Source organism: Sabethes cyaneus, chromosome 3, assembly GCF_943734655.1.
Source record: "Sabethes cyaneus chromosome 3, idSabCyanKW18_F2, whole genome shotgun sequence".
NCBI lineage: Eukaryota > Metazoa > Arthropoda > Insecta > Diptera > Culicidae > Sabethes > Sabethes cyaneus.
In genome coordinates, this window is record NC_071355.1 from 227141705 (window position 1) to 227212529 (window position 70825).

Below are 70825 nucleotides of genomic sequence, written 5' to 3' on the forward strand. Positions count from 1 at the left end.
CATGTAGAGAGAGGTACAGAAAAACTAGAGCTGCGGAAAAAAGAATCCATCGTCTAAAAAAAGCGAGTAGGAGGAGCACGTGCTCGCCGACGCAGAGGAGCGATACGCCAGCAACGGCACACGGAGTTTCTTTAAAACGGTGAGATGCAGGAATTTTGCCATGCCTGTGATGTGCAATGATAGTGCTGGCAACCTGCTTACCGACAAAACGGCGGTAGCAGCGAGCACTTTCAGACACTGTTGAATGGAGAGGTAAATGCGGTGATCAGCAGGGACAGGATAGGAATTGTAAGCGATGGTCCAGCTAAGCTGTGGAGCCACCAACACAGGAGGAGGTTAAAAAGGCAATCAGTGAGCTGAAAAACGGTAAGGCTGCTGGGAAGGACGGTATCCCGGTTGAACTTCTAAAAGCGGGGAGCGAGCGGCTGTACGAAGCAATCCACCGGATCATTGTCAGGATCTGGGAGGAAGAACAAATGCCGGAGGAGTGGTTGGATGGCCTCATTTGCCCAATTTTCAAAAAGGGACATCGACTGGAATGTAAAAACTATTGAGGAATTACATTACTCAATTCTACCTACAAGGTGCTTTCCCGTATCCTGTTCTGCAGACTGAGACCGTTAGCGGAGTCCTTCGTCGGCGAGTACCAAGCTGGTTTTCGTGAGGATCGCTCCACGACGGATTAGATGTTTACCCTGCGTCAGACTTGCAGACAAACCATCAGTTTGTGGACTTTAAAGCGGCGTACGATTCAGTTAAACGATATGAGCTGTGGCAGATAATGCTAGAACATGGTTTTCCGACGAAACTAGGTACGCTGATTCGTGTGACGCTGGACGGATCCAAATCATGCGTTAGGATAGGGGGTGAGGCCTCAGCTGCTTTTGTGACGTTAGATGGACTGAAGCAAGGGGATGCACTCTCTAACCTGCTATTCAACATTGCCTTGGAAGGTGCATTACAAAGGGTAAATGTGGAAAGGAATGGAACAATCATCACGAAATCTCACATGCTCCTTGGTTTTGCGGATGACGTCGATATCATTGGAATTAACCGCAGAGCAGTGGAAGAGGCCTTCAGGCTCTTTAAAAGGGAAGCGGCGAGATTGGGACGTACCATTAACACCGCCAAAATGAAGTACATGGTTGCTGGTAGGGAACTTGAGAGCCCAAGTGGTGTTGGTGCCGAGGTGGAGTTAGACGGGGAACGATATGAAGTAGTGAATGAATTTAAATACATTGGTACACTGGTGACATGTGACAACGCTGTAAGCCGCGAAATGAAACGACGAGTTGCAGCCGCGAATCGGGCTTTCTACGGATTACGTAGCCAGCAGAAGTCCCGTAGTTTGCAAATTCGCACAAAACTGGCGCTCTACACAACACTAATCCTCCCGGTGGCCCTTTACGGATACGAATCATGGATGCTAAAGGAAGTTGATCGATGAGTGCTTAGGGTTTTCGAGCGTAAAATTCTGCGATCTATACTTGGTGGCAAAATGGAAAATGGAGTGTGGCACAGACGCATGAATCATGAGCTGTAACAAGTATACAAATATGCTGATATAGTAAAGGTAGTGCAATGTGGCAGGGTGCGGTGGGCTGGGCACGTGGCCAGAATGCCCGATGAAAGAGTAGCCAAAACTATTTTCAGCAGAGAACCAGGAAGAGGCCGTAGACTCCGAGGCAAACCCCGCACCCGGTGGATGTATGCTGTCGAAGACGAAACACGTTCAGCTGGTGTTCGTGGAGATTGGAGGACGGCAGCCCAGGACCGATGGTACTGGATGACCATAATTCGTTCGGTGCAGGATCGGTAACGGACCGTTGCTTGATTTGTGTACAACCCAGTTTAATTTGTAGCAACACGAAGTTTGCCGGATCAGCTAGTAATCTTTAATATTGCTGAACTTAACATTATTGTTTTATCTCTTATAGTTATAGTACTATAAGGCTGTAACACCGTTGGTAGCAAGATATTTACCTTTAATATTAATATTTATATTACCTTTAATATTTAATTTAATATATTTAAATTCAATAGAGCTTGCTAATTTGCGGTTGTGTTGGTGATTTGTTTTCCCCCAGTTTGAAAAACGTCATGGAAAAACCAACAGCAGCAGCAACAAATCGCGTGTACGTATACGCGGCATAGTGTGCGTACGGTAGCTGTCAGCAATCTCAATTTCACTATTTCACAATTTCAAATGAATGAAAATATTTATTTAGGGCTTTAAACCAAAAATGGGACAGTACACCTTGAGTCGACGTCAATACACGACGCCGGTATACGACAGTCGACAGTCGACAGAGGATAAATAAGCTGGTAACACTTTACGGGTGGTGAACTAGGTGAACTAAACTGATGCTGATGAACACACTTCAATTTCATTCATTCACGCAATGTCAAACAGGAAAACACAAGTGCCGGTTCAAGCTCCAAGCAGGTCAAGTGGCGGCTGGCGGGTTGTTTAATATTTTACTTGCTTGTAAAATGTGATTATCGTTAGTGAATTGTGTCTAATTTGTGTAAATAATATATTTCATCACAATGGGAGTTACCGGTCTTTGGAAATTAGTGGAGCAGTCCGGTAAACCCGTTCCGTTGGAGACGCTGGAAAATAAAGTTCTTGCTGTTGGTAAGATTTCTATTCCGACGGTTGCCTGGGTTGACCATGTTGGCTCATGTTGAAATAACTTTTTCGATTTGTAGATATATCCATTTGGCTTCATCAGGTGATTAAAGGTTTCCAGGATTCAAAGGGTAGCTCTTTGCCAAATGCACACGTACTAGGTCTGTTTCATAGGCTTTGTAAACTTATGTATTATCGCGTGAAACCAGTATTTGTCTTCGATGGGGGCGTTCCGATATTGAAAAAACAAACTATAGTAAGTTAGACTATTTTTAAATATCGAATAGATAGGTAATGAAGGTGAAAACTCTTTTCTAGATCAAACGAAACCAGAGCAAAAGTAAATTTCACAATGAAGCCGATCGAATTCAGCAGCTTCTGCTTGAGACACTGGCCAAGGAAAAAGTTGTTCAACAAGCACTAGGTTCTGCTACTAGTTTGCTGGTTTCACCTACGAAGAAGGTTGGTAATAGCAGTAAAGAGCAGGGTGAGCCCGATGAAATGTTCAAGCTACCCCCGCTTAAGGACGACTCGCCGTTCAAAAGCTCTGATGAAGCGCAAACAAATTTAGATGACAGCACCAGTTCGTGGGACGAGAAAACCTCGAAGAACTACTATCATTTGAATTTGAACGCAATTGACGTAACCAGCGTTCATTTTAAGAATCTCCCAGCTGATGTTCGTCACGATATTTTGACCGATATCAAGGAAACCCGAAAGGAATCATCCTGGGGACGGTTGCACGAGCTTCCCGTGGAAAGTAATGATTTCTCGTCGTTCCAAATGAAACGATTGCTGAAGCGTCGTACGGTTCAAGTTGAGCTCGAAGAAGCCGAAAAGGAAATGGGTGGTAAATGTCTTTCCTTGGCCGAGCTTGAAGCATTGCTGTCCGAGGAAGGTGTTGATACATGCTCGGATAGGGCAGCACAAAAGATCGCTTCTGATGAAAACACAAGGTTTCTGCTGGTCAGAGATGTTCAGAAAGCAATTGAAAAAGCTAAAGCCAGAGAAGAAGAGGACAAAAATGCTCCGAAACCAGCAAAATTGGCAAAGGTGGAGGATAAAAAGTCCGATGTACTTGAGATTTTGGATGACAAAGACATGGATGAAGAGCTACAGTTAGCTATTAAGATGTCTTTGATGCAGGATGAAGATCCTAATGTGATGATTGATTTAGAACCGGAAGAAGTTCGAATGTCTAAGCAACAGAAACAAGTTCTTGGAGGTGCCGCTTTGAGCTTGGCTCGAGGCTATATGTTGGAATACGGCGGAATGTCGAACGACGACATTCGTGAATTGTTGCAGCAAACACAGGACGTGGACTGTGGAGATGTCGAACATTCTTTTACGCAAATGTATGAACACAAAGATACTTCTGTTGCACAGAACGATAAATTGCAGCAGGATGACAATGTGCAAGAAATACTTCAGTCATCTGAGACTGAATCGGATTCAGATTTCATCGACGTTCCAACAGATGATTTAGATGATTCTGCACCTGGAGTAATACTACCACTAAACCCCAGTAACCACTTGAAACCTCTTTACAATACGGTTGTAGACTTCACCTTGGATGATCTTAAGCTTAACAAAGACAAAAATCAGGTAGTAGAAGTGATCATCGATAAAAACAAATTGGGTCAAAAGGATGAAGATGACATCTTTGCTGATGTATTTGAATCTACATCAAAGGGTCGGACCATCGATAAACTAACCACCATCACATTGGATGAAAAGCTGACGAGTTCAACAGCTCAGAAGGTAAATTCAATGTTGCTATGTTGTAGATAGTGAATAGTTTTGCAAAACCTGTTTATATTTTCAGTCACAAAGTAAAACCATACCCGAAACCGTAGTTTGTGTAAAACCTGCCATAAAAATAAAGAATGTAAATGACATAAACAAAGGGCTGAAGGAAGAGCTAGAGCGGCTTAAGAGTTGTCCAGCTGTGATAGATTTGGATAAAATTGATGTAACGGACGTTCTGGAAGCACAAGCTCCGTCGGTAGATGCACAAAAAACAGAAATTACGATACCAAATATAAAAATAGATGAAGAAAAAACGGAATTCAACAAGCAACTGCAGGAAGAACGAAATCTGCCAAAACCAAATAAAGCTGATGTGACCTTTTCGTCATTAGAGGTCCACTCCATTGTGTCTGATGGTGAAGACAGCGATGCCACTGTTGGTTACTCTCCAATGAAAGAGGTACAGAAACTTGTGCAAGCAAGTGAGACAGGTAATGCTCAATTATTGCAGAAGGCAATAACTTCCAACGCCGATCAATCTGATCCTGTTTACGGAACACCGAAAAAGGGTACGTTAGAACAGTTCGTGAAATCCCGGACTCCTGGTAGTGACTCGAAAAAATCGGAACCTGAAGAAGATCTGCCTAAGGTACCCAAACCATTCTTTGTAAATAAAACTCCCACGTCTTCATCTAAAAAACGGTCAAATGAATCGGAACGCAATTCCAGTCCTTCAAAATCCGCTCGTGTCTCAAAGGAATTATTTCCGGAACAGGAACCGATTCCTTCGACAAGTAAAGCTCCCATACCGCAAGCAACCGCAGTTTCAGCAGAATGTTTGATCACCGAAATGGCAGACAGTTTAAAGGACAACAAAACTCCCCTGGAGTTAAAACGCATGGCTTTAAACCTCGCTCAGGAGGAACGTGAGTTGGAAAAGGAAAAGAACCGTCAGAATCGACTGGGAAATTCGATAACGGAACAAATGCAGAACGATTGCATGGAACTGTTGAAACTCTTCGGGGTACCTTTTATTGTGGCACCGATGGAAGCGGAAGCACAGTGTGCATTTTTGAACCAAATCGAGATTACGGATGGAACCATTACGGACGACAGTGATATCTGGTTGTTTGGCGGGAAGACCGTCTATAAGAATTTCTTTAATCAACAAAAGCTCGTGCTGGAGTTTACTATCGAAAACATCGAAAGGTTGTTCCAGATGGACCGCAAGAAATTGATTCAGTTGGCTTTACTGGTGGGCAGTGATTATACAACAGGTAAGTCTTTCGTTTAAATGCCGACTCCGTATAGTTTGTCATATATACGCAATTTATTTTAAGGAATTCACGGTATCGGAGCTGTGACGGCACTGGAAATTCTTGCATCGTTTCCATCCACTCCAGAAAAGGAAGGCGAAACGAGTGAAATAATGTCCTTGCTTTCGGGTTTGCGTAAGTTCCGTGAATGGTGGAATCACGGACGTAACAGTTCCACCGGAACGCGAATTACGCTCAAGTCGAAGCTGAAAAACATAGAGTTTTCGGAAGGCTTTCCTAGTTCTGGCGTAGTTGAAGCATACCTCTACCCGACGGTCGATGGAAGTAAGGAGGGTTTGTCTTGGGGTTACCCTGATGTGGAACGATTGCTCGATTTTGCTAAGCAGAAGTTCGGATGGGCAAGTTCAAAGACAAATGATATTCTCAATCCCGTGTTGAAGCGACTAGATGAGCGAAAATCGCAAGCATCAATAAAGAATTATTTTAAGGTTCAGAGTGCGGTTGCCTACAATCAGGTGAAGGTTAGCAAACGTGTTCAACAAGCAGTTGATGTAATGGCTGGTAAAGCACCAGCAGAACCGACGAAAAGTCCTAAGAAACGCCCTTCCAGAAAAAAGAAAGCTAATGATGTAATAGTAGTTGAAGATTTGACTTCAGAGAGCAAAGAAGTCCAAAACGAGGAAGCAAATCTAATTGAACCGATGAAACCAAGAGGTCGAAAGCCGACTGCTGGTAGAGGAAAGAAAACGGCATCGAAGGCACAGTCTAGCATCGACACAGATAAACCTTCCACATCCCTATCCAACATATCCGGAATAATTGCTAACATCAACGATCAATCGGCGGAACAACTTGGCGAGAGCATTGTGAAGAACAAAAAATTAGCAGCGAAAAACAAGATACCGGATTTCAATCCAGCTATTACGCAACGTTTGAAAGACCAAGAAGAGATGGCTAACCGGAAGCAACGTGCCATCGAACTATTTCGTAAGACTCACGCCGATTCAAAAAGCAAGAAATCACGAAGGTAAGTTGGTAGTAGTGATAGCTGTATACAAGAAACGCACTAATAGTGTACCTCCCAGTTGGTTCTCGTTGTTTAATTTAAATAAAGTAATTTGTCTTATAAGAAAGCTTTATCAGTACCATTTAATCTTAATTTGGCTCCGTTGTGATATGTGACATCCTTGATTTGAATGTACAGCATCTACACTGTGCCCTATTAAAATTGGATAATTGTAGACATCCGCTTTAGAACTCGCGTAGTCCGGGTTGTCATTGGCTAAGCCAGCGGAAGAAATGGCAATTGTCTTCTTATCTGTGCTTTTAGCTGCGCTGACAGTGTTTCATTTGCATTTCATTACAGTAAATATTTCCTTTCCTTTGCTGTGTTTACCTTTGTAGGTAGAACCAAGCTAGTTGATTGGAACAAATTAATGAAGCGGCAGAATGCTCTACTATTTGATTTTTTGGGAAGTGAGCGATTTCATCCACTTTAAAATTTAAATCTCGGTTTTAGCTGAATCACAAAAGCAGATGTTCTTTTCTATTGACCGCGGATAACATGAGCGACAAACTTCAATCCCAAATTTTTATTAATCTGTTACCAGAAACGGGTTTTGTTAACAGTCAGGGTGATTTTGGCTAGGCTTTAGACTATTCGGCATTGTACGTACTTCCAACCACGTAGCCAGAGGTGGGGGCCAGGAGCCCTATCTTGACTCCTAATACATTATATGCATATCAAAAACTGCTTCCGAAATTGGGCTCTCCGACGAAAAGTTAATGACTGCTAATTTCCCGTTAACTATATTATTTTTGAAATCGAAAAGTGTTTTTACAGGGTACTTTGAAAATGCGTCGTGTGAGAATCATATCGTCCCATTGAGGGCCACTCCACGTTTGCTACATGGGTGGGATCTCTAAAGAGACATTTTACGCCAATTTCGAAATTTACGCGGTTTTTTTACGCGAATTTAGGAATTTACGCGGTTTTTTACGCGGATTTCGGAATTTACGCGATTTTCGGAATTTACGCGAATGCGCTCAATTAGTCTCTTTTTTCGCGTAGTGTTAAATTCCACGATTTTTTTTTTTACTCGAAATTTTGGTTTTTTTACGCGAATTTTGGAATTTACGTGGTTTTTTCCGCGAATTCCAGAATTTACGCGTTTTTTCTTACGCGAATTTCGGAATTTACACGGTTTTTTACGCGGGATGTATCCTTCGAGTAAAAACGACTTGAGTGTATACGATATGTTGGGTTTCATTTTAAAAATGCTATATTTCTGGATGAGTACATCATTATATATTGCACCATATTGTATCAGCACCTCAGTACTAGGGAAGATTTGAAAGCAGGAATGTTTACTCCACCGGAATGCGACAAAGTAACAAAAATATGCTCATTAGTGAACATCAAACACATCAGGTGAATTTTCTTAATACTGTGCATTTCAGCTGATTTGTTTCAGAACAGAATTTGGTTCGGTTCCGAATATATAAATGCTGCTAACTAGTGCAATGAAGCAAATGAAACGCTTATAACTTATTTTGATATGTCCTAACCTAACGTATTACATCACATAACGGCACTTATCGCTCACTTGCTCAGTACAGTTTACTTTCAGCATTTCACATAGGTCTAGGTTTGCCAGAAACAAAGACCTTTCGGGACGGGGGGACTCTGTAACTCTTCTAAAATAGAAATAATCGAGATTTCAAATGAAAATGTGTCTAATCGTCGTTCTTGCACGAGGAGCCAGTATGGGGAAATTTGACTTTGAAACTTTTCATTGATTTTCCCAATTGCTAGTAAAACAATGCTTTTATTAATTTACATAACATGCAACCGTTAAACATTTTAAATCAATTGGTAAGCAAACGATTCAAATTCGTTCAGATTTGGTTGAGCTTTTAGCGTTCATCATTTTATATTTTTTAATAACGCCTAAGTCTAAATTTTGGATTGACATCCTGCATTAAGACGTAGTTCTTCGTTAAAAAGCAGTTATAGGTTATACATATGATAAACAAGAAATGTACTACACGTATTCAGTTATTTTAATTATCTTTCGAAATCAATGCGTAGAAAACCAAATTTGTTCAAATATGCACATAAGATTTTGGTCATCCTGGAAAACTTCGAAAATTGGCCCAAAAGACAGTATTTTTAGGGATCATAGTGACTTAGTGAGTCAAATGTTATCGTTTGCTGGTAGAAGCAAATGGCGCCGAAGTTCTGTCTAGAACACATGCAGTGCTTTGATTTGTTAGGCACATAGGATTACGCCTGCTTCACAAAACGTTTGATATGAAATCATGCGCTAAAACTGCTAAACTATGCAAATTGAGGAACTTAGCTTTTCCTGTTTCGAGAATCGGACGGACGGAATAATACGGACTATCAAAGTCTAGTAAGAGATTTTCCCGCTTCAGAAAGGTAGAACAAAGCAATAAATCCCCATTCGGACGTTTTAATCTTTAGTAGATACTCGGTTGCGACTGAGTGCGGTTCAGTGTGTCAGATATTTACCTACTCTTGGGAACATAGTTCACTGAGTAATGCTACTGTGTGATACTACCAATGTGTGTAGAGTTCGTTGAAAAGAACATGCAACTTTAATTTACTGGATGTTAGATCCGTGTTGCCTTCTCCTACACGCACAAGACATTAGCCTTATCAAGCAAGTAAGTGTAAGTAAGAGCAACCACAAAATGTAAAGGAAGTAAACATTGCTACTGTAGTGGATCGGTGAACTTAAAGCAAATTGGTTCTGTAATCCAATACTCATCCAAGTTTGCCAAAATATTCGTTTTTGTGTATGCCAGAAGGGCATTGGATTAAATGGTCACCGCGATTGTCTCAATGGTCGTCTTTTGTGGCAGGCCCCGATTGCTGTACACAGTTTACTGCTCATACCCATTGATGGGGTTGTGCTAGATAATTGTAATCCTGTGCCCCAATTCGGTACTACATGGTTAATAAAACCCATGACCGTTTTGGAATTTAGGATATTCTTTAAATGATAAACAGTGGGGCCGTGTCCGTTTGGGGGTTCCATGATTGTGCGTAGTTCACTACGACATATACTTCCCCAGCTTCTACCTTTTCAACTTGTTTAACCTCCTAGTGGTAATCTCCATTGGCGGCGGCCATTGTTCCCTCTTCTGCTATGGAGTTGACCCAGGCTCTCTTCTTTCTTCTCAGAGCTTCATAACATCCCCCCTCAGTTCGGTGTATCGTTCACGGATTACTTTTCAGGAAAGTAAAAAAATAATTTCAGTCAATTTGTTAAGATAGATGTTAGGAGCAATGCAAAATGAACAACGTCAATTCTAAAATTGAATATTTTTCTTGGAATATCTCAATATACTAGCATTGTTTTTTTTCGCTGAAAAATGGCAACACTGCCAATTATTGTAGAACTTCCGATTCGATAGACCATAAAACAAAGCTGATGATTTCTCGCATAAAGGCACATATCTCACGCCTTTTTGGAATAGGACTTTCCTTATAACTCTTTACCTGTCTCATTATTATTTGCGATCTACGTCGCTAGTTTAAGCTGCTAGGTATATCTTCTAAGACCGATCTCACGAATTCGGAACGGTTTTCCCCTGATTGATGGCTATCGCGTGATTAACTTCAATTATATTAACGATTTTTGCCATATCTGAAAACGTACTTCCAGCTCTGCTCGCGGTATTCTGCTGGCTCGTGTTGCTCAGCATGCAGCGCACCGCACCGCACGGCTGAACGCAGTCTAGCTAGCTTAGTCGTCCACTGTGCGCGTGTGAGCGGGCGGGCGAACAAGAGAGAAAGCTAATTTTGCAAATCTTCCTCTAGCATGAGATACTAATCGAGTGCTACTATTCATCCATCAGACTGATTCGGATGCTCGATGCGCGCGTTCCGTTCTTCGGTATCGGCGATATAATACGCGGTGTTTTATCGGTGAAGCAAGGTTCGATTGCTGAGATTCCTCGTATCAGGGATGTGCAACTCTAGCAGTCGTACTTAGTCCTTTTCACGGAAATTGCAGATTACCGAGTCGCAGAGTGTTAGTGTGTTAAACGGTGAGCATCGAGTTTCAACCAAAACGTAGTTCCCATTTCACGAATATTGATAAGACAGACACAGGTTGTGATTAGATTGGAAAGCGTTGAATTTCATTGTAAAGGAACGCACAAAGGAGTGACACGCAGTTGCGAATCGGTGTATTGGACATAAGGCCTTAAGAGAAGTCCCGTGTGTGATTATACTACGGTGTTGATGTCCGCCCAAATGGAGCGGAAGACCGGGCACTTCTCAAACACTGCGTAGTGGTAACAAAAGCTAACGCGATCGTAAAACGGCCGAAAGCAAACACACATGGTGGTAAAAATAGTCAACAAGTGTCAATCCTATATCGTAATATTTCAGTGAGAGAAAACGGAAAAAAGTAACGTCACTCACGCGGGAAATAAACGCCCAGCTATAATAGTAGAAGAAGAGCAAAACAGGCAAAAGAGTGGCAAAACTTGCGGTGCAGATAGATAAATTACCGACCAATTATAGCAGGAAAGAATAAATAAGTCGGGTATTGTTGGCGATCGAGACCCCAGAGAAAACGTGTAATGAAATAACAGAGTTGTGATACAAATCATATGATAGTGATGTTAGCACTAATTAATAGCTCTCTAGGTGATCGTAAATTCCAGCCATTGTCAGGTCCATGTTTCAGTAGCAAATGGTGAATAATACGTCAGAACAATCGACAAAAGTGAGCAGTGATTCTCGGTTTGATTAATTGAAAATTTGTTCCGGACGTGTGCGATTGTCACGGTGAGCAGCGAAAATTCGACAGCATTTCGTCATTCATAGAACCTTTTGCTGTAGTAGTTCCGATTTGTATAAAGCCTGAATTAGTCAGTGGATGCGCTACGACGCTTAACACACAGTGGAACAGTGACCTTGGATCATTGGCCGAAATTTACCGACAGCAACGCATGAGGTGCACAGAATGGTCAGCAGATAAGATCGATTTCTTATCACTCGAAGGTGATTCAAAGTTTGTGTGACTTATATGTATTGCTTTACTCTATTTAGTATTTTATATCACCAATATCCAGCCGGTGTCATGCTTCTTGGAACTTCATTTCACATAGCTTTTTTAGACATTTAAATTGATATCGAGAAACATATCAGACTGAACGTTCGTGACACTGACTTATTTTTATCGGTAGGTAATGGACAACGTAATGGGCAGTGATTTTTAAAACTGGTTTCTTTGCCTTAATGAATGAAATGCATAGATCCTAGCTTTATGAAGATTCAGTGCCAATTATTCTTATGGTTACAATTTCGGTATAATACGACCATAAGCTTGTTAACTTACCCAAGTACCCAAGTGTAAAATTATGTCAACTAATTAGCGGTGTCGGTTATATATAATTCAATTGAAGATGACCCGTCTGGCTTGTATTCGTCATTCGCACATATACGGCTAGAGAGAAAAAAGCTCTTAGCTCTAAGCAGATAGTCACGCTATTCGCTTATCAGTCTAATTGAAATTTCAAGTTTGTGTATCAAGAACGTTTTGATGGTAACGAATGGAAGATGATGATAGTGCGCCGCACATGACCTAATATATTGGCTTAAGAAACGTGAGAGAGATAAGCTTAAGGCGCGTTATCGGCCTATGGCAGGCGGCAAAATAAAGAAAAAACTGCAATAGTTTTGCTACATATTTGCGTTGAAAAACGACCTAACACTTTGGTTTATAAACAAAAACAATTATCGCCCGGCGCATATACTAACATACCTATTTGTGTATTTTGAATATCTGTCGAGAAAAACAAACATCGAGGCATCGTGAATAAAATTTAGATTTTTGCGTACGCCGCTTGACACGGATTGATCGAGACAACTCGGTATTGTGCTGTTCAACAAATTTGTTCAACATCATGTTAATAATGAGTGGTTAGGTTTTTAACCTCTATCATTTTATCATCGAGATAAAAAATCGCCTTGAGCACTAAGCGTGGCTAGTACAGTTTATAGCAACTTGTGGATTTATTATCCAAGATTGCACGCTGTAGTTTTTATGGGTTAAATCCAGTAACAGTTTCTCTAAGTTTCTGAAGGTCCTCCCAAAACGGCAATGACAGATAGTATGCAAGATACAGTGTGTTTCATTCCTTTTCAATAAAAAAAACAAAAGTTCCTGCATATTCCTAACCCAGTTGCTAAAGTTTTGGTATTCAAATTCAAATTCTTTGAAAAATCAATAAATAATTTTATCATCCAATAGTAAAACCATGCTAAGAAGTACGAAATTCTGTACGTTAATATTCAATAAATTCATGAACGATCTGCGCACCGCATATTCTTCCTAAAAATCATAGCATTAATAATTGAATAGATCTTTGTGCACATATTTTCTTAAATGTGTTAATCAAGATCAAAATTTGCAGGCATTTAGAAGTTTTGACTGAAATGTGGGGAGCGCAGAATTAGGCACTATGTGCAGAATTAGGTGCGTATACGGTATATTAATTCTAAGGGAAATTTAATGGAATGGAAATATATTTCATAGTTCTTGAGCAAGACATCCAAGAATTTTTTTTTCATGAACATAGCAAGTAAATTTTCTTAGCAATGCAATATTACCTACCTTCAAAAAGAAATTTCCACGGCGGCACAAAATTTCTTTATTAGTTAGGTTTTCCATTCACTGAGGAAATTTTTGTGAATCTTTTCTTCTAAAACATATTTTAAAAAAAATTGCTTGCTTCTCCATAAAAAAATGTTTGCTCTACGATGCTTGGTTCTCGAGATAAGGAAAATGGAACCTGAAAATTGAATAGTAAGTTTAGTGAAGAACCGTCCAAGCGTTTTGGAGTTATAGCGGTATATACAAACTTACAAACATAATAATCGACCTATAATACACAATGTTATAGTGATATGTGTAACTTTGGCCGCAGAATTGCCGGAAATTCTAAGGGTAAGATAAAAATCGAAAATTGGAGAAGCGCATAAGTTTTGAACGCTCATGACTCAATCATTTTAAGACAGATTTGCACAATCTTTGCATCAATTACAGTATTTTATTTATGTTGCCACAATGATGCTAGTTGGGTTTATTTAATTTAATATCAGCAGCCAATTTTCGGCATTTTTCTGCAGTGGCGAGAGACAATTGGTTACAATCCGTTTACCTGGGGTGATCCTTAATATACCAGCTAGCACCAAATCGTATATTAGTGCATGAAAATTATCGTAAATATCTCTTAACGATTTCTGAACCGTAAAAAAAAGTTTAATGAAGTACGCATAAGTTGATTTTCAATCGTTCATAATGATAACAAATGACGAACATAGAATTGTACGGAGCCAGTCGCGCTTAATCGGATATTATCGTATATAGATGCATCCCTTAGAATTATTCCCTATTACTTATCTCGTCTCCAGGATAGCCAGTTTTGCGCATTGAATACAATTTTTTTTGGATGTGTATTAGACGTAACGACGCAAGGCTCAGTTATAACTTCAACATAGGGGAAAGTAGTCAACAGTGAGACAGCAGTAACAGTTAGACAACGGGAATGACATCGCTATAAGGCCTTCAAGATCCGTTATATTCTCCTGGAAAGGGAGGTTTGTGAATCTCCATCATGTGATGTAGTTTGAAAAAAAAAATCAAGGCATTTTCCAAATATTAAATAATAAACATTGATTTAAATATTGATATTAAACAATATGACAATCGAATTGTTTGCTAACTCCGCTATTTTACTATTTTTTTATGAAACATTTCTATTGGAAACAGTGAGACAGGCAGACATGGGTAACATTGAGACAGAGATCTCGCATATGCAAATTTGTACAAATATAAAATTTGTGCAAAGCAATTTTTTTAAGTTTCTTTATGTTGAATTGTAAATCAATCCATAGGGATTGCCTGTAAATGAATTCTTGTGTGTAAATCAAAAGCCTGATGACCAGGATTTGTCCTTTATATGAATATATATGTATACTTGTTGTCTCACTCTTTCCACCTATTGGGTGGACCTGACTGCGTATTGGGAAATAATGAGACAATTTTGTGGTTGTAACTAGTTTAGCTTATAACCAAAACGACTGAAATTTTTTTCAGACAACTAGAAGGATATACCTTTCAAATGGATTGAAGACCTCGTTGGTAGCTATCATCAAAAACTTTTTAATATCTTTCGTCTTGAAACGTCTTTCCCCTAGTTGGGAAGTTTCTTTAGGTTGTCTTTGCTATTGGCAATTTTGTTAACTTATGTTTACAAATATCACAGAATGAGACTGAATTTGATATATTTGCATCGTTTGTCCTATTATCGTGCTACGATTTCTCGCACGATAACGGGTTCTGATTCACTCAGTGACATAGGGTAAGGTAACCTATAGTGGACCTCGGGTATAATTTCAGCGTTTATTAGCTTGTACTTCTTATTTCTGAGGATGTATGGCATGAAACAGCAGGTATTAAACATAACACAGTTTAGCTGCTTTTGATTACTAACGCCTTAAATCATCACATTCAACTAGTGAGGGTTCATATAGTTAACAATGCAGAAAATGTCTCTCCATGCAAAATACTCTAGAATTGCTATAATGGGCCCGGCTGTTATCCTATTGTCAACCATACGGGTCCATACACGGAAAACGGACATTAGAATGCAGAAAATTCATATTTCGTAAACAGTGCAGGCGATTTCGTTACCAAGTTATAGGTATCCTGGGGATCAACTCATGGATTTTCATATGGCATTCTTGGAACTCTTGGATTCTATAAGCAAGGCATCCTGTGCGAACCTCTGCAGAATTCTATCAGACGATTCCAATGCGAAGAATCCCAGAGAATCTGGGCGAATCTTTTTGGTTCGCCCGGGTAGAATGCCCTAAAAATTTTATTGTTCCTCTCGTTTCGAAATCCGCTCGCCGGATCACGTTAATATTCAAAAAGGAAAGTCTATTTTTATACGACAGACTTCGCAACCAGCTGTTAGAATGCACAGTGCGGGGTCAGTGATAGGATCCTTGACTCTTTAGTATTAATTCACCTTTAATATTAATTTTAAGTAATACACAGGACAGAGTCCATTCCCAGCCTGTCGCAACGCAATTGTCCGATTTGAAAGGAATTGAGAGTATTCCTGCAACACGCACGTAGTATATCATTTGCTTCAGGATAGCTTTGTTCAGCCGCGTCAGTTTATGTGGAAAAGCTGTTAGCGCTCGAATGTATCATATGCTGCCCTGAAATCCAGGAAAGTGTTATCGTTTATAGGCACTCCTAGATTAACTTTCGTCTCCTTCTGTTAAGTCACCATTGAGATGCCCACCTGTTGCTCACTTCGCGGTCGTTTATGACTAGGCTTCCCTCTTCGTCTCTAAGTATATCCAAACCTTTTTTTTCCTCAGGATCGTAGTCAACTCGTTCCACGATCGCTGCTCTTGGCCAAATTCTCCCTCTTGGCAATGCTTATATAGGTTTTCTAAGCCCTTTATCCCCTCCTCTCCCTCCATCTAGTTTATATTCGATCACTTTTTAGGCTTTTACGAGTTACATTGATATTTTTGCTCCAATCTAAGACGCACCGGGCATAGTGGCAGGATGCCAAATGCGGCCATAAGAGTATTGGGTCTTTGTGAGATATCAAGAGTGAAATCCGCTTTTGGAGGCATTCGTCCTTGTAGATTTGTCCGTTGACGGTCCCTGATGAGATGAACGGCTGACTCATTATCTATGTCATAAGCGCAAATAATCGCTTGTCAGACAAGCAATTTTTTAACGAATTTCGACAGTTTCTTCACCTGTACACGTGTCTCGGAAACGGTGAACCTAGATATGATAACATAGTATATCTGTCCCGGCATTCGGTAGGTATCGACCTTAGTGTACATCACAATGCGGAATGGTTTTGTGAGCCACTTCCTGTGCAGCTTACTAGGGCGAATTTTGGACACCGTGTTCTGTTTGTCTTTCCGTACCTTGTAGTTCAGAATCTGTAATTGTTTTTTTTGTACAAAACAAACTGAAGCTTTCCCCTTTTTGTCACATTCCGAATTGAATGTTCAGTTGATGCTTAAATTGATTAGTTACCGTCCTGGCCTTCATCAAATCTAACAGTGCAGTATTTTCTAACGCTACCATCCTTCCGCTTGGCGGTTTGATGCTCCTTGAACGTTTTAATCACTTGGGATAAATGTGCGATTTCGAGCTCTTTGTTGATCCATTGATAAGGAGCATTTGATTTTAGGAAGTGAGTGCCCAACATTTTTGCGCACTTTTTCTAGTTCCGAAGCCATAAACATGACTGTAACTATTCAATCGATATCAATGAAATTGTGCCTTTTAATATAAACAATGCTTTCAACTACTTTCAGTCAAAATATCCCAATTTTTACTCACAAGCCAAAAAGGTACAAACAAATGAGTGTGTCTATTTGCTCGAATTCACTCTTTACAAGTTTTTTCATTTCAAATTATATGTAGATAACGATCCGTTCAATCTGCAAAAATGGAAGTTGGCCTATTTTCGACATAATAACCTAAAATATGGTGAGGAATAAGTATCTTAAGATATAGTAACTTACTATTAGTAAGGAGCAAATACCATATTTTTACAAAAAGAATGAAGAAAGAAAAAATGCGCACACGCAAAACATGTTTTAATATAGTTAACCAGTGATACCAGTAGATTTTGTGATAACATCAAGCGTTTGTGCCAAGGGTGTTTGCATGAAATCATTATTTGATGCCCTCTTATTTTAGTCCCCTCTCGTTATGAGGTAATTAACTGGAGTGCTGTAGTAAAAGTACTCACGACTAACAAATTTCATGAATTTGAATGATTAACGCTTGCATACTACATGTAGTGCCATAATCTACTAAACATCAGTGATCAGTTTAGAATGTACTCTCACTGTCAAGTTGAGTTGTTCCGATGCATGTTGTATTTAAAACTCAGAACGCACGCGATCTCTGCTGCCTTTAATAACGGTCTAGTGCGGTATCATATAAAAAGTAACACCCACGTCGTATGAACGGCTAGTAGCATGATCTTTATTCTAATGAACTCATTTCGTTAGTATTGTGCTGTTTTGTGTCATTTCATATCATATACCTATTGATAAATTAAAAATCCGAGGCTCATTGTTATTTTCAATAGAACAGAAAATGATTTAGGAGATCAGACCTGAACGTATTTTAAGCAATCAATCAACCAATAGTTTTGACCAAAACACTGCATGGTACATTTTAGTGACGATATAAAATAACCTAACACATCAGTAACAGACAATTAAGCACTGAATACCACTAATATGACAAAACGGATCATCATTGTAAGGCATTGAGGAAATATTTCTTTTTCAGTTCAGAATTAATGCATATCCGGTGTACAATTTTTGTTATCTGCCAACGTATACACTTGAATGATAGAAAACTCGCGAAAACGCATATAAAATTCCTCAACATCTCAAAGACAAAGTGTGTTCAAACAGATTAGAGTCGAAATCTTTTAGCAAATAAATCTTAAAAGCATCACTTTCTAGCATTTGTTTTCACCTGGATCATAGTGTCACTGGCCCCACACAAGTGGGTCTTCGTCATCATCTTCATCAGTAGTACCGCATTTTTTATCGCTTGATTTCATTTTCTTCCGCTATTATTAGTGCCGGCTAGGCCGACTGACCGTGGCAATGGGTACCGCCGCCGATTTCGCTTCGTTTAATAATAAAACAAAAGTGACAGTGTTCTTCAACGCCGCGGGCGCAGGGGACGCACGGTATACAGTGAGATGCTCTGTTTTGTCTTGCGAAAAAGTCACGTTAGTAATAAACTTATTTACGGCTTTCGTCGATATAAAAAGGTACTTATTGAGAAAGTCTTGAGAAATTGAAAATCCACAAATTATGTGAGATGAACTGTGATGATTCATCTCAGTCTCTGGGTTAATTTACCGCACATTACAATGTGCCAGAATGGATTATGTTTGGATCTTCTAGTCTGAACGTTGACTGTATCTGTAATACTACGCTATTGGTGAACTGAAGGATGCTCGATAAGAGATACCTAATGTTGGTGGCAATTGAAATTCCGAAGTCTAGACTATAAAATATTTGCGGGCTTCCCGGGGCATGAGTGAGCATTGTGATAAAAATATAACAAGATCTCGGTCATGTTTTTTTCAACTCCATTAGTAAAGAGTTCTTAAGCGTTACGGTAATATAATTTTCAATTCATTATTTTATTTTTATCATAGTAATAAGAAATGCTTAAACATTCTGCCAAAGTTCTTAACTTAATTTTTTTATTTTACTCTCCTAATTGCAGACCAAAATAGTCAAACAGCAGCTATCCGAAAATGGTTATTCCACGTCTAAAAAGCACGTGACACGATACCAGTTTCGATACAAACAGCTGTGATAATCTGTGTCCTGACGTTGGCAAGAACCGCACCCGGAAGCTCACATGTGTGCCGGCAATTATGGAGCACCCCCAAGACCAGCAAAATCAGCTGGAAACACAATCGGTTAATCCGGTTCCAAACCGGCGGGTTATAAATGACCTACACTTTAACGCAATTAACACCAATTATCATAAAAATCATGCAAAAGCGAACAATAGCAATGTGGTGGTACAGAGCGATGACTCGAAAATCCTGTTGCTGCCTTCAAACCATCGAAAATTTATAATCGTTCCAGCGCAGCCGTCCAGCGCTATCGGAAGTGGAAACACGGCTGCGGCAGCTGGAAGCTTTACTCATCACGCTTCAAGCCATAGTAATAGTAATAATAATACCAGTACTAGTAATATCGACGGAAGTACACAAACTAGTCCAAACATCGCCAGTTCGTCTAGTTCCAGTCAGGCAGTAGCAAAGTTCGAAATCGGAGAAGGCTCCTCGAGTGGACCCAGTTCAGTTTTGTCTCCAGCATATCCACTGGCAACGAGCTCGAAACCAAAACAGTTCAACAGTTTAAGATCGGTACGTTCTGGTAGGTAAATGTTGAAAAACGTTTCATTAAATACCATTCCCGGATGCTAAACGATATTAAATCCGTTTTTGCAGCCCACGATCGTCAAGCAATCGCCGATGCGCACGCGGCCCCACCAATCGCGCGGACGGGCTCCTACATTTTTAGTGAATCTGGCGGAACTGCACGGTTGTTTTCCGATGCAACTTCGATCCGATCACTGGCATCGATCGGGGTCGGTTCCACCGATGGCCGACGGATGGTGATCCGACGAGTACCGAATTCGCCAACCGAACTGCTGACTATCATCAACCCGCCAACGTGAGTATTTTTCTTCCTGTCTATTTAGATTAGATTTTACTGATTATCTAACGCAAATTGTTTAATTGCCGCAGTTGATGGTGGCAGTATACTAGCTGCTGGTTTTTTTTATGCGTAATCAAGAGTTATAAAATAATAAAACTTGTAATATTTAATAGTTGTCTAGTGGCACGCAGTCGCCTGGACAGGCATTGTTTATCGTAGCAAAATATGACTGTTTTTATGGGGCATTCCAAGATTATTTTTGAAATGTAGCTCCCAAATTATTACTGCTTCAACTGTTCTGATGTAGTCATAATTCTTTTCTGAATTCTTTTCTTGCTGTTCATTTAACTATAATTACTCTTTGGTTTGTAATTTATTAATTTATTACGTGCTGTAGGTTTTTGAGTTAAATGAAGTTATAAAAATACAATCAAAACAGGAAGTCGATTTATGACAAATTTTATTTCATTTATAGAACTTTGTTTCCACAACAAAGTTCAGTCTCAAAAAATATTTCAAAATAACTTTGAATCTTATAATTTGTTGTTTGGCAATAGGCGATTAATTTATTGTGTTTGGGTTGCATTTGATGCATTGCACGGCGTTGGTTGCATTGATTTGATTGATGAAAAATGCTAGATTAGTAGAGGAACTGAATGGGTAGAGTGGAAACGTTACAAAAGATTTCAGCATCATGTCACCTTCAACTGCTGGTTGTGTAACCAACCGGCAGTGCAGTCGTGTGGCTGCATCCGAAAGGCAGAAGGCGCAAATTTGCATGCACAACTGGAAATATCGTCTCGTATCTAGTGCAAAATGTACAATTTGATAGCGAAACATCGCAATTGTACCATTTTTTATGATGATAATCCATAATCATATACCGTGGAAGTAAATATATGGGACAGTCATAGTACAGAGTTAAATTGCTATTTCTCCAGCGGTATCGTCGTTCTAGTCTGACGGAATAGACGAGCGGCACAAGTCAGCCGGCCACTGGCTGGCCAGTCTGTTGGTCGTCAAAACGGGGTACCGCTCTCTGATGACAATTTCCTCAATTGACTACCGCGCGAGCTTCATTTGAATACTAAGTGCTGGGATCCGCAGTGCTATAGGTAATCGTCAACTGGTCCATGCCCAAAGCTGCATTCATTCTGAACAGCATGGAAAAAGTCCAGAGACAGCGGCCCACAGCCGCTACGACGACTAATTTGCAAGGTATTGAAGTAGGCACATGCTTTTTCATGAATTGCGAAATCGGTTCCAATGAATTTTGTGGGCCATGGCCACGATGATAATTTTCTTTTCGCTTCTAGACTAATGGATCAAATAGACTCAATTGGATTTACTTAATCCAGCTAGATATTTCGTTTCCTTCAAAAAAGTCTCGCCACAAAGACGAAATGATTGTGTTAACCAACAGCTGGTTGAAAGCTGTAAAGCTAAGGAATGAATGCAATTCAGTATAAATTCGATTTAATTTTTTACCTTGTAACGAAAAAAGCTTTTACAGAATCAATCAGATGATTCCTTGAAATTTGCAGGTCTAATTTTTTTTTTCAAGGTTCGTTCTAATTCGAACTTGGGAAACACCTCATGTTTTATTGTCTTGACCTGTAATTTGAGGTCAGGCATTAAATAATTTTTTATAACGGTACTCTTTCCAGTAGACGGAAAGAACGATAGAAGATAGTAATGAAGTCGAAGGTGTTCCAACAGAGTGTGACAAGACATGAAGGTCCACTTTAGCGTAATTTATTATATATGAATTTCCCAATAATACTTTTCGAGTTAGCTTACGACTTGACGCATAAAAGTTTAATTGAGAAAGCAATTCTACTGACTCGAAGTATTGAGAAGTAATGCATAGCATATTCGGGGCGTTCTTTAACTGTTTGTATATGAATTAGCATGCAACGTGCTTCGTAAGTAAAAAAAAATATATCGTCCAGGCCTGGGGTAGGGGAATTGGAGATTTCAAAGGGTTGAGAGGAACGACCAAATGACAAAAGAAGCTTTGTTTCTTAGTTCTACCAGCCGGGAGGCGGTGTGTCTTTTGCCATTTATCTCCACTGTACTCGGTCCAGGATTGGAACAGTGGGTCCTGGAACAATTTTCACTGCAAAGTCGTCCGGCATTCTTGCGACGTGGCTGGCCCTCCGTGGTCTCCTAACTTTAACCATGTGTACGATGGTAATCTCTTCAAGTACTGCCTGCAACTCGTGGTTCATACGCCTACGCTATACTTCGCTATCCGTTTGCATTCTGCCAACACGTTTCGTGCAAATACGGCAAGTGCACGTATGTCTTCCGTAAGCAAAGTTACACTCTCAAGTCCGTAGAGGACTACCGGTCTCCCAGATATACGAACGCAAACGTTGCATTACCTTGAGCCTCTTCCTGCCATATATTTGGTTTTCGACGCATTGATTTGTAATCCAATCCTCCTAGTCTCCGTTTTTAGTCTGGCGTAGATTGTGTCCGCTATTCCAACGTGTCTAGTAATGATGTCTGCGAAGACTAGGAGTTGGCTACTATTGCTGTAGATCGTTCCTCTCGTTTCGATGCCCGCTCGTTGGATCACACCTTTAATAGCGATATTGAATAAAATGCAAGACGGTTCATCTCCTTGGCTCAACCCTGTGTGCGATTCGAAAGGACTTGAGAGTGTCCCCGAAACGCGCACGTAGCACTTCACTCGTTCCTGGGTAGCTTTGATCAGCCACGTCAGTTAGTTCGGAAAGCCGTCCTCGTGCATTATCTGCCATAGCTGTTCGCGTTCAACGGTATCGTATGCTGCTCTGAAATCTACGAAAATATAACGCGTGTGCATGTTGTACTCCCGACATTTCTAGAGGATTTGTAGGAGAGTAAAAATTTAATCCGTAGTAGCACGGGCCCCAATAGAGTCCGCCTGGTACTGCTATTAGGGATATAACGTATCCCGTTATAGAGACGTAACAAAATCTGGGAAAGCACCTTGTAGGCGGCGTTAACCAGCGTAATGCCGTGCTAATTACAGCAATCTAGTCGATCGCCCTTTTTGTAAATGGGACAGACTACACCATTCATCCACTCTTTTGGTAGTTTCTCCTCCTTCCAAATCTTCCAAATTATCCAGCGAAGTGCCGTTGCTAGCGGTTCTTGGAGAGTTTTGTCGGGAGTCGGTCCTTTCTGGCGGCTCTATTAATCTTCAGCTGACCGATTTCTCACCGGATCTCTTCGAGATCGGGAGTCAGCTCGCTGTTGTCGTTTGTAAGCACTCCTAGGTTAACTTTCGTTGCGTTTCCTTCTTTTATATCGCCGTTGAGATGCCCATCAATGATTCCGATGCTTCCACCTGTCGACCACATCGCGCTCGGGGTGATTAGATCCCCTCCCTCGTCCCTACACATCCCAAGCAACAATGTGAGTTTTATTGTACTCATAAGGCGGTTTTCATGACCAATTTTGGTCTTAAATGCCATCAACTCATCAACCCATTTAAAGTGATGAAACTAATAAATGAATTATTATTATTTTTACATTCCTTGATTGATCTACCCCGAAGTCCGAAGTCACGAATGACATAGAAGTGTTAAAGGGACTATAATCTAACAAAAAAGACCACAAAATTACTATTTCGGAGCGTATTCTGCACATCAAGTGACGTAACGCGGTAAATTTGAATTCGCTGCCATTCGCGTTTCCTTTCGAGAGTTTCGAAATGGACTTTCGAGGCATGTGACTGAGTTCACATAAAACCGAACGGTAGCGCAATGAAATTTGGTTTGCCACGTCACTCGCCTTGTAGAGTATATCCCATCCTTTCATGTGTTAATTCGATAATGGCTGATGGAATGCCAATCAAAACAACTTGATTCTAAAGATTACAGGAATCCACCGGATTGAGCGTTTTGTGCACCCGCCGTTGTCTTATACTCGGTAAAGATACTCTTTCACCCGGCTTTGTTTGAGTTTGAAGTCTGGTTTCTCGTTTCTAGTAATTTAATTTTTTAATAATAGAATACAGACATTGGCGACTCGATACACCACACTGATGACAGCATAGCTATTGTTATTCTTTTAAACAATCAAGCCGTATTGATCACTTGATGTTTTACCAGTAAAGAATTGCGGCATACGATGTAAATAATGTTGCGGTTGCGGAAGCTTTTAACACGTTAAGTTCTGCCTAAATATAGAATAGTTGAAAACATTATGGAGCACAACATCGGCGATTATAGTGATATTGGCGCAACTGATTTGCTGACCAAGTAGCAACAGTATTATTGTTGAAATGTGCCTTAGACATGTGCGATGTTGCTAAACGATTAGGGTAATTTACCTATTTCGGACAGTGCGTTACGTGTACTTTACTTTGAAAACTTCCATTTGATTTTGGCGTAAATATGTCTAAAATAGAATACGTGTAACGCACTGTCCAGAATAGATGAATCACCCTATGGCCCAGTATGGCATATCTGGAAACTGCTGGGATTAAATTGACAGTTAGGTGAAGCTAATATTTGACAAACCAAATTATAAACTCAGTAAAAGAAGTGCAATTTTTGGCGTACTGTAGATTATTACTCAGACAAAAATAAACAAAAGTCACCAGTTCAAACTTTTAAAGTTATTAACACTGGGCGCCTAAAGCTGTTGTCGCGTCTGCTAGGATAAACAGCTTTAAGCTGCTGCCGCCGAGAGTAAAGCCCTCGGTAATAAATACAACCCTTCTTTACGAGCAAAATTCGTAGCGTTTTCGGGGTAAAGATTCTATTCTGAGTCTAGTAGTACATAACCGAAATTCGAACATACAATTCCTGGTCTGTTAAGCCAGCAGTGCACCTCGAAGCCAACCGGGAGGCTGTTACCAAATCCATGCTATATAAACTCCACAATCCGCTCTGCACTCGCTTACCCGCTTTTAAAGATAAGGTGAGCTTTATTTATATCCTAGCATCTTGTTGATCGAGCCCTGCCGGGTTGTATGATGTGATGGCGAATTTCATACTGCATTCACAATAATTTATTTTCTTTTGAGATTAGCGTCTCTGACGTGCATGAATATTGTGTTATTATATACCTTCGGTTAACTGCTCGTGATATCTACGATTGTCACAAATCATGGAATATAGCTCGCCCAAATCCCTCGGAAAACCATGAACTGGTTCAGTACGTTGACTAACATGGACCACTGAAGTAGCCTAGTCTGGATCGTGCCGTGAACATTGGGTTTAACTCGAGCAGATTGTTCACGTGTCGTGACTTAAAATTTTTAATTTTCTTGAAGAAGTGTTGTGCGGTTAAGGGTGACAATGGTTGATGATCGATGTGAGAGCTGATTGGTATAATTGTTCTCGATTTTGTTCTTGGTAAAGTCCACATAGAAAGTGAAAATTGTGAAAAGCTCAAGCATAATGAACGGTACTGCCAAATCGATTTCGAATGGCTATGCAGGGGATAATGATAAGCTGCTAACGTCGATGAAATATTACCCGCATAGTCCTGTGATATCCAGGAAATTTGTGGGAAAGTAAGTTGAGCTGATCGTAAAAGGTGTAGTTTCTGAACGGAACAATGTTCTGACTTTTTTAATCTGCCAAGGTGTAATGATGACTGTGAATATCACAGCTTTGAAGATTTATTAAAACATTTAGAATATGATCTCTGAACCTGCTGAATATAATATCCTAACCGCACCATATATGTATATAAGCATGATATTTAATCTTTAGTTTCTGGTTTGCGGCTTTCTAGGCAACTGTTTTTTATTAATTGAATTACCTATTACCTATGTCAATTATTGCACAATATCATGTGACTTAATGCCAACAACCGCTTCAACGAAATACTTATTTCACTCTAAGCAACAATGATTCAGAAACTCAGAGCCAACGGGAAGTTCCGCAACGTATTCATCAGATCTATTAGAAAATCAGTGAATAAACTCACACATTTCCCGTCAAAACAACCAAACATAACTGGATGTCGAACTGTAATGTCTATCTTATTTCCGCTTGCAGACCTCCGGAGGAACCGTACGATAATGAGAGTTACGGCGGTGTTTCGGACGAATCCGAGCTCGATAATCTGAAGCCTCGCAAACAGCACTGGGCCAGCAAAATGCAATTCGTTCTGGCATGTATAGGCTACTCGGTGGGTTTGGGAAACGTCTGGCGGTTTCCGTATCTGTGTTACAAAAGTGGAGGAGGTATGTATTCAGTTTTTTTATGAAAAATATTTACATTCATCTGTGCTAGTTAACACTAAAATGAGCTGAATTCCACTCATTTAATTACATGCAAATAAATTTCTATCATCAAGAATCCCCGTTTAATTTTAGATAAAAAAAAGTTAGGCGACTTAGGAATCACCGAATCATTCAAATAAGTTATTTTTCCTTTTAATAGTCGAACGTAACGGACGTAGTGTCAGCCGCATTTGCCCCGTTCATCTCACCTCAATAATGCACGATCTAAGTTGCTACTTTTTTCCCATTCTCTATTTCAGGCGTATTCTTGGTGCCGTATTATATAATCCTACTAATCTGTGGCATTCCTATGCTGTTTATGGAGCTGGCAGTTGGGCAGTACACGGGACGAGGGCCTATCGGTGCACTTGGACAATTGTGTCCATTGTTTAAAGGTAGGGTCTTCAGTTTGTAGCGATCCTATTTCAGTTCAGAAATTTTTATTACTCTCCGACCCAACCTAGATTTTGGAATTGAATATTAAAGTTTTCCATGATTTGATTATTGATGGTAAACAAAGACGAAGGAGTGAAATATGGTCAGAGCACAGTTATGAATTATTAAAATATTAGACGCAAATGTAGTCGCATTTGTGCTAGTTGTTAGCACCTCATTTTAGCTTTACTTATGTAATTAAACCGCTTCTTAGTTTCAATCTGCCGATTGGCGTCGAGGTATACTGCTGGCTTTATAAGCCAGTCATCCTATGTTCGAACCAGAAAAGGATTTGTTATTGTCAGTAGGTCTGTAATCACACAATTTTTTCGGTACTAAAACAATTGTTGACTGCGAAATTTAGCAGTAAAAGGGCTTTTCTGTAAGTGGAACAACTCTTTTCTGTTTGCTTTTAGTGCCAGTCGGTAAGCTCATATAGGTATGACAACGAACCGTCTGCCGGCTGAGTGGGACAATGTGTTGTTTGATTTCAATATGCAAAATGTACGATGACAGAATTAATGATTAATTAGTTAAGCACACCGTGTGAATATTAATTATTCGCACGGTGCGGTGATTGAAAATTATCAACCATCCATATTCAGTAGCTCCAGGTATGACAACCGGTTTTGTGTGGATAGCGAATCAAAAACGCATCTACATAGATATATCGATATTGATATATTTTAGAGAAAAATGTTGATTTAGGCTTATGCTTTGTTTTAGTAATTTTTATTAAGTGAGTTAAATATTTTGAACAGTTTCTTGGTTCAAATAATTTGTGGAATGTTCAACATGTACTGTTTGGTAAGAATAAAGTTTGGCAGTAAATAAGTTGAAATACCATTTTTAGCCAAGAAGTTCAGAGGTTGTCTCTTTTTGTAAAATATCAGTTAACATGTCGTATATTAACTTACATATACTGCGTAAGTCTTTATAGACGTTAGCACGAATCAAAAGTGACGGCACTGCATAAGCATATAGTATAATGTGCTAAGTGAATTAACAAGTTCTCTGCTATACCAACTTATGCTTTAACTTAAGGAGCATATCGCACAATCCTTATTACTTTTAGTCAACATTGAGTTCCATAGAACTTTTCTGCTGAAAGACAAACCATATTATGAATTCTCTTCTTTGATTAGTTTCTAATTTTCTCGGCGCTTAATGCCGAAAATCCTTCAATACATCTGGAAGTTTTTTCAACGAAAATTTTCCGCTTATTGCTCCGGCACCAATTGAAATGTGTTCTCACCTAGGTTCTAACAATCTAGGATTCGGTCAAATAACATGCTACCCAACACTATTCGACCGCTGATCGAATTAAAATAATAAACATTGGCTATCGTCACTATCACACATTTAACGCAACGATAATTTGACGTAGTAAAAAAAATCCATTAGTTTTGACAAACAGACACTGCTACTAAAGAATATGTATAGGTCAGAAAAATAAAAAATCGGAGGTTGTGTAAAAAAACAAATCTCAGTAAAATAATACTGTATTCTTCCCAAATGTTGTTCATACTTATTGTGCATTTTATATTGCTAAATACAACGAATACCTTGGATAGAGACAACATCAACTTCACTAACTTCTAAATCTCACTCCTACTTCAATTGTTCCTTTCCGTTGCATAAATGAGCTTTTGAAAAAATTTCTAGAGAATCAGTCAAACTGAGAAAGAAAGAAGTCAAGACTTAGAGAAAAAAGTTTAACTGTGACTGTGAACAGTTTCATCTTGCATCGTCTGTGCTTGGAAAGATGAGAGCACTAACAATAACCAATAAGCAATCTGTTAAGAACTATCCAAAGTTGTTCTGTTCCGTCCGTGCAAGTTTTTTCCAGTTTTAAGCACAAAAGTTGCTTCCGATAGTCAAACTGTAACAGGCTTCATTTTCAATTTTTTGCTCAATAGATGCTAATTTGACTGCAACGCCTCAACGAAACAGAATTCGAAAAAGTAGTGTAAAAGACAATTGTAGAGTTAATTATTATCTACATTATTGTTGAAGAAAGTATAGTTCTATCTTTTGTATTTACGGCGCTATCGGGCTGCTACCCCATTGGTAGCAAAAAGAGCGATCATTTGGCTACCAACGGGGTAGCGATCGAGTTCATAAGAAACTCCCGAAATTCCAACAAAGCTGCCGGAGCTTAGGTATTTAGGGGCCGAGCAATAATTACGTAAGGTCTTTTTCCTCATTTTTGAACCCCCCCCTCCCCCCTATATAAGATTTTGTAAGATTTTGGCCAATCCCCCCTCCCCCCTTAAAAATCTTAGTAAGATTTTTTGAAACATCAAAATTCAAGTTTTAATTAAAAAGCTAGACATTGAAAGAATATTGAACCAGCTAACAAAGTTCAAACAAGTTCATAAAAACCCAAATTCAAACATATTCATAAAAAAAAACAAACAACATCAATTATCTGTTGTAAATCCCTTTATGGCCCACTCACGAACAGAACGTATTTCAGCATTGAGGTTGTCAATAATTGTTGGTGTATGCTCAGAAACTCACTAGCGTTCACTTAATTCGCATTGATCCAATCTAAATCGTCTGAACACGTGTCCTCGTCAAGTAGTGAACTTCTTTGCCTCTTCTAGATGACACGCGACATGGTCTTATGCTGGAATTGGCACTGCGTTGCGTCTAATGTACAGATCTGTAATGACCATCCGCGATTTCCTTTGAAGCAAAATACTGACCCCTCTGGTCAGATGCGGCAGGCAAGATCTTTGGGAACAGAAGAACAATACATCCCAAGAAACATTTTTGTTGTATAGTAGCTTATCAAGCACTTGTTCCATTGGTGCAGCTATACATTAGTTGAGTAAGCTACTTTTAAACAAAATCATGATATCATAAGGTATTGCGACTGCCTTGCGGGATTGGGATAGGCAATTGCAACGAAATATGTTGGAATAATTGCATAAACCGATGACAGAGGCTCTGGAACAAGTAGGCCAACTGCTGTTTCCTTGAGTGGGCAAGGCTAAAATACTCAGCAGGTTGCTACGCATTTCCTTGCAGCATGAAAGATTTCGATACTTCACAACTTAACTCATCAATTTAAAAAAATTTGTAACAAATAACATGAGTTGCTATTAAAAATGTGACTTTTTCATAATTTTTTCGCGTGTGAAAATCTTACGTAAGAAATGATTAAACCCCCCTCCTCCCCAAATAAGATTTTGTAAGATTTCGCGGAACCCCCCCTCCCCCCATTATGCCTTACGTAATTAGCGCACGGCCCCTTATGTATGGCCTTCCGTTGTCGTGATGGTATTTACCTCCTTTTCTATTGACTGGGAAGGGTTAACGGTACATATATGCAGGGATGGACATACCATCTACCATAGCTGCGGAAAAAATGCGGTAATACATGCATACAGTTTTCATAGTGATAACCGAGATGTAGAAACGGGTGGTCAATCGATAATCGAAACGACAAGGAAGTATTACACGTGCAATTGGAGCGCGGCCCAAGGCGTGATATCATGATCGTATCGAGAATTTTGACGCTCAGGTCGGCCAGGAGAAGGAACCGGGTAATTGGAGCGATCAGCGCACGCCAAGTGGTCAACTAAAGGGACTCATCGACTGTGCCGCCCGCCTCCAAGAACACAACCGTACGTAGTACCTACTTTCGGCATAAACTTCTCTAAAAGTAAACTTGGGGCCTCTAGCCTAGAGGTTACCAAATCAGACAGAAACACAGATCGGCCCGGTTTGGATCGACTGCAGGCACTTCTCCGATATTGATGTCCGACAAACATTGTTATCAGATCCTATAAAAGCACTGTCATTGATTCGAAACGCTACATAGTGACTAAGACCCCGTACAAAGTGTTCTCTAGGGGCATGAAACATGAACAATGTTCGAGGAGGACCTGCGAGTGAACCATAAACTTGCACAGATCTATGGCGAATCCAGTATCCAACAGGTGGTTAAAGCTGGATGAATACGATGCCGGACCCTGCAAGTATGGTGTTTGCCTAAAATCCGGTAGGAACAAGACGACCAGGAGCGCAGCGAGCAAGATGGTTAGACCAGATGGAGCAAGATCTGGCGGAGAGTATTCGATGTCCAAGGAATTGAAAAGCGGTAGCCCACAGAGGTAGCCGAGTTAATTGGAGTTCAATAGGCTTTGTTTTAGTACGGCAAGCCACCTAAGTAAGTGATGGCTTAGTTACGCCCAATGTTCTGGGATGAGAACAACACTCGGTGCCGATGCCTTGGTAAAATCATGCACGGTTGAAGCAGCCTGATGTTGCCGAAAAATACGCGTATTCACTCAAAGCTACGCTACTGGAAGAGGACAAACAGGGCGAATCCCTATTTGAGAATGGTAGGAACCCCATTAAAACGGCCATTAACAATTTGGTTCCATTTGCTTGATTAGTTCCTGAGTTATAGAGAAATTTGTGTTTCATTTGTATGGAAGCCCCCCCTATTCTAAAGTGGGAGGGGTCTCAAACATCCATAGAAAAAATTATGTCTCTAGAAGCCCTCACATGCCAAATTTGGTTCCATTTGCTTGATCAATAGTCAAGTTATGAGGAAATTGTGGTTTTATTTGTATGGGAGCCCCCCCCTCTTAGAAAAAGGAGGGTTCTCAATCTACCTTAGAAAAAATTTCTGCCTCCAAAAAGCTTCGCACGCCAAATTTGGTTCCGTTTGCTTAATTAGTTCCCGAGTTGTAGAGAAATTTGTGTTTTATTTGTATGGGAGCCCCCCCCCCCTTCTAGAGGGGGAGGGGTCTCAAACATTCATAGAAAAAGAATCATATCTCTAGAAGCCCCCACATGCCAAATTTGGTTCCATTTGCTTGATCAATAGTCAAGTTATGAGGAAATTTTGGTTTTATTTGTATGGGAGCCCCCCCTCTTAGAAAAAGGAGGGTTCTCAATCTACCATAGGAAAAATTTCTGCCTCCAAAAACCTTCACGTGCCAAATTTGGTTTCATTTGATTGATTAGTTCCCGAGTTATGAAGAAATTTGTGTTCCATTTGTATGGGAGCCCCCCCTTCTAGAGGGGGAGGGGTCTCAAACCATGCTAACAACATTCCTCACATCAAACGCAATGTGTATGCCAAGTTTCATCAAAATCCGTCGAGCGGTTTGCGAGTCTATACCGGACACACGAACAGCATTTCATTTTTATATATATAAGATAAGATAGATAGATTGCCGAGTTCACTCGAATCTCATAGGGGCTTTCATTAAGGTGATGGATGCCCTGCGCATGCTTGCTGTTCTACATAGCGCTACAGTTAAAAGTCGAGAGGGTATCAATATGCGGAGCCTGATTTTCAAGAAATCTTTTCAATCCCCGCATGAAGTGTACCGTTATTAGGTGCTCTTTAGACTGGTTGTTTTCTGCGAGCAAAAAACGTGGATAATGCTCACGGAGGATTTGCTCGGAGTTTTAAGCGCTAAAACGATCTTTAGCGGCGTACAGGAGAACGGAGTTTGCAGGCGGAGGATAAATCACACACTCACACAGCTCCATGGGGAATCGAGTTTTGAAAAGGTGGCTATAGCTGGACGGATACGATGGGTGGGCATGTTTCAAGAATGCCAGACAATTACCCAGCGAAGCTGGTAAAAAGCAAAGTCATGGGTGTAAACGTTCTTTAGTTCTAACTCGTCCCTTATTTATCGTCAGACTTCACAGCCGGTTAGACTGGTTTGTTAGGCTAGGGTCATACTTCGCAGCTAACTGGACGGGCTTTTGCTTACCAGGAGCGCAGCAAGCAAGACAGCCAGGTGGAGCGAGATCTAGCGACGAGTATACGGTGTCCAGCACACTTAACAAAAAGCACCGACTTCGGCAAAACTTTGCCGAAATCTCAACGGTGCTTATTTTTAAGTGTGAGCGAAATTGAAGAGCGCCAGCTCACAGTTGAGCTATTTGGATAAATTTTGTTCGTTTGGCTTTATCTTAGGATGGAAAGCCAATTAAATAAAAATAAATAAAAATTTTCAGCATAAGGCACAATCACGCATTTCAAAAATAAAATGTTCTAAGATAATAATTAGGTTAGGTCACATTAATCTAGCAAGCAAATCGCTCCAGAACGGATACTACGGTTAATTTGAAGCAACACAAATTCTGAACAAAATGTGACCTTCGAAACGCTACACCAACCTCGTGTTTTGTCTTGACCTTTTAATGAGGTCAGGCATTTAATTAATTTTTTAACGGTAGTTTTTTACAATCGACGGAGGGGACTTCGCCTAAGCTGGGGGATCCAGTCCGCTGTGAATCGAAGGTTTACCAATACTTGCAACCCATAGGATCTGGGAGAAGAAGTTGAGTTCGAATTTGGTTATAGTTGGGTCCCATTGTAGCTTGGTTTGATCAGCAGATCCCCCAGTTCGGGTAACGAGGAACGGTACATTTTTTAATAAGCGTTGCTTCAATGAACCCTCATTAACTAATTTTCCTAATTTTTAATGTTAATAATAAAAATTGCAGGTTGACAGTGAACTAAACATTATGCGTAATAGTTCAAATTGTGTTTTCCGCTGGCCATAAATATTTTATTAGCACGTTTTTATATCCGCAGCAAATTCACATAACATCTATTGTTGTATAGAAACTTTGAATTGTGCCGCTGACTGTCTGTTGTGATTTACGTTTATATTTTACGAGCAGGGCTTGTAACGACAGCAGCACATTATTTATGTATGCCAATCGGCTATGGCTGACTACAAGTGCTGATTAGTCGCTTAGCGGTTCATAAAGGGTTTTTGTAGTGCATCAAACCGATTATTCAACTGTGTCGGTATGCTTTTAGCTCGGTCAATGATTTGTGAGCGATTTTAATGAATCTCTACTGGTAGACAGCGAACCTGACTCGAACGGAAGTCCAATTATCCAGTATTAGCCGTAAAAACAATGATTGTCAGTTGATTTTTGACACAAACTGAATTTTTCATTATCGTTAGAAAATAAGGCGGTTGATAAAGTTTTTCTTCATTCTCAGGCACCGGTCTGGCCAGTGTGGTTGTGTCGTTTCTCATGTCAACATATTACAGCGTTATTATCGCGTACGCTATCTACTACTTCTTTACATCCTTTCGACCGGATCTACCATGGACCGATTGTTCCCATCGGTGGAACACTCCGGACTGTTGGGTGCCGGAACGTATGAAGCACAACATTAGCCGACCCGAGCTGTCCAGGACACCAACCGAGGAGTTTTTTGAGTACGGCTTTTTTCGATTTAATTTATAACATTAACATTTTTTAACTGTGCTTTTGATTCTAGAAATAAAGTCCTTCAAATTAGCCATGGTATCGAATATCCTGGTGGAATGCGGTGGGAATTAGTTGCATGTTTGGTCTGCGCGTGGATTTTGGTCTACTTTGCCATCTGGAAATCGATCAAATCGTCCGCAAAGGTACGTTATCTCACCGCCACGCTGCCGTTTGTGCTGATCATCGTTTTTCTGGGCCGATCGTTGACGCTGGAGGGTGCTGATAAGGGACTCCAATACTTCTTTCGCCCAAATTGGCAGGAGCTCAAGAGAGCAAATGTAAGTAAATTGATTGTTTAGAATCAGCTTCTTACTGTTCTAATAACTATCTTTGCTCAGGTCTGGATCAATGCAGCTGCACAGAATTTCAACTCGATAGGTATTGCGTTCGGCTCGATGATTTCGTTTGCCAGTTATAACAAGTATAACAATAATATCCTTCACGACACGCTGGCCGTGTCATTTGTAAATGGAATCACCAGCTTACTGGTGGGAATATTCGCTTTTGCAACGATAGGTAATATTGCCATGGAACAAAACACGACAGTTGAAGATGTAATCAGCGGAGGACCAGGATTGATCTTCGTAGTTTATCCTCAAGCGTTAGCCAAAATGCCAGCGGCTCAGATGTGGGCTGTGTTGTTCTTCTTCATGCTGCTTTGTCTGGGTTTGAATAGTCAGGTGAGAGATGCATGAGTTTATTTCACATGAGATTATTTAAACACATTTGGTAATTGCTTTTTTTTAGTTTGCCATAGTTGAAGTGGTTGTAACTTCCATTCAGGATGGTTTTCCTCGGTGGATTAAGCGGAAACTGGTTTATCACGAGCTGTTGGTGTTGATTGTTTGCGCCGTATCATTCTTTGCCGGTCTGCCGAATCTGATACAGGGTGGAATATACTTTTTCCAACTGATAGATCATTACGCGGCTTCCATATCGATCATGTTTCTGGCGTTTTTTGAGACAATCGCTATCGCATGGTTTTACGGAATCAATCGGCTGTCGAAAAATGTGAAGCAGATGACAGGAAAGTTTCCCTCGTTTTATCTTCGCTTTTGCTTACTCATAGCTGTACCGGCTCTGCTAATCGTAAGTAACCAAAGAGATCTTAGAAAAAGCAGATCTAACCGTTTAGTCTCTGTTCTAGTCATTATGGATTTTCAGTTTGATAAACTACGAAGCTCCCACGTATCACAATGGCAAGTACATCTATCCGGGTTGGGCTCACGGCCTGGGATGGGCCATAACAGCAGCTTCACTAATTTGCATTCCTGCATTCGCGATTTATCAAATCGCGCGAGCGGAAGGAAGTACATTAGGACAGGTAAAACACTAGTAACTGATAGGTACCGTTAACATCAATTAAATACAATTTACTGAACATTTCAGAAAATTATGAACACCCTGAAACCTAACCTGTATGAGTGTAAAGTCTGTGGCGAACATCATTGTGATCACGACTTTCCCGACGATATGAACGGTTACGGGCAGGAGATGGCACTAGTCGACTCAACGTCCGGTGCGCCGTTGATTTTGCAAGCCCCGCCATTAGGAAATCAGGCTGCCGCAGATCAGCGTGCAATCGAAAGTTCGAATCTACATCAAACAGGTGGCGACGAATCGAATACGGAAAGGAGGTAGAATCAAGCACTCCGCTTGGACTGTTCAAAAGAAATCTAATCCTCAACCGCAATCCCTCTAAACATCATCAGTCCACGATCAATCGAAACCCAAATAAGCGAGTACCGCAAGGAAAAAGACAACTAGATAGCTTTATTACGTTCCGACAAACGAACATTTATTACTTTTAATGTACTATACATGTGTAATATTTAGCTAAATCCATTGTAAATGTGAAATTTTACCAAACGTTGTGACGCGAAAACTTCACTGCTGATGGAATCGAATAAAAGCGAGAATTTCACTTTAGTGATGACGATAGGAAACTTTCAATCGATGACAGAATATTCATTTTGGACGATTTAATCCATTCAAATGTGACATAAGTCGTCCCGAAAATTATGGGTCTTATTAAGTAAGTCGTGTCGAGTGAAAATACGGAATATGGGCCCTATTATGGGCTCTATTCTGTAAGTCACGTAGAGTGTCACTTTGCTTGACTGCACTTTTGGTATTATATAAGTCACACGTGACACGATTTTGTCAAGTGACTCTACTGAGTCAACCACTAAAAACCTAGTGACTCAACTGTTAGTAAGTGACACCCGAGTTTGCTTTGTTTTGGTTGTTCATCGAGTCGCTTCGCTATGCTGTCCGTTTTCCTGAGGCTGAATTGCTCGACGGGACTTACAGAATAGGGCCCATATTTCATAGCACTTTCTCTACGACGGCTTATGGCCTTAAGCCGCACCAACTACTTGGTAGTCTTGGGCGCTGGACTACCTGGTAAGGCGTGTGCTTTGAATCGGGTTCTCCAATGAAGATAGCCAAACTTGTCACGTTATCTGTTCAACAACAAAACTCGAAGTGTTCATCATAAGCACCAATCTCTTTCGACGCTTCCGTTTTTTAACATCTTGCCGAAATCCACTGATGATCGACTGAAGGGCTACTAACTGACGACTAATTCGTCTAGTCTGTATGAGTCTTACGATGTACTGATAAAGAAAGCTGATCAGATTCAGAAGATGACTTGAATTTCGAGTTCGTCAAAATAAAACTACTCGATGGGTGGTAGAAGAAAGTTTCCGGCGCGACTAGACTGTAGAAATTCCTGACCGCGAGAGAAATATTATTGCTGCAAATGTCTTAACCATTGGGAGGTCAAACAACTCTGAACCGCTGCTGATCGTTCCTGACCGCCTTTACCCTTGTTTACGGAAATAACCCGACCATTCGATCAACAATTCCGCTGGTAATCTGGGTTTGGATTTCTGATTTCCCTTGACTGCCTTGATGTCGTTGAATCACGCCCTGTGAGGTCTGGAAGGTAATCGTGAGCCCAATGTAGCCTAAATATATTCATTCGCCTGTGAAACGCGCCAAGAACACGTCCGAGCGAATAAAAAAGAAAAAAGTGATGAAGCAAATTTGGTTACATTTCCTCCTTCGTAAAACCAGACGAGAACACCTCGGCTGGCCAGCTATCGCTTTTCTGTCTTAGGAATTCCGGTCTCTTAAGCCACCGCACACCCGCCGTAAACCACAACCACAAACGGACCAAGTGAAAGATAGATATCGGACCATCAGTGGTTATCAAGTTATCTAACAATTTAATTTTCCATTCCCTTGGCATTTATGCACTGTACCAAGACAGGTCTACAGAGTAAATCTAGCGCAGCATGTCGTGGATGTTCGCGGTAGTCGACAGAAGCTATAAACCATAGAGTCGCACCCTCCAATACCCAACACTCGGGATCAAGCAGCTAGTACGCAGTATTTATAATGGGAACCCGTCGCCAAACCCACAGCTTGCATAGATATATGTTTGCAACTGCGTAATATGGCCAAATGATCATTCATGTCAACGTTAAGACAACAAAATGTTGTAAATTTATAAAATTAACTAAAGGTTTACTGTGGTTTAATGTTTTGCTCCTACCTTTTTTCAGCGGTTCACTTTATCTCTTCTCACCTGCTCCGTGGTTAGCTTTACCGGGGTTTCTTGTAGTTCTTTACATCACCTGAATAAGTTGTTATTCTATATTGTTGTTGCTGTTTTTGCTGTCATGTATTGCTATTGTTCTCCAGATTCTTTTTTGGTTCAGGTCGTCTTAGCTTGTCGACTATCACTCAATCAGCTTTCCAGCAAGAACAAACTGAAAAAAAATAAAACTCCTTCGGTAACTGTCCTGGGTAGACTAAACTTGGGTATGCCAAGCCAAAGGTAATCACCCTTATTCTGCGAGGCGAGTGACGCGACTAATTTGGAGTCACCGCGAATGGGGTGACAATTGTCACTTAGGTGACATGTGTTTGTTACCTAGGTGACACAGTTGTCACCTAAGTGATATCACCCCATTCGACTCGCCGTGGCGAGTCACGGCGAATGACAATTTTCGTATTGAGTCACGTGACTCGCAGGATAAGAGTGAATATCCTTATGATGACGCTTACCAAAAGCACTGAGTCAATTGATACAAAAATACTTTTGGCAGAATTCATCACATTTGGCTTCACAAATTTCAATTGCCAAAAATATAGACCAGCCCTGAAACTTGGTTGCAGTGGTCGCAGTTAAGCAATGCTCAGGGTTATCAGTAGTGGTAAAAGATTGTCACAAAAAAATCAGTATTAATCTATACTATATTATTTTCAGCTTATGTCATCGAGGAAATGTTCGAATATATTACTTTCATCACTTTATTAATTCATAATTCAGTCACATCGAAAAATTGATCAGTATCTTCTAACAGGGCATCCCTGCAGCCAATTAGTAGCATTTAAGTTTCATTTTGAACTCCATTACAATTGCGTTCAGTTAAAAAAAATTTCAATACGTTCGTTGTTTGACTTTGCTTCACAATAAATTAAATAAATGAAATAACGACTTTTGTAAGCACGAACTAATGACTAAACTTTAGCGGAAAGTACGGTTCAACACCAAGAATTTTGGGAAATTCAAGGAATTATCCTTTCAATACAAAACCAATAGGCTGCTGGAATTGAATTTGGATGGCGAATTTTTTCAGCAAACTTACCAGATGCGTGCACTGTGGCAGTTTTGCTTCACTTCTGCAGATTTATATATTATGTTTCTTAAATCTTAAATCTCACCTTGGTTAGTTATAGTAACAGTTGCTTAAGCTGTGTGTTTTTCTTGTCTTAAAGCAATCCCTCAAGTGGCGGCAGTACTTCGTACATCGCATACTTCCATGTCCAACGTCTGGCCAGGGATTCGAATTTCGGTCGGTCATTTTCGTACATTCTACCAAGCTCCGGTTCCATACAAATCTGAAATGTATTAAATCGTTTTATGACAAAAAGAATGAAATGTTTATTTTACAAACCTGTGTGAACGGGTCAGTCAATAAACTCTGAACCGACAGCAACAATTTGGAGATGGTCAAAGCCAGGGACCAGTTGTGCTGAATGATATCGATGCCAACATCTCCGTGGCGGGACACATTAGGGTGTACAATTTTCGTTAGAAACCGGACTTGTGGCGGAAGCATGGGGTACGAGCAAGGAATCACAATATAGAGGAAAAATTTTCCTCCTTCGTATGGGCTGCCGGCCGGTCCGAGAATCGAAGCTTGCCAATGGAACAGTTGGTTATCGAGTGCGACGGCATCGATCCCTTCGGTTGCGTCGAGATCCAGCGAGCGGATGTCACTTCGTAGACGGTTTGCTCTAATGTGGTTTACTCGACCGCGCATCGGTGTTTTCAATGCCATTTGAATGAGACAAGTTCGGCAGAAACACGAGTTCATAAGGGCGCCGTACATCTAAAAAAAATTAAAATAAAATAGAATAGGAGACTGCAACTGCTTACCATACTTACATGGAGCCAGTTAGGAATAGTCGAAATTTGTTGGAAAAGCGGCCACCGTTCTTTAGTGTATTTTCGCCACATTTGCTGTGGGGTGTGTACCTCTAGTATTCGTTTCCACTGTTTGCATACTTCGCTCACGTTCCAAAGTGACAGATCGTCAAGATAGGAAAAAATTGATAGTAAGACTTCCACCGGAAGTGAACATATTTTTTGCTGAGACTCATCCGTCTCGCGAGGTTGTGAGAGTAAATCTAAATACTGGCTCAGATTCCTTGGTGCCGAAGGTCGCGGTCGTTCCAAATCATAATCTGAATCATCATCATCCGGACGATCTTTGGCTTCTGATCCGTTTTCCGGTGGTTCGTCATTGCCGGAATCTTCGTCATCCGAGATCTCTGTAACAAGTCCTTCAGCTTCTTCGTTCGAATGATTCGGAAAGATAAAAGCGTGACATGTGCCACAAAGTGGTTCCCCATAACTAGAACCGTAGTAACCATTACAAATCCAACAGGTCGATGAATTCTAATACAGAAAAATAATTATACGTAAAGCCGGTCAATATTTTTCACACAAAACCTACTGAAAATTCAAAATTCTTGCAAAAATCCTCGTATTCTACATCGTAGTAAAGCTCTTCCTCGAACTTGGACGTAAACGTTTTGCTGCATCCTGCTGCCATTAGAAATAGTTCGCGAAAAGGGATTTTAACTCAGAATCCTTTGTAAAACACTCAAAAAACTACATAAACAACTTTTTTTGCAATTTGATAAGTTTGACTAATGACAATGATTCTGATTTGATTTTAATTCCCAACACCAGAGGGTTTATTTTCGTTTTGCTTGAAGGAAGTTCGAGGGGTTCATAAATGGAACTATCAGCGTAAATGTAACGTCTCAAGTGTCATCACATTTTTTGTTTTCAAAGTTGCTTTCATAGCACGAGTGCATGCCTTGTCGTGTTTATCGCAGATTTTCAATAATTTACTCGTAATTTGTGCGTTTCAACTACAAATCGGGGTAAAATGACGAAGAAAAAGCCCTTAGGTAAGTCTTTCGCATGTTATTTGCAATGTTTTTCAAACGAATCTGCTTGCAGGAGCTGGTCTGAGTCGTGATGAACGAATGCTGATTGTGGTTGGTGAAATCATACAGGAACTTTTGAAGGCGCACCACGAGGGTAAGGATGTAAATCTGAACCGGCTGAAGACGAGATTAGCGTCGAACTATGGCTTGGAAAGTGCTCCCCGTTTGGTGGACATTATCGCGGCTGTTCCTCACGAGGCTAAATCTATATTGCTTCCCAAGTTGAAGGCTAAACCAATTCGGACCGCCAGTGGAGTAAGCTGAATCCAGTTTGAAGTGAAAAATAATTTTAATATCTGCTACCTTTTTCCAACAGATTGCAGTAGTAGCTGTCATGTGTAAACCGCATCGCTGTCCCCACATTAACATGACCGGCAACATTTGTGTGTATTGCCCGGGAGGTCCGGATAGTGACTTTGAATATTCAACGCAGAGTTATACTGGTTATGAGCCAACGTCAATGCGAGCGATCCGAGCCCGATACAATCCATTTCTACAAACTCGTCATAGAGTAGAGCAGCTGAAGCAGCTTGGACACTCGGTGGACAAGGTTGAGTTTATCGTAATGGGCGGCACATTCATGTGCTTGCCGGAGGACTACAGAGACTATTTCATTCGGAATCTTCACGATGCTCTATCGGGTCACACCAGCTCCAGTGTAGAGGAAGCTGTACGTTATTCGGAAAAATCTCACACTAAATGTATTGGAATCACAATTGAAACTCGTCCTGACTATTGTCTAAAGCGCCACTTATCCGATTTATTGTCGTACGGATGCACGCGCCTTGAAATAGGAGTTCAGTCCGTATACGAAGATGTCGCCAGAGATACGAATCGTGGTCACACAGTGAAGGCAACTTGCGAGAGCTTTCAAATGTCGAAAGATGCTGGATTCAAAGTTGTTTCTCATATGATGCCTGATTTACCGAACGTTGATATTGAGAGAGATATCGAACAATTTATTGAGTTTTTCGAAAATCCAGATTTTCGTGCGGATGGTCTGAAGATTTATCCCACTCTAGTAATCCGAGGTACCGGTTTGTACGAGTTGTGGAAAACTGGCCGCTATAAAAGTTATCCTCCTTCAACATTGGTTGACTTAGTTGCAAAAATTTTGGCGTTGGTCCCACCATGGACGCGCGTCTATCGTGTACAGCGTGATATTCCAATGCCTTTGGTCAGCTCTGGCGTTGAGCACGGTAACCTTCGTGAACTGGCTCTGGCTCGTATGAAAGATCTAGGTACAGATTGTCGCGACGTACGAACTCGTGAAGTAGGTATCCAAGAAATCCATAACAAAGTACGTCCGTATGAAATTGAATTGATCCGACGGGACTACGCGGCGAACGGTGGATGGGAAACGTTTCTTTCCTATGAAGATCCAGCCCAGGACATTCTGGTTGGACTGCTGAGATTGCGGAAATGTTCGCCCGATACTTTCCGGCCGGAGCTTATCGACAATTGTTCGATTGTGAGAGAACTTCATGTGTACGGTTCAGTGGTGCCGGTAAATGCAAGAGATCCAACCAAATTTCAACATCAGGGCTTCGGTATGCTACTTATGGAGGAAGCCGAGCGAATCGCACGAGAGGAACATGGCAGCAAGAAGCTGGCAGTTATTTCTGGTGTTGGGACAAGAAATTATTATCGCAAAATGGGCTACGAATTAGATGGGCCGTACATGTCCAAAATGCTGGATTGAACGGTAAGTCTTTAATAATGATGCTGTAGATTTGATTCTGACATAAAACTGTTTAGCGATAAATAGCAGTTGAAAGAAGGCCAACAAAGTGGATATTTTATCATACATCAAAGTCATCTTTGTTTCAAAATTTTAATATTTTTGTAAAAATGTTTTATAAATTCCAAAATTTGGTTTGAAAACCGGTGTTAATTACAAAATTTGCGTTAAAAATCGTCGCGTAGGCATAGCCATATTGCCTTAAATTCCAAATTTCGCGTAACTTTCAAAATTCACATAACCCAGAATTCCAGAATCCACCTCCTAGGGATTGGCTACATGTTGCATGCAATTTTTTCCTAACTGTTGCCCGATGTTACCAACCACCTGGGTGTTCATAATCCCGTCCTCGTGGAATACCTTGAAGTCTCGTGGCGAACAGCTATCGTACGTTGCTTTTAGCCGCGCGTAGGACGCTTCCTTATCAGTGTCGGGTCTACCTTCATGCGGCCAATGCATGTTGATCATGGTGTAATCGAAGAAACAGTTCTTTATCCTCAATACACATCCACTCGTTGATTGCTTACCAATCTATCACGTGATCTTGCTTTCTGCCCAACACTACAAAGCCCATTCCCAGTTTAATGGTAGTCACCCGTATTCTGTATTTCGTACGAAAGTCGATGGTATTCTTCATTCCGCCAGCAAAATCAAACGGGCAAAGCAACTCGTTCGAAACAAGTCGAACGAAATAAAGACTGGTTCGAAATGCAGAATAAGGGTGAGTGTCACCGCTGTGGTCAAATAAGGCTCCTTCTTTGCAATAGATTCCCGGCAGAGCTACGATGTCGAGTTCGTGGGATTCAAGCTGATCGAGCGCACCCAGGCCTACGAAATTCAGCGATCCGCTGTTCCACATACCGGAATTCTATTCGTCGTCCTTATTTCGTCTTCTAGGTTGATGCCAGATATTCCGATCCCTGTTTGCTTGAATATTCACAATAATTATTGGTTAGCTAGTTTACCTTGCTTGGGCCACGCTATCAAGTCTCGTGATGGGGCTGCCATCTTAGCTTTAGTGCCGAGAAACACGTTTCTTAATTGAATTCAGCCGCCCGCTTCGGATCAGACGTTTTCGTGAGCTGTCTCCAATCGAGTGCAGGCGCTCACTAATTGAGTAATTAAATAATAGTAATTGAATGCTTCGATTGGCTACAAACTTGGTCTATTTGTTCCTTTTCGAAACAATTCTTGGTCAAATTTTGGTGTGATATTCTTTCGCAATTTGACCTACCGTTTTTATTCGGCAGCAGGGATGGTTCGATCACTTTGACTCAATTTTGATTCATTTGACAGTACCGTCTCAGCCGAGCCATATATGACAATGTTATGTATGGGGCATTTGTAGAACTAGTTCTAATCTACAATTTTTCTGAACAAAGTTTTGCTGTATATTTTGTAGTTACGGTGCTGCAACGCTAGTAACTCATCAGTGACTAAATGAACATTCATTTAGTCACTAATAAGATACTAGCATTGTAGCTCCGTAACTACAAAAGATACAGCAAAACTTCATTCAGAAGAATTATAGATAATAACCTGTTTTACAAATGTCCCATATATAACTTTGTCATATTTGACCCCGTTAAGACGGTACTGTCAAATGAATCAAAATTGAGTCAAAGTGATCGAACCATCCCTGTTCGGCAGATTTCGCATCCAGCTGTTAGAGTAGGGATAATTGTGCGGCTACTTAGTGTCAATGAGGTTTAAAAAGGTGTGGCAGATGAAGACATTTGATGGTATTAGTAGCGAAAAATCAGAAAACGACGTCAAAAAACAAAAACAAACCGCGTCGGACAATGGGGTCTGATTTTGGAGTTTGACGTCACGCTTCATCGTGATTGATCGATTTACGATTCCACCCACACCATGATGAAATTTCTTCATTGCACTAACACTACTTAACCAACATTGCCACACCTGTATATATCACATTGACTTAGTGTTACTATTCTATTAACTTTTATAGCCTCTGTAAGTCAAGATTCGCTTGTTAGGTCAGTGGCGAACTTCCAGGTAGAATAATTTAGATAATTGATGTGTCCTCTGCTTTGTTTAGAAATTCATAACTTTGAACCGCTGAGCAAATGGTTTACAACATTTTGATAGCAAATGAAAGAAATGTTAGTGGGTTTTTCAAGAAACAAGAATAATATTGTGTAGCACAAATTTGTGCACAGTCGCAAAAACTGAAAATATTAATTTATTCTGAATTTTTACAGTGTGAGGTGCAAGGAAACCCCAAATGTAAATATGCTGAAAGCCCTAAAGCTAAATTATAGCATATCAAAATATTATAAATAATCTGATTCAAAATTTAATATTGTCAATTGCAAGGAAAATTGTACCATCCAAAGTGCGATATCGCTCATAAAAGTGCTATTTTGCATTAAATCGTTTCGGTATCTTCGGCGCACTTTTTCGTTATCTTCCAAGCAATGAGTGCCCGGAAGATACCGAAACGATTTAATGCAAAATAACACTTTTATGAGCGATATCGCACTTTGGATGGTACAATTTTCCTTGCAATTGACAATATAAAACATGATTTTTACAACTTTGCAAAACCATTATTAATAACTATATAGTATGGTTACCAGTAGGCAAGGCAATGCGAATTTGTTGACCCCCGGGTAATTTTCATCCGCTGTCAAGCAGACAGCTGATCACCTTTTGTTTTCCTTTTCCAATTCTCATTGACAGTGGCGTTTGACTGACGTGCATCGTCGCTGTGAATGAGATGAAAAGTGGAAAATGCTAAATCGCCAGAGCAGCAGCAGCCAGCAGCAAAACAGTCTGGTTGGCAATTAGTTTTTAAAGCAAAATACAAGATAGTTTAATGTACAACGTAGCGGTAAATGTTCTAAGGTCGAATGAAAAAATGATGCCATTCATGGGCTGAAAATTGTCCTCACAAGCAGGAAATCGAACAGAAAAATGGTTAAACCTACACCGATGGAAGAAAAGCTGAAATATTCGCTGAAATATTCGCTGCTGCGCGATTTAAATGACAGCCAGAGTATATGGACCAGGTAAACAAATTGCATTGTTGATTTTACAACTCTGTTATAAGTGCCCTATCGTCTGCAGAGGTGAGAAACGAACATGGTTCCTAACGTTGCTGGCTGGAACATGCATGCTTTACTCGACACGAACAACAATGCCTCTCCTAGTTCCTGCGGTTGCTTCGGAGCGCAAATGGAGCAAAACTGACTCAGGAACTGTGTTGAGCTCATTCTTCTGGGGTTACACTTTGACGCAAGTACTCGGTGGTTACCTCAGCGATAAATTCGGTGGACAGCGAGTGATTTTACTAGCCGCTATTGGGTGGTCTCTCATCACTTTCTGGATGCCAAACATCATTACGTCGGCATCATACCTGTCAAGCTACTCTATACCGTTTATTGTAACAGTTCGGATTATTAATGGGGCCTGCCAGGGAGTTCATTTCCCTAGTATGATAAGCATCACTAGTCAGAACCTGTGTGCGAACGAACGCACCAGCTTCTTCAGTATTCTTACATCCGGATCCGCGTTGGGTACACTACTTACAGGTATCCTAGGATCATTTATTTTGGACTACTTTGGATGGCCGACGGTGTTCAGGGTCATTGGTTCTCTAGGATTATCGTGGACCCTTCTGCTGCGCTATTACACGATGTCTTCCGATCGCAATCGGATTATTAACATTTCGCAACCGAGCCGGATTTGCTCGAAGCTAGGTTCTACCGAAGCCGTTCCTTGGCTACGGTTGTTTGGAAGACTTTCTTTCTGGGCCTGTGTGCTGGCACATGCCTGTGAAATGAATTGCTTCTTTGTGCTACTGTCCTGGTTGCCAACATATTTCCATGAGAATTTCCCCCAGGCTAAGGTATTTAGGTTTTGATTATGACTTTGGATTAACAGGATCAAAATATTTGATATAACTTAATATTTCAGGGTTGGGTGGTAAATATGATACCGTGGCTGGCACTGCCACCAGTAACTTTTTTCGGTAAAATTTTAACCGAGAAACTGACGGCGAGACAATGGTCTTTGACACGAACTAGAAAGCTGGTGCAAAGCATCTGCTTTATAGGTCAAAATATTGCTCTATTCATAATGTGTCACACACAGGAGTTCAACACGGCTCTGACTTGTATGTCAATTATTATCGGTAGGTTTAGATTTTAGGGTTGTTTGCTCAAATATCAACACACTCCGTTTATGTTTTAGGTCTATCGGGTTTGCACAATAATGCTGTGACAGTGAATCCACAGGATCTAGCCCCTAGCCATTCGGGCAGCGTGTTTGGTTTAATGAACACGGTAGGAGCTATACCAGGGTTTCTAGGCGTATATCTGGCTGGTCACATCTTAGAACTTACCCAAAGCTGGTCTGCGGTGTTCAGCACTGCCGCGGCAATCAACACTGTCGGGTGGTTTGTATTCACACTCTTTGGTGCGACAGAAGCGATCATTTAAAAACTAAAATCATGAATGAATCGTTCGCATTTTGAATATGCTAAAGTAATACGAAACACATAGTGAATTTTTCGATATTGTACAAGTTAGTTAAAAAATACGACTAATATTTGTAACCTCATTTCTAGCCCAAAATGAACAAAAATACTGCTGACATAGTGACTGGAAATTGATCTTTTTTTAATTCAACTGAGGAAAAAAAGCTTGTGCTATTCTGGGAAAAATAAATTTCATCATACAACATACGAACAACCGTTTTTGTCATCTCCTGGAAAACTGGACAGAAAATTTCTCTCAAAGGAAGAAAAAGTTAATGCAAACTATAATTTAATTTTAATCGTTTCCTTTAATTTGCTTATGATCTATCAACTAAGCATTGCTTTTGGGACAACCAGGTTTTCAATGAAATTATCGTGCATCAAATATGATTGCATATGCTGCTGGTTTGCTGTTTTGTGAACGTTCCCAAAAAGCCAAAAGAGTTCACGGCAGATACCGATGTGCTCGGCATTTGAGTGGAAATTGAACAACATGTGGAACGTGACGTTATTCTGTCTGCATGCATCTAGAAATGTTCCGCAAAAGCTCTCATCGTTTTTCGCAACTAGATTGCCTATTATTCGGATGGCATAAATTATTTCCGCACTTTTGTTTGCCTCGAGTGCTATTTTGAAATAACCCGTACAACTATCTACTAGCTTGTGTAAAGCATTGAAATCTAGGATTTCGAAATTTGTAAGAAAAAGTGACTTATAAATAAGTTTAATATTGTTAAGCGAGGGTTTGTTAGAAGTGGCAGCGGGTAATATGTCCACAAAAATGGTTTCTTGCCTGAAAAAAACAACACAATTTAAAAACTCTGAATTTAATATTGTAAATACATACCTTATAAACAGTAGACCATAATCCAAAATCATATCTAAGGCCAAAAGCACTTCTTCTAACAATTGCTCATCATTCCTGATTGCCCTAAGGAGATGACAAAATTTAGCTACTACACCCTGCGAGTGCAATACTTTGGTTGCTTTCGCTCCCGATGATATTACATTTTGCAAAGTCCAGACACATGTATTCTAAAAAGGATGTAATGGCTAATAGAAATCTAAAAAAATCTTCATTTACATACCGCCAGTCGACCATTGTTTATGGTTTCCATGAATGTAATTAAATAGGTCCCGGCAAACATTGCAACTTTTTCGCAGCAAACTTCATTGCCGAGCGATAGATTGCACAAGCATTCGGCGGCCAGTTGCTGCAGCTCGGAATCAAGTCCGGTAAATTCTTTCACGATCACATTTATCGAGCCGGTAATTCGTATGAATTCCGAAATATTTTCGGCACTCTGCTGAAAACCGTAACTAAGCTTCAGCAAATCTTTGCTATCGGCATGTTTGCGGCGTTTGATCCTTGAGGCGATTCCCTTAATTTCCTGGGTGGAAATGTTTTCAACATCCTGCACCTCTTGCAGCATCTCACCTAGACCGGCACGGTTAACGTCCAGTTCGCACTTACGATGCCGCTGTCGTTCCCATCGAAGCTCGTGTCGTTTCAGCTCTCGAATTTTTGGTTCGCAATGTGAATTCATAATTGTTTAAATGATGTTATTAATTCTATGCCGTGCCGTGCGGCTTACAAGCTATTCCGTTATTTGTTATGTTACAACTTACAAAGGTTACAATGATCCTTTATCCGATTTTCCGGATTTTCCCCATGGTTCACTAAACGATAATATTTGATATGATCAGAGATGCCATATTTTCTAAAAAAATGTCTGCAACTGCTCGAAAACCGAAAAAATCGAGCAGTTTTCTGGCTACTCGAATTTTCTGGTTTAAAAATAATCTGCGAAAATCTGCACACTTTTTTAGGAAGTCTGTGAAAGTTGAAAGAGCTTCGAACAAAAATCTGCACCAAATCAATAAAAGTCAGAAAAACTGCAAATATCTGCAAATTTATAATGATCTGCAAGACCGTTCCAAAAATCTGCAATTTGCAGACAAATCTGCAAATCTGGTATCCCTGGATATGATGGAGTAATTTACACGATAAAATTTTGACATGAAGTCAGAGATGCCAGAAGTGAAGACATGTCTTCATTTTGAAGACATTTTTGTTACAAAGAAGACTTTTATTTTGAAATGTCTTTACTTGAAGATATGTCTTCACCATGCAATTCAAATGGGTAAAAAAATCTGGAAAGCCGGAAGAAGACAAACGAAGATAGAATTAACAAAAGGGCGAATGTCGCAAGCGTAAACAAACCGAATGAGGGTTGATTTTCCTATGCTGGTCCAGCAAAAAGTAACTCTCACTCGTTTTAAAAGTAACTCTCACTCGTTTTGTTTACATTTGCGACATTCGCCCTTTTGTTAATTCTATCTAGAAATGAAGACATTTTTCTTGATTTGTGAAGACTTTTCAAAAAATCACCTGGCATCCCTGCATGAAGTATTCCACCAGGGGTGTGAAATTGTCAAAATTTAGCGGACTAAACATCCATGGACGGCGACAACTTGGAACCAGCCAGTATCCAGCTTTCCACGAGCGATAATGGCGGATATTGAGCACAAGTGGGCACAATCCTTTGACATTCATTGGAGGAGCGTCGAGTTCGCCCTGACGGAGTTACTATGGATACATTCATGATTGTTTGTTGTTCGAATGTAACAATGTAAACATTGTTCAACTTGGCTTCAATTGTGCAATATATCTGAATCAGAAAAAATAACTGAATAGAGCATTAGATATGAAGAAGAGAAATTGAACTTTTTCTTAGCTGGCGCTCCTTCAGATAATTACTTTTGCATGGAAATCAAGACTTAAGCTTCTTTTGAATGTACTTTCATGAAAAGATAGTCATTAGCTTGATCGCATCGTTTTTACAATGTTAGTGGGTTAGGAAAACAAGACGAGGTCGAAAAATAGTGCAAAAGCTGCGCCACAAACATGCTTGAGAATGGGAAATATGATCGGTATGATTTCCAGTGCTTGTCATTTTTTATTTATTTATTAAAACATGATACATGACATACAGCATTTGTCCTTTAAAATTTCACTAACGAAAACAAATCTTACAAAATTACTGCCGTGCAACGTTTACTTCTTATTTTTCATATAACATTTCTAAGCTCTAGTATCTATTGACTGAAAAGAGCATCTATTGATGCGCAAAATTTGTTTGAAATTTGTATAAATTTATTTGGAAAAATCAACTCACTAGTATTTTTAATCTTGTACACCGCTATACCTACATGCTTAAATTAACTGCTATTCTTCGCTTTTTGGTTTTCTTGTACCATTGTGAGTAACAACAAGCGAAGAAAATGACAATTGAAATCTGAAATCAAAAGCATAACTTTTCGGTTGAATCTTGAATCCCACATTTTATTATATATTTGCAACAGATACGTAGTTCACCTACGACGTGCAGGCTTCATCAGTGTCTTATTTCAAAGCGTATACGTATCTGTCGCGAAAAAATATTAAATAGTGGAATATAGTCGGTAGAAGTTTTATCTTTTCCTTAAATTCAGAGTTCGTATTCCACTAAGAGGCTTCAAAAGCTTCAGACAATTGGCATGTTTCTCACTTCTCTTGAATTTCAATGCAAATTTAAAAATTGCAAATTGTCATCACATACACACATACATACACACATACATACATACATACATACATACATATAAACATACATACATACATACATACATACATACACACATACATTCATACATACATACATGCATACATAGCACACATTGAATACAATCAACATTTGATTGATACGTTTTGATTTCACACGTTTTAACAGTTTAATATACGGTGCTTAAGTGTTAAAGTTTGAATAACTTTTGAATGAACCGTCCGATTTTAAATAACTCGGTTTCGTTTGATAGATCTCAGCAGTAATTTTCAAATAATAATAAAATGTGTGATGTTTTTCATTGAATTAATTCTTATATGTTACAAAAATATGTTTTAAATACTATTTTTTCACATTTCTTTATGTAACTTTCAAACTACAAGTCCAATCGTCATGAAATTTAGAAGTTAAGGGTTTGTAAGGCTCCTCTTTCATATGCAATCAATTTTGTTCAAATCGGTTAAGGGATCTATGAGATAATGAAGTCCCATATTTTTCATATTTTTATACATAACTTTTGAACTAAAAGTCCGATCAGATGAAATTCAATAGCGACCAATGGGACACCTAGGCCTTTCATTTGACACTAAGAACATTAAAATCGGTCCATACATCTCCGAGAAAAGTGAGTGAGATTGAAAGCGTTACACACACACACACACACACACACACACACACACACACACACACACACACACACACACACACACACACACACACACACACACACACACACACACACACACACACACACACACACACACACACACACACACACACACACACACACACACACACACACACACACACACACACACACACACTCACACACACACACACACACACACACACACACACACACACACACACACACACACACACACACACACACACACACACACACACACACACACACACACACACACACACACACACACACACACACACACACACACACACACACACACACACACACACACACACACACACACACACACACACACACACACACACACACACACACACACACACATACATACACACACACAGAGAATGCTCAGTTTTCGAAACTGAGTCGAATGGTATATGATATTCGGCCCGCAGGACCTTCTTTCCATTTCCGGTTTTCCAAGTGATTTCTATACCTTTATACTATATATTTATATAGTAGAAAGGCAAAACATAAGGCCTCCTTCAGGAGAAATTATCACTCTTTGCGAAATGGTGTGGCTACAACCGCGTGATGCTAAACCCCAACAAGTGTGGAATCATCACATTTTCTAGAAAGTTGAGCCCATTCGCTTTGGATTATAGGCTGTCAAATATGCCATTATGACGCGAAAATTACGTCAAGGATCTGGGTATACTGCTCGACTCTGAACTTATTTTCAAACAGCACATCGCGTACATCATGGACTGGACAAGGCTTGCCGAAACCTTAGGTTCATTATGCGCATCGCCAAGAACTTCAATGATGTTTATTGCTTGAATACTCATTACTGTGCATTAGTCCGCTTCAATCTAGAATATTGCGCAGTGTGGAGTCCTTACTATCAAAATGCAGTTAGCCGAGTCGAGACAGTGAAGCGGAGATTCATTCGTTTTGTTCTTCGGATACTTCCGTGGAATAACCCTTTCCAACTTTCAAGCTACGAACAACGCTATGGGCTCATCGACCTAGATCTCCTTCATATTCGTCGTGATGTGAATAGAGCTATAATTGTCTCCGATTTGTTGAACTCGAAATTGCGGATTGCCCGTGGATACCGGAGAACCTTGACATAGACGTCCGGATGCCTTGCGCAATAGCCTCTTTCTGCCGAGCCGTCGGACTAACTACAGTAGCTTCAGCATGATTACGGGTCTACAACGCTATTTTAACCGTGTTCATTCCAGCTTCGACTTTAATGTCAGCCGTAATGTGCTGAAAAATCGTTTTTCAACAATAGCATATAATTTTTAGGTTAAGTCTTATCATTTGGGCCACAAGGCCTGTTGATTTTTGATGTACAAATAAACAAAAAAGCAAATGACGCAGATTACATGTAAAAGAAATATTAAACAAGAAGCCATTCGTTAGGTTTAGCCAAAAGCAATCAGTAATATGTTCAAAATTGGGTCGATAGCACGAACGCACAAATTATCACGTGGGTTAAAGTTGGTGCAGCGAAATTGTTTAGTGTATGGAAGAATTCTAATACTGAAAGGAAATTTTCATAATCCTGGAAGGCGCATAAGTGTTTCTGCTTGTGGATCCGAGCAGGCCCTTTTGGTCCTTCAGAACCTTGAACTGAAGTTATCACCACACATACAGATCACAGTTCTTTCTTTTTCTCGCAGTTTACCAAAAATCGCTAATCGGCTTGGTGCGGACTTGCGGAGCATGTATTGTCAATTGCAAGGAAAATTGCACCATCCAAAGTGCGATATCGCCCAGAAAAGTGCAATTTTGCATTAAATCGTTTCGGTATCTTCGGCGCACTTATTGCTTGGAAGATAACGAAAAAGTGCGCCGAAGATACCGAAACGATTTAATGCAAAATAGCACTTTTATGAGCGATATCGCACTTTGGATGGTACAATTTTCCTTGCAATTGACAATATAAACCCAAAAAAACTTATAGATGTTCCGTTTAGCTGAAATGAGATGAGGTATCTAATGAATGAATTTCTTTTCAAAAGTATCGTTTTCTGAATCTTTTAATATAGTTACTTATTTTCATCTGATTTGTTTTTATTCTTCACATTTCAATATAACACATTTGCTTAATCATTTAAACTTCTCTATAATTGTTTAATTTCGTTATATACTACTTACTCTTTTACTTCTCCTGGTTTTATACAATTTTTACAACTCTATCAAGTAATTAAACAACTTTTTTTCATATCACCGCTCTACTTGCGTGCGTGAAATGAGATTACTGATGTTTCGTTCCGTACTTTCAAATTGCGTTCTTGAAACATCTCGGCGGTTACATCAGAGCAACTCAGTGAATTATATTTTTATATTTTTGTTACTCCTTTGTCATAACGTTGGTTTTGTAATTTACGTAATAACTACTATTAACACACTGTTTGTTTGGTTTATTAGCCACATGCAACTAGATAACTTGTTTCCACGTTTGAAATGATCATATTGTTTTGACTTGTTGATGGCTCAACACGGGGCATGAGATGTCTATATTTTTTGGTTCAAGTGTTTGGTAAAATCCGCGGAGGATGAAAACAATAGTTAATTTTATTTTTGTCCACCCAACATTGTCCGGTCGGTATTGATTTGAAATATGGGTATGGTTCACTGGTTTATTTTTCTTCTTGCATGCTACATTCGGCGATGTTGGTTTTGTTTTTGATTTTCCTATTCGAACTTGACGGATAGTAAGCTCAATTGTGATTTAACAGTTTGAGTTTTTTGAATAATTACTTAAAAAGCACATAGTTCGATCGATGTAAATCTAATTTAAGGCGCAATTATAGTTCGACTAATTGAAAACAACTGCCAACGACTAGAACTAACTCGAGAATAGGCGGAGGCATAACCGAAGGCAGATAGTTTAATAGTTTTCGTTGACATAGACGACGCTACTAGTTGGTGTGATTATACTAATGCGGAAAATCATAGTTTCAACCATTTGGACTGCTGCAAATAGCTCTATTACGATACATTTGATTGTCATGTAATGACTTACTGCCTTTCATTGTTTTGAATTAACAATCATGTGTGAAAAACGAGAGACTGGATGTTCTCTCACTTTGAATTGACTAGTTTTGACTCGCGTTTATAGGCAAATAAAATTGGCCATATATCTATATGTAAGCAAAACCAATATGTTTTAACACTTCTCTTGCTAGTCTCATAAGCCAGTTGCCGTTTGTTTGACCCTAGAATGGAAAGGATTCTTAGCGTTACGGTGAACTTTTGTACATTGAGAATCCGCTGAGAAGCCCACTGTAAAACTATATTTCGAAAGCGGAATGTAGTGTCTAAGGCTTTGGTTTGATGTTATGTAAGCTAAAAACAAATTTCTTGGTTTTCTAGACTAGTTTTTTCATTCAAACAGTTTACCGAAATTTACCGGTGAAATTTTGTCACCAAGATATGTAACTTGGAACGGATGTTTCCTTTGTCAACTGTATTAAATTTAGACTCGAACGGGTAGGTATGAGTGTGCAAAGAATTGCATAAGCTACAAGGCAGTTTCAACATGGAAGAAAACGAACAAAATTTTGAATTTCGTTATAGGCTATGGAAGAAACGCACTTCTATTCTACGTTTCTATCAATCCAATTCTAATTGAAATTGTTTGTTTGAATTTCGATCGAACAATTTTCTTCAAAACTTAATTTTGAAGCACAGTGTTTTTGTTTTTATTTTTGAAATGGATCGAATCAGTCTGTTTCGATGAGAGTTGTCTCTGATTGAAACGTTAAATAGGAAACGACATACTTCAAGTAGCAGCGCATCAAGTTCTGCATGAAAGTTTGCTGGTACGATTTTTGTAACGTCCATCAATTGTTCTGATTCATATCTTCTATTTGTAGTCGGAAATTTTAACAATTACTAACAGTAATTCGTAGTACAATTTCCTCGTCGACCACCTACATTATTCGTATCATTTTTTGGATAATTGTTATACTCTATTTAAAGCTACTTTCTCCGGTATTTTCCGGTAGAAAAGATAGATTTGCTTCTGCTCTGTATATGAGTTTTCATTTAATGTTAACGCTAATCGATTCAATCCGATTCGATATCATCACTTCGATAAACCCTAAAGAAGCACATTCAAAAGATTTGGCTTTTGTTGGTCGCTACTATTGGACTCTGAACTTGCAGTGAGAAGAATGACTACAGAATTACACTTGGAGAAGAATAGTTTTTTTTGGGTATTTTGACCACGTGTACCGCACAATACAACGGCATATATGATTGTTTCCCGTCTCTGACTCTATTATCGATTCGTCTTCTTGGTTGCTCAAAGAATTCTTTAATGCAATTTTCCTAATAGCTCTTGCTAATTAGGTAATTCCTTATTGATTTTCTCTCGCATTTTCCTCTATTTTTCTGTTAATTTTTTTTTTGGTAAATTTGCTACATTACTAAAGCGGTAAAAGTCAGTTGCATGGTCGAGATGGATATTGTTGCTATATTACTCGCTAGATTAGTTTCGGTAAAAAATTGACTTCGCTGATTATCCTTGGTTTACCGTCATCGTCTGATACCTGTTTCTTGTGACTGCATTTATGTGGAGCAATTAGATTTTGGTCGTACCGTTCACTTAGAAGGCAATTTCTGTTGAATTTTTATATTCGTTCAAAACGATAGTAGTTGTTTGTCCAAACTTCGACTACTTTATCGCTAATTCCACCTAACCGTAACCGATGCTAGCGTTTCTTTTTTAAGGTGTAAGAAGTACCTCGCTGTTATTATGATACCAAAGTAACCACCATGAAATTTGCCATTACTATTAAATCTCGAATGTATATAATAGTAGGAGAACATAGAAAATATCTTGAGATTTGTCATTAAATTGGATTTGAACTTTTTGATCGAAAACAAAAACATGTACAAACTAACACAGGGGTTAGCTGGAATTAGCACAAACAAACTTAGTAAAGGAAATTCCTTGATCACGTTTATTTTGAATTTTTCTTTTATCATATCCCTAGGTTCACAGTATTTTAAGCCGAAATATATGTACTACAAGGCTAAGTACGTACAAACTACTTGTTTTTTTTGCTTTATTGCTCTAAAAAGGGGAAAAATATTGATTCAATATGAATTTCAATTCGGTTGTTTCGGTTGATTTCGGCTATTTATTAGAAAACACAGTCTATTAGAGTTAGAATCCTAAGATTGCCTAGAAGAAATTTTAATTGATCATTCGTTTTGTTCCTTTCGTTCTCAATTGATTGTTGGACTAGTTAAAGATAGGGCATGCGAGATGGAGAAATAAAACCAACGTTTCGAATAGCAGAATGATACACTGTGTGACAGAGATTGATTATTAGATTACGTTTTCAAATTGTATCATATTTCTAGAAAATATAATACCGTGTAAAACAAAAGTAAAGAATAAATGAAACGATTTTTGTTCAGGAGTGGGATGACAGTGATAGGCAAATTTTCTCCCCCTTGGTAGGTCAAAACTGAATTTTCCAAAAGTTCCAAAACCACTTTTTGTTTTTTAGATTGCGAATTTATTAAGCTCAGCTCAGTAGAACACTAACTAGTTGGATCTCGTGGAATGACAATAGCTCACTGGTCAGGCTCTCCTTCCAAATTCAGTGCATAGACGGTCAGCAAGCAACATTGAAAAAAGCAAAGCAAAGCCATGAGTATAAACGTCTTGTTGAGAACTTGACCTTCTTTATTGACCGACTTCGCAGCCGGTTAATAGAGTACAAGACAATTACGGGGCTGGTGCAACGATCCTACTGACTCTATAGCAGCACCTCACAGCCGAGATTCGAGCATACGACGACCGGCTTGTTAGGCCAGTATCATACCCCGAAGCTAACTGGGAGGGCAAGCAACATGGAAACTCACCACAAAAATTGTCACAATAGAGCAACAGTATTGATCGCAGTGATGGTTTGACCTATGCTCAATCTAGTGAGTGCCCGCACTTTAGCTTAGCCGCGGCTCAGAACAGCGTCTAACCTGGAGTGAACGGATGAATTAATAAACGTGTTGTCTTGGCACTAAAGAAAAAAATCTAGAAAATTCGACTCATAGCGTTCGGCATGGACAAAAACATTGAAATAAACACATAAACTGGTTGCATGGTATCTGCAAGTACAGATCGCCGAATTTTGTGGGCGACGACGGGATGCTTCTCGAACAACTAAAACCCCAAACATTCCGCGTCATGGCACTGCACGAGATCCTAATTTGTTGCCCCCTTGTTTCCCAAATCAGTGTTCCTTCCAGGTTTATGCGCTATGTAATGCACTTAATTTATGTATTGCAAAAATGGACTGATTTGGATGGCACTGAAGCCTTTAATAAGAATGCTTCGACGCTCTGATGCTTTGACCGTAAAGCCATTTGGCAGGCTTTACAGCGGTTCACCGTCTCCTTCTTTGTTTTGGGCACAAAATTATTGGAGTAAATGCTCCGTTTGAGCTTCGCATAAAAATTTTTATTGGTAGAAGTTGGTGAACGTTGCGAGAGTTGGTGATCGTCGGTACAACATTTATTTTCAACCAGTTCATCTCCTCTAGTGATTTCTTGGCATGATGGGTCAAACCCAGGGCCGGCCAAAAGACTCACTGGTGCATCCTTTGCGCGATAGTTCTTGATGAAAGCGACATTTTCCGGTAGGTACTTCGTACTGTATCTTCGTATCTCCTCGTTCACTGTAAACCCCGAGCGAAACAACAGCGGCTTGAACATTTTCTTCTCGTTGATCGTTAGCCACAGAATGATCTTTTTTGAGAAGATATACTTAACGTTATCGTTTATCTTCTTGGTTGGGGATGTAAAGTACTCGGTCCTTGCCAGCCGTTGCCGTCCAAGTAGTTTGCGTCGCCCATTATAACCGGGACATCGTGTTTCGCCGGAAAGATGTTTCCACTAGCTCCTTCAGGTGTTCGCTGGGCGATTGCATGCTGCTTAGACACTGCCAGCATCGACTGACGCTGTCGCATAAAAATGTCCTTTTTGACCCAGTATTTCTTCACCGTTAAGCCCGTTTTTTCGACCTCCCGACCCAAGGCGCGGAACGATGAGATCACTTTGCTCTCGGTTTTCATCTTCAACTTCTGCTGCACGTTACGGCTGTGCAGCACTGTCGAGTGGCCGGAACCAAGTTTCCGTTGAACACTTTCGTTTTTCTCGCGGGGGAGGATGTTGTAATTGCCAGATTGGCTTTATTCGGCGAAGTGCTTCATCATGTCCAACTTCTGCGCTACGTAGTGGAGCTGGCAGTACGAACAAAGCACCGAGCGTATCTGTTTGCTTTACTGAAATGCAGGCTTTACTATAAGTGTGGCGTAGCAATACAATATGGCGCACCAACCAAATCAATCTTATTGCGGTTACTTTTCAAACCACAATAAATTTGTAAGTTTTATAGAACTATTAAAACGGTAACACCCTGATCAAATGAAGAATAGTAGAGCTCAACACCAAAATCATTTTTTATCCGAGGCAATATTGCCATATTCTAGTATTTTGTTTTAGCTCACAAACAAATATTCATCAAAGCAAAGTGTTTTCCAGTCACAGGAAACAACTAAAATGATTTGGCTGGAAATTGAAATTGACTAACTTACTTTGCTAAAATAACCAGTCTGCAAAAATTGTAAAACTTCCATTTTATCTACCTATCACAATGATATGCACGATAAAATTTAATGCGCATATGCTGCAAACCAATGGAGATTGCTTAAAATTTACTAATCATTTTATGGGATATTTTATTGTTGTCGCTATAAAACAAAACAAAAGGATCAGGATGATCTAACGGTAAAAATTCAACTTTTCTGCTCACGGATGTATTGTCAAGTTAACAAAGCTGCCGGACTGATTTGACTTTTTACCAAAGCGAAAAACGAAAAGCTTTGTTATATTATAGCGGCTGTTCAATAGCGAAAGCTTAATTGGTTTTGTTACTACTTTCAGCACAGCGTGGTTCGACTACCTAAGCTTATAACGTAATTCTTAAAGTGGTTATAAAACATTCTGAAGAGCGGGCCACTTGGTCGGAAGATAATTTTATAGAGCTCAACAGGAAGTTCTAATGGAGCTCATAGTTTTATTGGCGGTTTTATGAAACTGGTTCTGAATACTAGAGGAACGTAATAAAACTTAGAGATGTTACTTGGGAACAGTTCCTCGATGAGGAAGGTGCACTTTTAGACTTTGTTGAATGGGAAAAAACAGGATGCAAATTTCGAACGATAATCAAGTTAAAAAGTTATCTGTGAGCTGAAGAACGGCAAGGCTGCTGGAAAGAACGGTATCACGGCCGAATTTTTAAATTTCGATTGGAGGATTCTCCGAGATCTAACATTGCTCAATTCGGCGTATTAAGGGCTCTTCCGTATTCTGTTCTTTATATTAAGATCACTGGCGGAGTATTTCGACGACGAATGCCAAACTTGTTTTCGAGAAGATTTCTCCCCACTGGATTGAAAGGACCCTGGACCCTGGGACAGATCTTAGATAATTTCCGGAAGTACAGCTTGCTGTCTCATCATTTCTGGCCTGATAATTGAACTTTTTAACGTGAAATGGTTGCTGGTGTGCGTGTTTTGGGGGCACTATCGAGTCCTTTCGTTTTGCGCAGAGGGTTGCGAGAAGGGACGGTCCTATCGCTATTGAAGGTACAATTCGGCGAGCGTGCATCGAATCAAGAGGAACGATCTTCAAAAGTAGCCAACTCCTAGCTTTCGCAGATGAACTCGACGAATTACTAGAAACCTTGGGAGTGCGGAAGCAATTTACGCCACACTAAAAACGGATGCTTGGAGGGTTGGGTTACAAACCAAACCATGGAAAACCGAATATATGGTGGGAAGGGACTTCAAAGAAAACAACGTTCGCCTTCCATGGACAGTGACTATTAACGGCAATGAACTGGAAGTGGTCGATGAGATTCTATATTGGATCTCTGGAAGCTGGAAGTCGAGTTTACTGTTTCCTCCGTCAAATTATTCGATCAAGGTGCATGCACACAAAGCCGTACAAAACGCTAATCAGATCGGTAGTCCTGTAGAGCTTGCTAAGCCCTGCGCAAAAGGCTACAAAAACTTATCGTTTATCACTCAAACGTATGTTTTTTACTGGGGTATAACTGGGGGAAAACAAAAACAAACGTGTAAAATCAATGTAAAATCTAACAACAGCAACAACAAATCGCGCGTCGATGTGTGCGTACAATAAACGTCAGCAAGCTCAATACGGACTTGAAGCTGTAAGTTGGCGTACGGAAGACATATGTGCACTTGCCTTATTTGAACGTAAGGTGTTGCGGACTATTTTTGGCAGAGCACAAACGGATAGCGGAGAGTAGCGTAGGCGTATGAACCACGAGTTGCAGGCGTTACTTGAAGAGGTTCCTATCTATACTTGGCGAAGGTTAGGAGACTACGGTGGGCCACGTCGTAAAGATGCTGCTGAAATCCGTTCTCTTCAAGTACCCCACGAGCACCAGGAATAGTAGGGTGCAAAGCGAAAAGTGAAAAGATGGCTCAACCAAGTGGAAGCCGACTTGCGTGTGTCGAGAAGTTCAACGAATTGACCGAGGAGACCAATGAAGAGAAATTCTTGATACGGCAAGAGCCACCCTGCTTTATGCTGCTAGAACGAACGAACAAATGGTTGCTGGTGTCATAAGTAAGCTAACAGTGAAGAAAAATTGTATTGAAATATTTTTCTGCCGCCGAGTTAAAGGAAAGAAGACACGAAGAGAATCTCTTATAATGCAGATTGAATCTGTTAAGAAATCAGATGAGATTTGTTCGTGGATTTTAAGGTGGCGTACGATCCAGCCAAGCAAATTGTGCCTTGGTAGATAGTGATTGAACATAGTTTTCTGACGAAACTGATCAAACTGATTCGCTGAGTGGATCAAGCGTCAAAATAGCGGGTAAGACCTCGATTTCGAGGTAATGGACTGAAGTAATGGGATGCGCTTTCAAACCTGTTATTCAAAATTATTTTGAAAGGTGCAGTACGAAATTCAAAGTAGAAAGGAATTGTATCATAACCATCATTACGAGAACTTAATTTAACTTGGTTTTGTGGATATCATCGAAATTATCGGACGCGATCGCAGACCTGTAGAAAAACCTTTTAGGCCATTTAAGGGGAAACCGAAAGTGGCTCAAAGATGGCTGGATAAATGGCTACCATTCGAAACATGTATTGCTTTGCGCCTTAAAAATGCATCTGTATTGGCAGAGCACGCTTTCGCCACGTAATCAGTGCTTCCAGCGCTGTTATAATGTCCTAAAACTTGTAATTCAATTTATCGATCTGCTGTGTATCAATAAACGCTCAGCAAAACATAATTGCTAATGGAAAATAAATTTAACTGAACATATCGATCATTACGTGTTCATAAAAGCGACCAATGTATAATTTGGAATTAGTTAATAGATATTTGGTTACGCACATATTTCGTTGAACTAGCGATTTCCGAAAAAACAGCAACACAGTATCAAACTTTCGTCACATCAATGAGCTTTTAAAGAGCTTTCAACTTTCGCCACATCGATGAGCTTAGAGTGAAATAAACAAACAAAACGCAAACGCAGGAATCAAAAACTCAATCCGATGCAAGCGGATTAATTAAACATCCTAGTGATTCTACGCATTATTCAATTGCTGCTGTTAGTTTTGATTGAATCGGAATGCCTTGATAAAGAACACAAACCATTTTTCGGGATGTTTGTAGTCAGTGCGGTTGGCTGCGGATCAGCTGTTTATGTTTGCAAGCTCCGCTATTTGACATATATTACCAATACTAATGCAATATTCAAATAAACGTTTAGGTTTTTAACGAACACATGAGATGTACAGTACAATGTTTGTCGCACTAACACAACAACGTTAGCCACTTTCGGTTCCGCCTTAAGGCGGATATCTATTAACTAATTCCAAATTATACATTGGTCGCTTTTATGAACACGTAATGATCGATATGTTCAGTTAAATTTATTTTCCATTAGCAATTATGTTTTGCTGAGCGTTTATTGATACACAGCAGATCGATAAATTGAATTACAACTTTTAGGACATTATACTTATACTTAGCTTAGCTATACTTAGCTTACCGCCTACTTAGCTTCGAGGTACGATGCTGGTCTAACAAGCCAGTCGTCGCATGTTCGAATCTCGGTTAGACGGTGCTTGCTTGATAGAGTCAGTAGGATCGTTACACTGGCCTCGTAATTTTCCTGTACTCTAAAACAGCCGGCTGCGAAGTCTGTCGATAAAGAAGGGTAATGTCTAATGACGGTTTAAGCCCATGACTTTTAGGACATTATAACAGCACTGGAAGCACTGATTACGTGGCGAAAGCGTGCTCTGCCAATACAGATGCATTTTTAAGGCGCAAAGCAATACATGTTTCGAATGGTAGCCATTTACCCAGCCATCTTTGAGCCACTTTCGGTTTCCCCTTAAATGGGAAGCAGTGAGATTGCCACGCATCATGAATACTGTGCAAATGGCAGAGAGAGAGAATGTGAGCAGATGGCAGAGAATATGGGAATCCAAATGGAGTTGGTGTCCAGGTGGAGTAGGATGGGGAATGATTTGATGTAGTCGAGGAAGCCGCAACATGCGATATTAACGTCTAATGATGTGTGGAAGTTGCGAAAAGCGTTTTCTGCGGATAACGTAGCCAGCTAAAGTACAGTAAATGGTATTGCCGGTGGTCCTTTACGGACATGATGTATCGACGAAGTAGAAAGTAGATCGACAAGTGTTTGGGGTTCGAGCTGGCGTTCGTGGTCGCTCAAAGTTTTGTATATACTATTTATGATTCAATTTTTGATAATCATTCCCGGTAATTTTTGAACAACTCTATTGAATTTCTCATTTTCATGATTTCTAGTACCTAATAGGCTTTAGTAGCCTCAGTTAAAAGGCACTTTTTCAAGAGTAGCAACTTCATAAATTTGTTAATAGTGCGCTCTTGTGATTTTGACGAAATTCTAACTGTTAGCGCCCTGTTAATTTAAGTTACGGACATTTTTTGATGAGTTTTTCAAATTCTGGCTTGCACTGTTTCGGCAAGAAGGATGAAGGCCTGATGCTATCTAAACCCGTTCCACCAGACGTGAAGTAAAAACAGCATCCATTTAGATTTAAGAAGTAGAATGTGCGCTTATTTTTCTCTCATGAATTCTTTCATTGCTTTTATATGAGGAGACCAACTAATTTGGGTGCAAATAGGAACCATTCTTTTATATCAGCACCAGTACCGAACGACAGCTAAGCTAGCTAAGGAAGCAGATTATAAAAATTACACCGAAAATACGCGATAACAGTTACTTTGGTGGGGGAAAGCGTCGGATGACAATTGTTTTTCAAGCGAGAACATTTTAATTTTCAATTACCAGTCACGGAAATGCTCTCCTACCGCGATAGCAGCAGCAGCAGCAGCAGCAGCAGCAGCGATGTAAACGACGGAAGCACAGAACAGAAGTGGAAGTCCGAACGATTCGGCGATCAAAACTGGTAACAGCGTCTTTTTTGTTTTTATTTTTCTTTAGGAAGGTTTTCGCACAGAAGCGAATAACAGCAATATAAGCAGAACGGTCGCTGCCAATCGCATAGCAGCTTTCACATGCTTTCGTGTGCATTCGTATGCGTTCGTGTGTTTTCGTGGAAAAAAGTGACTCGCCACCGCCAGGTTCGCTAGTATCTGTAGAAAGTAGCGTGTACGTGTTTGGATTTCTACTTCCACTTCTGTTCTGTGACGGAAGCATAGTGAACACAGTGCTATAGCAGAAGCAACAGTCACAAAATCAGGCACACTCGTGGCACCTACCATCAGTCCAGTGCAGTGCCAGCTTTCGCGGGCGTCGTTGGCCGCCTGAAAGGGGTGTGGGAGTTTCGCTGGTTTTTTCTGCCAGCTCCCCTATTGTGCTGGCAAAAGTCACTCGCACTGGGAGCCTCATGAATATGCAAACAGCGTCAAGCTTTCAGATGTTTTTCTTTCCTGTTGCTGCTCGCGCTTGTTCCTTTAGCTCTCCTTGCTAACCGGTCGATCCTGTGACCGGGAATTTTCCGGTGCGATAGGCGGGCTGGCTGCCGATATCATGGTTGAAGGTACCTACACTGGAGCACCGCAAAGTGTTCTTTCTCACAGTAGTTAGAGTTGTCAATTGTCTCTCACTGATTTCCTATTTTCTACCCGCTTGTGTGTTGCGGGTGATGAGGTCGTAGATAGTGGTGAAGGGCAAAGGACAAAGCGGTTACGGGTTATGTTTTAGTTACACTCAGGGTCGGCTTATATGCGCTGTCCGCAAGGTACGTGGTTTGAATTTATTTATAAATTTAAAAGAAATAGGTATTTGAGCAACTAAAATTATGTTCAAAAATTTTTCACCGTTTTTAAGTGCTGATTGCCTGCATCATCGTAGGGATAACGTCAACCCTGTTGCCTGCTCAATTAGAGCGAAAGGTTCAATCAAGGTGTATTGCAAATAACGTAATTGATAGATTCTACGCCTTTTTATGTATATTTTTATTCCTATGTGCATTAAAATTAGATGCATAGTTGATTGTTGAACATTAAAACAAATTATTCGTGTTCATCGTTGAGGATTCGAACTAAAATTGGGTGCATTGCATTTAATATATTCATCATAAATTTTAAGGTCAGGCAATTTAAATTCTATGCAGAATATATCAATGTTTAATTTTGTTCAAGTGAGCAATTTCTAAACAAAATTACGAAAGAGGCCACTGCGGAACAGTAGAATATACTATCCGCTCAACACCTTCATCAAGAAACGAGCATTGTGCAAGCGGCTTGTCCTAGTGGCAGGCTTGTGTATGTTTTGTCACATTTTCAAACCCGGAAACACCTGGGTATGCACATGAATATGTACTTCACCGCAGCGCTGTTCGTTGATTGTCAAGCAACTTCCAGACATTAATAGAACAAAAAACAAAATGCTAAATAGGAACAAAATGGCAGAAAATTGCAAAGGGGAGGGAGCGCATGGTGGTACGTTACCGTTTCGTGGGGTGTGTTGTCTGCTCTATACCGGAGGCATGTTGGTGTGGTTTTGTTACGATACGGTGGCACCTGGTTGGAGAAGCTGGGGCTTTAAACGGCAGCGCGTTTTCTTACAGGGGAAAAAAAGGTAAAAGAGACACAACCGAAAACGGAAGATTATTGGCACATACGATGTAATACTTGCTGGGTTGTCAGTGTATCATTACTGCTAGGTACTGTATGAATGTGGGTGGGATGAAAATGTGGCGCGAAATGAGGTTAATGGGGTGTGAATGTACAAGAGATAATGATGACAACGGGGGGAAATGTTTCAACAGTTGATCTGAAGAGCAACGATATAACATGACTTGTGCTGTACATTGTTGGACTTTTTTTCTTTGCAAACATATCTTTTGTGACATTTTTCTTCCTTTGTTAGCTTCTCCGGAATGATTGTTTTGTAGCTTCTCTTGTTATTGTTTCTCCTTGCGTGCTTCTAGCAATAGTATTTGGAAACTGTTACCTTTGACTTTCCGTACAACAATGATAAAGGCTTATCGCTCTAGCAGATGCAATATGATCATTAATTTTCTCCCCTTCCTAAATATACATGATTTTTAGGCACATGTTTGCAATTGCATATCCTCTTTCCGCGATCTCGTCTTGATTTTTCGTTTCGTTTTATTTTAATCAGAACGTACTAAATAATCGAATTCCACTATTGTTTGATCCTCGTTACCTAAGGTCCTATGTTTGATTTTAACGATTGTTTGTAACACGTAGCATCTAGAATTACATACAAATAACCTAGCGATTGGCGTAACAGTCACTTCGCCTAATCGATTCTTCGAGTTCTGCTTTGAGCACTTTTAAAAATGCAGTTTACACTTTCTCCGATTGGTTGGATGATGTTGTTTCGTAGTCAGGAACACATTGTTCAGAATTTTTTTTTTTATTTGATTCAAAATTTCTTCTCTTCTTTTTACAGGAGCTATTTGAGCTTACATTGTAACGCCGCAGTTAAATAGATAGATTAGAATGTAAAACAAAACATTCAATAGCGCGTTTAGTGTTGAAGTTCCTCCCAGTGTGAGATTTAGATTTGGTTCATCTTTAATGAGTTGAAGCTTACAAGTGTCGATCAAATGGACTAAAATCCACATCACATCTAAGAAAAATCCATTTTTGCCGTTCCGTGCTTTAGTAATTTTGATACTGTTGATAAGGAGATGTCTTGGACGGATTGATAGAATTTTGAATGGTGTACGATGCAATCTCATTGAGATGATAACGTTTTATTTCCTTTTACGAAGAACAGTACAGTGTTGGTAATTGGTGTCGAAAGAGAAAAAGAGTAACAGTATTTAACAGCCGAAGCCGACACGGATAAGACTAGAATAATGTCTCCTTCGACCACTTGCGGGATGGACCGGGTATGCTAGGGTCCACTGGCGACAGCGGCGGTTGGGAGTTATCTTCGTCTATCGTTAGTATAGGTAGTTCAAGAATCACAGAAGGGCTTTTGATATTACTGCTATGGTTTTTAATTATAACATTAACTTCAACGCACTTATTATTACTTTCATCTTCGACTGGATTGCTATTATCGTCGTTATCGTTATTATTATTTTTGTTCGTCCTAGTGAGACTGTTATCTTTAGTGTAATGGCTAACTGAATGACTGCTAGGTGGATTACTGGGCAAACTACATATGCTTGGGCGTAGTTGTGGTACCGCCAGCGAAGGGGACCGAGGAGATGGAGAACGATCCCGACTGTCATTTTGTTGCTGTCTTTCGATGATTGCTTTTGTTTCGATTCTAGTCCCTAGATTCACCTTATCAGCTTTCAGCTTCGACTTACCACGACGATTACTATTTGAAAGACTACTTAAACAACTAGTATCATTAGGTTTTTCGATATCAACATAAATAGTATCACTAGCGGTACCACGGACAGCATGGTATTGGGGCAGTTGCAACTGGTTACTGCTGCTACTGCTACTACTAGCACCACCACCAACGGCAACGCCAGCTTTAGTAGTCTCTGCGGAACCGGTCGCTGAATTACTCGAACCGGGTATTGTTATTACCACCGGGGCGGCGGAATATTCGCCCTCATCAGCAATACTGAGCTCATCGCTATCAGTGCTAAATTGCTGCAGATCTTCGTCGGTATCTGCACAGCTATCGTCGAAAACTGAATCCGACCCGCAGCTGTGTAGGTCACTGTCTTGGCAATCTGCCGAAGACATTTTGAAGGAACTAAGCGAAGCGAGAGGAGCTCTACGAACGACACTGCTGCTAGGATCACGGTTCCCTATACTAATGTCATCTATTCTAGTGTTACTACCGTAATTCTGCCTTAGCAGTGTGTGGTTATAGTTAATATCAGCACCATTTGTATCAGGATACGCAGTTATACAATCGATCGAGCTTTCATCGTAGGATGTCCGTTTCCTACTGACAAACTGTTCCCGCGCCGATAAACCCGTAGTCGTGTGCGCTATTCGTTCGCTTGGACAAGGCGAAGATTTTGGCGTGGCTTCGATAATGTTAATCCCGGGATAGAACGCATCCCAATCCGCACAAGTTGCCCCTAACGTAGAACCATTACTGAAAACTTGTCCACGATCGTCAACACGACTGTGCCGTCGCGATTGCGATCGCGACATCGGTGGCAAAGAAGATAACCCTAACGTAATGGCCGAACATCGTCGTTCTAGGAAAGAACTTTCTGTACTACAGCAAGTCATCGCACTGCTTCGTCGTGACTCCGTCCCCTAGAAAATGTACGGTCAATCTTTAATTAATATTCTTCAATTTCAACAAACCAAACTCACCCTTCCAGGAACCATCAAATAATTGCCTGGTGGATAGCCCACATCTACCGTCGTAGTGTACTGATCGAATTCGTCATCAGCTTCCTCGCCGTCGCTCTCTAAAAAATAATCGTCCTGGCCGAAACTATCACCCATATTGTAGGCACTAAGGATCCGCGAGGATACCGAAACACTGTTCCGATGGCTTCGGCTGCTGGCATAGGAATATCGCCGCTGAGGGTTCAGCAGACTGCTGTACCCCCCGCCGATGGACGAAAACCGAGAGTTTCGGTTCAGCATCGGCGGAGCGCTGACATTACCCAGCGACATCAACCGATCGCGCTTCAAGCCCGGATAGTTTACGTGCAGCTCCTCCTGGAGCAGAGAAAACGCCGTGGCTTCGATGGCTTCCTGCAGTTCACGTTCTTCTTCCTCCTGAATGACGGCGGCTGCGACAGCCGCTATCGTCGGGTCCTGGAATGATAAAATAGTATCAGAATAACTATAAATTGTTTTTGAACGTTTTTGTGGAATTTCCGAAGCAACGAGAATGTTATGAGAAAAGTCTATTTAATATACATAGTAGATTAAATGCACATTCCTCCTAACTTTCCCATTGTTAATAACATATTATTAAACTGTGCACCGTTTGATAGTGAAAGATGTAAAGATTAATTTGGTTCTCGTAAATTGCGTAAATTGGTTGACAGTATTCGATTCACACGTTGCGGAAAGGAGCAAACAAGATTTGCGGAGAGGCACTAGACAGGAATCCGCAACGTCAAGGAAAATGAAGAAAAGAAAAAGGCAGACCCAGAGGCTCATGGCAACGCAGCTTAGCCAACGATACCCGAGCATTTGACGAGAATGTTTCCTGGCGATAGGATTTCTTCCCTTTATTCTGCTGGACCGGCGGACATGGAAGTAAGTAAGTAAATTTGTGAAGAAAGGTCAAATCGAGAACTGTTTTGGAAAACGAAAAAAGTTCGTTCATCTCAACATCTCCAAATGCCGTTGGGCTAGATTCAATTTTTTGATGTCAAAATCTTAGGCATATGGATTTCAATTGAGCGGTGTTTAGTCATAGCGTGCGTCTTTTTCTAGCTATTTTGATCTAATGAAGGGCAGTTTACTCTAGATGTCTCGATGTAAAAAGATGTAAAAGTGAATATCTCTGCATTCCGCTGGGATGACATTGATCTTTCTTCACCATTAGAAAGATGTTTTCAAGTGAAATGCGATGGTAGTAAATTGAGTGCCACACGATGTCACAACAAGAGATGTCGAAAGAAAATTTTTCATGTCTGAAATGCATCTTTATCGTTATATAAACTTGATATTGCATTGTTTTATTTTTAGCGATGATAAATAGATCTATTACGATGACTAATCCAAAGCGCAAAAAATCGTGCAACGCTCAACCAGCTAGAAACTTCGATGGCGGATCCAAGGTTTTGTAGGAAAATACCAGGCGGGCTTGATGAGGTTCCGCACAATTACCAGAAATGTCGGGAGAACAACCTGTCCGCGCATCACATCTTTATTGATTTCAAAGCAACATACGATACAGTCGATCGAGACCAGCTATAGCAGATAATGCACGAACACGGCTTTCCGAATAAACTGACGCAACTGAGCAGAGCTACATTGGAGAGAGTGTTGTGTTTTGTGTGCATCTCGGGGATACTTTCCAGTTACTTTGAGACGCGGCAAAAGTTGGGACAAGGTGACGGCTTATTTTGCATGCTATTCAACATCGCACTTGAAGGGGTGATCCGACGAAATCGGAATCTAGGACGAGTGTTCTAAATATAAATGCGGCCAAGACCAAATACTAAAAGGAAACAAACGCTTGCTTCTCGCGGACGGTAACTGTTGATGGCGACGAACTATAAGTGGCAGATGGGTTCGTGTATTTGGGATTGTTGGTGCACACGGACAACAACACTAGTAAGGGGATCTAGTTGCGCATTTAAGCGGAAAATTAGGCTTCCTTTGTCCTTCGCAAAACGCTAGGCATACACTATGTTCGAGCGGAAGGTACAGCGGACGATATTTGGCGGAGTACAAACTGAAAGCGGAGAGTAACGGAGACGTATGAATCATGAGCTATAAGCACTGTTTGGAGATATTGCCATCGTCATCTGGCGAAAGTCAGTAGGCTATAGTGCGACGAAAACAGTTCTCTTTAACAACTGCACCAACATCAGGAGGAGCTTTTTTGACATGTGAAATATAAAATAAAGGTTTTGTTTTTGTTAAAATCTATTGGGTTTGATTCTTTGATCTTATATTCATCCGATTAGAAAAGAAAGCAATGAGACAAACAAACGCGTGCCGTGAAGAAGCCCAACACCATTGAAATCCTTATAATTATTTTTTTTTTTTTTTGACATTAAAGTGTGGCAACATTTTGACATACAAAGATAATGAACTTTTCTCGGAATGAGTCTCCACTGTGACTGGTGGGATAAAAGTCCGTGTCACTTGTTATTAGAAAATATGTATTTCTATCAATACACTCAGTCTTCAAGAATCTTCATAAAAAACCGTGTTAATACACGATTGCCGGCTATTAGAGTACAGGACAATTACGAGGCTAGTACAACGATCCTACTGACTCTATAGCAGCACCTTCCAGCCGAGATTCGAACATACGACGACTGGCTTGTTAGCAATGTTGCGAATCGAGCGAGAATTCAACCATGTATAATCACACGCGAAAGAGTATGCGAAAATAGCATTCAACACTTACGCCACACACGCAGGCGTAAAAGAAATAGCCGCCAGTGCTGTGTGAGACATTTTGCTACCCACACACTCGCGAACGCTCATCGCTCATCGTCTTCCTGCCTAGTTTATTGCCGAGGCAAAAAACTCGTGGGGAATCAAATGCCCGTGAGGCTGATGGTGCACTGGGATACAAATTTTGCATTAATTTTTCTTCTTCTTCTTCTTCGTCTTCGCCATCGATTCTACTCACGGGCCCTCGCGTGTAATCGACATCAGCAGATCGGGCTGCA

General features: G+C 40.2%; 7 protein-coding genes across 8 annotated transcripts in view; 4 read left to right on the plus strand and 3 right to left on the minus strand.

Moving 5' to 3' along the window:
• The first annotated feature begins 2464 nt into the window (after window positions 1–2464).
• Window positions 2465–6735, plus strand: LOC128741552 (DNA excision repair protein ERCC-5). Its single transcript, XM_053837458.1, has 5 exons — window positions 2465–2638; window positions 2713–2888; window positions 2951–4393; window positions 4458–5658; window positions 5722–6735. Exons 1-5 carry the CDS (start codon window positions 2551–2553, stop codon window positions 6687–6689), a joined length of 3876 nt encoding a protein of 1291 aa, XP_053693433.1. The 5' UTR covers window positions 2465–2550; the 3' UTR covers window positions 6690–6735.
• Window positions 6736–9246: 2511 nt separating this feature from the next.
• On the plus strand, window positions 9247–35822 carry LOC128741217 (sodium- and chloride-dependent GABA transporter ine). 2 transcript variants are annotated; one of them, XM_053836860.1, is made up of 12 exons: window positions 9247–9354; window positions 11345–11701; window positions 19017–19681; window positions 19756–19981; window positions 25975–26162; window positions 26462–26596; window positions 33637–33859; window positions 33922–34189; window positions 34250–34591; window positions 34659–35000; window positions 35059–35235; window positions 35301–35822. In XM_053836860.1, exons 3-12 carry the CDS (start codon window positions 19171–19173, stop codon window positions 35550–35552), a joined length of 2664 nt encoding a protein of 887 aa, XP_053692835.1. In that variant the 5' UTR covers window positions 9247–9354; window positions 11345–11701; window positions 19017–19170; the 3' UTR covers window positions 35553–35822. The 2 variants fall into 2 exon arrangements, with proteins under 2 accessions (XP_053692835.1, XP_053692834.1); XM_053836859.1 differs by lacking the exon at window positions 9247–9354 and adding an exon at window positions 10529–10737.
• A 2406-nt stretch (window positions 35823–38228) lies between these two features.
• On the minus strand, window positions 38229–40092 carry LOC128742990 (uncharacterized). The gene is made up of 4 exons (XM_053839490.1): window positions 39947–40092; window positions 39376–39888; window positions 38882–39319; window positions 38229–38825 (listed from the first exon to the last, which is right to left on the minus strand). The coding sequence occupies exons 1-4, from the start codon at window positions 40043–40045 to the stop codon at window positions 38697–38699; spliced, it is 1179 nt and encodes a 392-aa protein (XP_053695465.1). The 5' UTR covers window positions 40046–40092; the 3' UTR covers window positions 38229–38696.
• Window positions 40093–40297: 205 nt separating this feature from the next.
• On the plus strand, window positions 40298–42173 carry LOC128743138 (elongator complex protein 3). Its single transcript, XM_053839661.1, has 3 exons — window positions 40298–40409; window positions 40462–40703; window positions 40765–42173. Exons 1-3 carry the CDS (start codon window positions 40388–40390, stop codon window positions 42148–42150), a joined length of 1650 nt encoding a protein of 549 aa, XP_053695636.1. The 5' UTR covers window positions 40298–40387; the 3' UTR covers window positions 42151–42173.
• Window positions 42174–44983: 2810 nt separating this feature from the next.
• On the plus strand, window positions 44984–46985 carry LOC128741167 (solute carrier family 17 member 9). The gene is made up of 4 exons (XM_053836781.1): window positions 44984–45224; window positions 45283–46063; window positions 46132–46348; window positions 46408–46985. The coding sequence occupies exons 1-4, from the start codon at window positions 45130–45132 to the stop codon at window positions 46653–46655; spliced, it is 1341 nt and encodes a 446-aa protein (XP_053692756.1). The 5' UTR covers window positions 44984–45129; the 3' UTR covers window positions 46656–46985.
• On the minus strand, window positions 46977–48340 carry LOC128741168 (uncharacterized). Its single transcript, XM_053836782.1, has 3 exons — window positions 47782–48340; window positions 47541–47728; window positions 46977–47486 (listed from the first exon to the last, which is right to left on the minus strand). The coding sequence occupies exons 1-3, from the start codon at window positions 48238–48240 to the stop codon at window positions 47021–47023; spliced, it is 1113 nt and encodes a 370-aa protein (XP_053692757.1). The 5' UTR covers window positions 48241–48340; the 3' UTR covers window positions 46977–47020.
• Window positions 48341–65216: 16876 nt separating this feature from the next.
• LOC128740930 (serine-rich adhesin for platelets) overlaps window positions 65217–70825 on the minus strand; it is a 9021-nt gene continuing 3412 nt past the window's right edge. The window contains exons 3-4 of the mRNA XM_053836509.1: window positions 67824–68276; window positions 65217–67763 (exon numbers count right to left, since the gene is read on the minus strand). Of these exons, the coding sequence (XP_053692484.1) occupies window positions 66375–67763; window positions 67824–68276 (1842 nt within the window). The 3' untranslated portion in view covers window positions 65217–66374. The remainder of the gene's footprint in view (window positions 67764–67823; window positions 68277–70825) is intronic.

Bases quoted from the DNA above. Each gene is read 5' to 3' on its own strand.
- LOC128741552 (XM_053837458.1), top strand. From the start codon at position 2,551: ATGGGAGTTACCGGTCTTTGGAAATTAGTGGAGCAGTCCGGTAAACCC. The intron at 2,639-2,712 runs GTAAGATTTCTA...TTCGATTTGTAG, and splicing joins AAATAAAGTTCTTGCTGTTG to ATATATCCATTTGGCTTCAT. The intron at 2,889-2,950 runs GTAAGTTAGACT...ACTCTTTTCTAG, and splicing joins TATTGAAAAAACAAACTATA to ATCAAACGAAACCAGAGCAA.
- LOC128741217 (XM_053836860.1), top strand. From the start codon at position 19,171: ATGGAGCACCCCCAAGACCAGCAAAATCAGCTGGAAACACAATCGGTT. The intron at 34,592-34,658 runs GTGAGAGATGCA...GCTTTTTTTTAG, and splicing joins GTCTGGGTTTGAATAGTCAG to TTTGCCATAGTTGAAGTGGT. The intron at 35,236-35,300 runs GTAAAACACTAG...TGAACATTTCAG, and splicing joins AAGGAAGTACATTAGGACAG to AAAATTATGAACACCCTGAA.
- LOC128742990 (XM_053839490.1), bottom strand. From the start codon at position 40,045: ATGGCAGCAGGATGCAGCAAAACGTTTACGTCCAAGTTCGAGGAAGAG. The intron at 39,320-39,375 runs GTAAGTATGGTA...AATTTTTTTTAG, and splicing joins CTATTCCTAACTGGCTCCAT to ATGTACGGCGCCCTTATGAA. The intron at 38,826-38,881 runs GTTTGTAAAATA...AATACATTTCAG, and splicing joins TGACTGACCCGTTCACACAG to ATTTGTATGGAACCGGAGCT.
- LOC128743138 (XM_053839661.1), top strand. From the start codon at position 40,388: ATGACGAAGAAAAAGCCCTTAG. The intron at 40,410-40,461 runs GTAAGTCTTTCG...ATCTGCTTGCAG, and splicing joins GACGAAGAAAAAGCCCTTAG to GAGCTGGTCTGAGTCGTGAT. The intron at 40,704-40,764 runs GTAAGCTGAATC...TTTTTCCAACAG, and splicing joins CAATTCGGACCGCCAGTGGA to ATTGCAGTAGTAGCTGTCAT.
- LOC128741167 (XM_053836781.1), top strand. From the start codon at position 45,130: ATGGTTAAACCTACACCGATGGAAGAAAAGCTGAAATATTCGCTGAAA. The intron at 45,225-45,282 runs GTAAACAAATTG...TATCGTCTGCAG, and splicing joins AGCCAGAGTATATGGACCAG to AGGTGAGAAACGAACATGGT. The intron at 46,064-46,131 runs GTATTTAGGTTT...TTAATATTTCAG, and splicing joins AGAATTTCCCCCAGGCTAAG to GGTTGGGTGGTAAATATGAT.
- LOC128741168 (XM_053836782.1), bottom strand. From the start codon at position 48,240: ATGAATTCACATTGCGAACCAAAAATTCGAGAGCTGAAACGACACGAG. The intron at 47,729-47,781 runs GTATGTAAATGA...CATCCTTTTTAG, and splicing joins TAAACAATGGTCGACTGGCG to AATACATGTGTCTGGACTTT. The intron at 47,487-47,540 runs GTATGTATTTAC...TGTTTTTTTCAG, and splicing joins TATGGTCTACTGTTTATAAG to GCAAGAAACCATTTTTGTGG.